The 72,089-nt window shown below is 34.5% G+C and overlaps 1 protein-coding gene across 1 annotated transcript; it reads right to left on the bottom strand.

Moving 5' to 3' along the window:
• Nucleotides 1–21,008: 21,008 nt before the first annotated feature.
• On the bottom strand, nucleotides 21,009–69,979 carry prdm6 (PR domain containing 6). Its single transcript, XM_088912055.1, has 8 exons — nucleotides 69,921–69,979; nucleotides 68,921–69,419; nucleotides 64,405–64,712; nucleotides 41,449–41,576; nucleotides 36,604–36,728; nucleotides 33,644–33,986; nucleotides 24,133–24,309; nucleotides 21,009–21,123 (listed from the first exon to the last, which is right to left on the bottom strand). Exons 2-8 carry the CDS (start codon nucleotides 69,405–69,407, stop codon nucleotides 21,009–21,011), a joined length of 1,683 nt encoding a protein of 560 aa, XP_088768181.1. The 5' UTR covers nucleotides 69,408–69,419; nucleotides 69,921–69,979.
• Nucleotides 69,980–72,089: the final 2,110 nt, after the last annotated feature.

The following is a 72,089-nucleotide window of genomic DNA, read 5'->3' as shown; positions in this document are numbered from 1 at the left end:
CTTGTGATCAAAAACACACACAAAAAACATCTGTGACGTTTTGCTTTAGAGATTTAAAAAACTCAGTTTAGTCAGTTAAAATATTTCTTTGAAAACCTAAGTAGGAAACAAAATATTAAAAGACTAATGATAAGAAGGAACAATATTATACTTTTTTTTCTGAAGGGATAGAGGATAGAGAATATCATTCCCACTTCCCACTCAACCTGTTTATAGTAAGCTCTGAGGAGCACCACACATGCTTTGACCCATATCTTTCACCAGCCCTGTCTATCTGAGTTTGCCTCCAAGCAATGGAATTAGGATTCAGCCTGTTGGTCCATAGCCACAAGGGTGACGGCATAGTCATCATTTCTATTGCTCAGTTACAGAAATCATCCCTTGTAAATGTATCCTCCTGAGGTTACAAAAACCAAAGCAAGCTTTCTTGACTTGAACACAAACCAGGGCACGATTTCAACATCCGATCTTAACACACCAGGCAAACCTCTGTCCAGGTACAGTAAGTGCCTAAGCATTCTCGTACAGTACTTGTTCAGTAATGTGTTCTATTTTTTTCCCCATTGTTTTCTCCAGGATTCCAAATACACTTTCTTGATGTGCAGTCAGAAACACAGACCTGTACAGAATGTGGTACATGACTTTGTTTCAAATCCACTGCATCTGATCATGTTTGTGAGAGATCTGTGTGGGTGGGGGTGTACAATTTAAGATGGTAATGCTTTGGATTCCAAAGCTTCCTTTTTCCTTTTTAAAGTCATATTTTTGCTTTTCATGTTCCTTTTAATTCAGTTTGACCAACAAATGGATTTTATTTTGCACTAATTAAAGCAGGCTTATCAAAAACATACTTGAAAAAAGTCCTGACTTTTTAAATTACTCCTCGGCATTGTCTGAACTCTGTTTTTCAGAAAGTTCTGTTGGAAACAGAAACATGCCACATTTCCTGCAGCTATGGAACAGATTTCCAAAGACAACATTTGCTCTTAAAGTCATCTTTCACATTGGTGGTGTTGAGTAACATGGAAATAAATCCCCAAAACATTATAAATACTTTAAAAGTTTGAGTGAAAACATTAAAAAACCTTTTGTAGCAATGTGGTTCAAGAAACCCAATTGTTTTAGAAGAATATGTCAAAACAACACAAAACAACAAGACAAGAATACATAGTTGTTTAAAGAGCTTTTATGACACAATGTGAAATATTATCTTGACATTGTTTTGGCTTATTATGATTTTTTCTTGGTCCTGTAACACCTTACATAGAGTAAGAAACTGCATAATAAGTCAATCAAGATGGGTCATATCCTAGACTACTTGTGTGAAAGCAAAAATTTGAAATGTTGGATGTAGTTGGATTTTTAAAAAATGTTGAAGTCAAAATACTGTATTTGTCTATCTGTACTAACTACGCAAAACATTGAATATGCATTATATTAATGACCAGCATCATGAAACATTTATATGTCTATGGATGGAGTGGCATTAACAACTCAGCAAATGGCATTGGTTCCAGTATTCATCCAATAGGCCTTTAATGTTAATCAATGTATGTAAAATGTATGTCTCAAGCATACTAAGGGTTGTATCAATCAAAAATTCATCCCTCTCTTAATCACAAATTAAAAACTGTTGATGGTTTTCATTTAGGAAGAAGAAAGCCTCTAGTAAACACAAAAGGGCATCAAATTTTGTTTTATTGGTGAGGCATCTTTTCTGAGATTTTTTTTTAACGTTTGTAATTCAATCAACATTCAGTATGTTTAAATTGGTGGCTGCTTCGCAAACTGTTGCTTCTTACAGATCCACCCAGGCTGGTGACTGGAGTATGTAGAAAGCTGGACGAAAGTTGTGTGTTAAAGGGGCTGAAATCCAGAGGAGGAAAAAGATGCCTGTCTAGTAGCAGCGAAAAAAGCAGTGATGGAGGTGCCTTTTTAAAAATGTCAGCAGTAGGCTAGAGAAAAATAATGAAAGCCAGTGGATTGAGTCTTCACAAGGCTGGTGTAACGGCAGAGATGAAGGTGAGCGTCCACTGAAACAGTGCTCTGAAGACATTGAGGAGAAAACAGGCTGCTATGTCTTGGCTACAGAGAGTGAGTAATCGCTGTCTATCTCAATGTCAGAGCGCTGATCAGCATTAAAAGCCATCTTAAATATAGCTTATGAGGCAATTGAGAAATTGATAAATTGCCCATTTGGAGGACTGTGGTTCTAATCAGGAGAGGCATCCTGCTCTTGTGTGCTTCGAGGTGGGCTGTGAACTTGTACAAATATTTACATTGCCCCCAGAAACAGCAAGGTGCAAGACTGTCCCAACTCTTGTTTTCAAAAGAGATTGGTACCTTGGTCTTGTCCATTGAGGTCCATAATACTTTACAAATTACAGAATGGAGTGTAACTGAGTTTTTTTTTCTCTTTGCATGAAATCAGTTTTCTTACAAACTTGTGTTCCTTATTTTGACGATTCTGAAAGACCTCTGTCATTTAGTCTAGGCCTTTCTAATATTTCTTTATTATACTTTTATTTATTTTTTTCAGATCAGGGTAATATCTTGGTTATATATTGTTACAAATAGGGGGTTACGGAAATAGTGAATATCAGAAAAGTGGCTGAGCTGATTAATCAATGAGTAAATTAAATAATCATAACCCCTAGCTTGTAAAGATTTTGCCAAGAATATACCTGAGTGGTTGGTAAATTAGAGGTACCTGAGGTATTTGTTCTCTGGCACAGCTTTAGTGAAAAGATGAGTAATTCAGGCACACTGGATTAAACAAACTTTTATTAATTAAGACAATACACACTAAGCTACACACAATATAAACATACTACGTACAAGTTACGCTATGGTCAAACTTTCTAACAGCATTTCTGAGGCCTACGTCCTAACTACGCAGAAAACCCTACGCTGCTACCAAATATTTAACTCTTGTATAATGCCTACAAAGGCCAAAAGAAGAGAAAGCTGCCTTCTTAACTAAGCAGAATACGACCTACTAATAAATCTCTCTCTCTGTAAGCCTGGATGCTACAAAATGAATGGGAACCAATCTAACTTTTCTAAAAATGCATCCACTTACGAGGAGAGACATTTTTTAACAGACGCATTCTTTACACAGGAGATTAAAGTTCCTAACAACAGAATAGCAAGCTCTCTTAACAAGGTTCCAAATACATAACTCCAATCTGGACCTTATGGATGATCAGGACAAGGAGCTCTCGTCTTCTGCCTTTCTCTCACTTGTCTTCCCTGCAGTCTCTCTTCTCCTCCTGCCTTTCTCTCTTCTGTCTGCCTGTTTTGTTCTCTGTTACTGGACTGTCTATTGGCATTTAATAATTTTTCCAGAACTTAATTAAGGTAAATCGAGGTAAACTTTAAGAATGCTTTGATCAAAGAATCTCACACCTCTAGATCTCAGTAAACATCTCCTTGCTTTGAAGCTCCCAAGCTGTACAAGATTTGGAAATGGTGACACTAGCCAGGTGTTACCCATTGTATGTAGGTAGACACTTCAATAGTCACTTGCAATAGTTGTAACTATGTTCTGTGATATTTCTCAATTATTGTTTTAGCTGTACTTCAAGATATACCAAGTGGTATATGGTGCCTATTTGATATAACGTTGGCTTTCTAGCTGTAACTTTTATGTTGTCAAGAAACAGATTCTGCTTTAATTTGACACTTTTAAAAATATGCCACTTTTATTGGACAGTAAGGCCTTTTAATTAATTATTTTCTGCCCATCACGTAACCATTGCTTGTACATGTTGGATGTTACAAAGGAAATAATTATATGAGTCCCATCTTCTGGTAAAATGTGTCATTATAAGTACTGTTTATAGTACTTTTATAGGTACTTTTGTCCATGCTCAAAAACAGTTCTTTTGGTGTAGATTTATTTAAAACCACATACAATACATTATAGTTTTAGAGTGTGGGGTTGTGTCAGTACATGAGCATAGGAACAAACAGAGGTTAACACCACTTTGAAAAGAAGAACAATCCCAATTTTAGGTTTGTGGAGGACTGGAGAAAGCACTAATATGAGGCAAAGGGCTGGGGTAAGGAGGACAAAACAAAAACATGTTGGAGTTGGTACTCGCATGTGAAAATGGGACGGGACTAAAAGGAAGGGAAACCGGTCAATATGTAAATGAACGAAGAGGTTTAAACAGAACTCAGTCAATTTAAAGCCAGGAAAGTTTGAACCTATTTTAAGGATAGTTTTGGCTTCTGGTGTCTTTCTGGAGAATTCTTTGAATCCCTTTGCTGAAGGTATTTTCCCTTATCACTCTGCAGATTTTCTATATTACATAATTTATGCACTACGGTAGTTAAAGCAGAGAAAGAGGAAGTACACAGCAGATTAAATAATTAATCCTACAGAAAACAGGAAATGTCTTTATCTTCAAAATATTTCACTTAAATCCATTACACCTGAGTGCTGCACTTCATTTATACATCAGTATATAATATAGTTCATTCATCAGCTTTACCCTTGTACACTGGCATAGTCTTTGAACTTTTAATCTTTTTTTATGTTATCAGAATATTTTTTGGAGGTGAATCAATGAGCATGTCCTCACAGGGCAACAGTCTGATGAGGAGGACAGTGTGAGTTAATGCTGGTATTTTAGCTGACTAGCAGAGCGCAGGTTGTATTGTTAACGGCACATTTTGAGTGTCAACTTGTTGTGCACAGCTGGAAAGCATTACCATGTTGCCAATTCTACCATCCATCTATGGGTCAATCTGAGGTAACTGTGATCCCATTCAGAAAAAAAACGCCTCATGGGAGGCACTTTTAGCTAAATGAAAAATAACTCCAGAATAATGATGTTTCACATGGCTCAGCTGAGAGAAAATGAGCTAAAATATCTGACATCAACTACACTGAGAAGCAGTTTGAATAGAGAGAAGAGAGCTAAGGTGATGGTGCAATCTGTCCTGGAAGACTGATCAGAAATTAATGATAATAACTCTGGGGCGCACATATTAGGTCATTGTAAGCCAAAGCACACCTGCAGGTATTCTGATATTTAGTTACTTTAATTTTTTCAATGCATTTGCTTTATTATCAGATTGTTGCATGGCGGTAAATATTTTGTTGCTTAAACTAAATTAGACATGAACATATCATCAAAGAAAGGTAGAATACTCTTTCCAACAACAGATGGTAAAGCTCTGGACTTGGAACTGGAAGGCTGTGGTTTCAAATATTTGCTCTTGTTACTTTGAGCAAAATACTTTACTCAGGATTCTTCAGCAAAATTCCCTGCTTTATAAATAGATACAAATGTAAGTCACAATGCATAAAAGCATCAGTCAAGTAATTTAGGTTTTACTTCTTCCTTTGTCTGACTTCTTCATTAAAGATGACTGACAAGGGTCACAATTTACAAAATATAATGTCTGATAAATACAAGGGGAAATTAAGAACATAAGAACTGTTACAAACAAGAGGAGCCCATTTTGTAGCTAGTCAGGGTTTTGGCTTCTAAACCATGGCTGAGCTGTACTGTATATTTCATACTCCCATAAGCCTTAAAGAAATCAAGTGCCTCCTTTTCTCTTGTTTATACTGTATGTATATCCTTGTAGTTTTCACTGTGACCTCAGGTTGGTGTTTTACTATTAATACTAAAGAACTGAGTTGATTTTGTCAATGCTTTTGAAAAATTTTGAATACTCAGATTAGATCTTCTCATAGTTTTCTTTGTTCAAAACTAATAAGCTTCAGATGTTTTGTCCTCTCAGTAAAGGACATTACTTTAAGCCCCAGAATGGTTGCTGTTGTCTGGACTGATAGTAGAGTAGTAATATCTTTTTTATAATGTGGAGGCCAAATTTCGACACAGTAGACTTAATGAGGTTTTAATACTAAATTTACAATTTTAACATGACATCCATTGATATAAATTATATGCTTTTAATAATTTTATTCTATTATTGTTGTTTCATTTTTCATTGCTTCCCTGTATTGTCTAGAAATTGTAAATATCATGTCAACATAAACACCTACATTTTTATCATAAGTAGCCATTTCTAGCTGGGTTTTTCCCAGTTTGTATTTATAGTTTATTTTTGGTACCTTCCCTGCAATAAAAGTCATTTGCCACATGTTAGCCCAGTCTGGAAATTTTATATAAATCTATTGGAATTTCATTTGCTACTTTTACAGTCTTTGCTTATCCTCCTTTTTTACTATTATATGCAAATCCAACCAATTTACCTACCATACCAAAAACTAGAATACTTACTGTATACCAATGAGGAAGAGCAGAGCTCCTAGTACCGAACCTTGTGGTACTCCACTAATTACATCACCCAGTCTGAGCATTCTCCAGGGTTGAAATGTAAAGCCTTAAGAATGTAAAGTAACTACAATTAAAAGTACAGACTGAAATACAACAATGTGCAGGAGTTATGGAAACACAAAAATAAAATATATGTGTAGTACAAAATTTCAGTATGCAGACATCCCTCAATGTATGAATGTAATGTGTTTAATGAAAACTGTCCATGAGGTGAAATTTTTGTAAATCTAAAATAAGTCCCATAAGATTATACAGTTTTAAATTCCTCTGACTGGCTCCTGAATAATTTTATTTTTATTTTTTGTACAGTATAGAAGCATTAGATTGCCACCAGTATTACTATTTTACTGTTTATTAATTATTTGGCATTAAAGCCTAGTTAACCTAACAGGTCACTTTTGATATGTTTAATGATGTTTAGATTGTATATGATGTTATATTGTATAATAGTTATGATTATTATAAATAGTAAACAAAACTGACTTGACTTAAGCCATACTTTTTATTTAATAAAATCTTAATAATGTAAAAAAATAAAAATACATTAAATACATTACCTTAATTAAAGGAAAGAAAAATTCAAGCAGTTGTCTTTATTCCTATGGTTATGCAATGAAGTGCATTCCTCCTCCAAAAGTAGGATGCTCATCATGGCAAAAGCAGTTAGTATTTAATAAAATATATACAGTAGGCTTTAATATTTGTGAATATCTGGTTCTGTCGATAGGGGTGTTGGATAGAACAGGAGGAGCAGCATGGGATGAAATTGAGCAACAGCTTTCAAATTAGCAACGCAACAGACAAGGATTGTTAGATGAGTCTATCTAGTATGTAATGCCCCCTGCCCCTGTCGTATTGTTGTACAGTATTTTTGTCTCATTTTTGTATTTTAACAAATGCACCCAGTTCTGTGTTGGCAGTTTGGCAAATGACATGAAACTATAGACAACTATATACGGTAGGCTTACAAGCCAAAGTTCAAGTTTCATGAAGCTGTAGTAAAGAGTGTAACAGCTACAGCTAAAACGACACATCATGTGAACCCAAATAAAGATGGAAAGGGCACCCAATATCTGCCTTGATCAGCAAATGAGTCCCTATCGATAGCCCATAGATATGTGCGAAGATGAAAAGCTTGTATGAGCCTTTTTGTACAGTAATAGGTGGCAAAGAATGCCAGAAAAGAATGGCTAGATAACTCAAGAAGTGCTTCTTTCTCCACAACATAAAGCTAACATGTTGGCTGATCACATAGTTGTAGAAGAATTCCCTGCTCGGGAGGCAGGTGCCTGATTTCAAGGCCTCCTATTTTGTGCGGCAATGTGGTTGGCCACATGATAAAGTCTTACTTGCTCTTCCGATTGGCAGACCCAAAGGGCAAGAATAAGAACCTGTTGCACATGTATTGGCTGTCAAATAAGACTCTGAAAAATCCTGATTTTTGAAGTTCTTATGAAATGTAATTATAAAAAGAACTAGCACAGTAAATACAAACCCCTAACTTTAAGAAGATAAAGAGCAGAACCATAGCATAGAAAAACATATTTGCATATTTCCATTTAGAAACCATGTTCCCAACTACTGACTGATGTGCCAGTGTCACGACTGGTGACCCCTAAATGCAGGAACTGCTGTTGCTTTGTAGCTAACTGCGTCACCTAGCAATTTTAAAGGGTGCCATTTCCCCCACAACAGGTTCTTTTTATCTCTCGGAAGCATCAGTGTATCCACGGACAGTCATCCTAAATAATATCCCACTTTATCACAGTCTATTAATCTACTCATCACCCAAAAGTATCTTGATTACACAACAGTTTCTATAACTGCCACCCAACACATAGAACACATACTATAACACAATTTATCCATCAGAGACACTGTACTCGCAGAACATACAAGAACGCCTTGGACCCCTGTTATCAAAACCCCGAACCCAAAGGAAAAGTCCGGCAAAATTATTCGGTCGCGCCAAAGGAAGTGAAGAACCTCCATGGTCTTCGGTGGTTCTTTGGCATCCTCTTACAACCAAAACAATGAGGTCCCTCATTTTCCCCCACCAGTTTGCAGGACTGGCCCTGGACATACTGTAGGCGAACTAGGCGACTGTCTAGGGCCCCGAGTCTACCAAGGGATCCCCTCAATGTGCAATACAACATATTTTTAATCAGCACATTCAAATGTGAGTGAAAAACTTTCTAAAGCAGCCCTTTCTGTTACCGATGTGGATTATCTTAATAGAGGGGCAGTCAGAAAATGACCAATCAGAATTGAGTACTTAATGTTTCTGAAGCGCAGAAAAGAGTTGGATAAGTGATTTTAAAACAGACGTACTGTATGCTCAAATAATAATGGTAATGCAAAATATGCGTGACAATGTAATAATTTGTATTTCATTTGGTTTTGAGTCAGTCAGATCCACGTGATTAGTGAACAGTAGACATGCCACATTTTCAAGCTAGACATGTAGCCTGCTAGAGGTGTTTTACTAAATTTACAGATGTTTTCTACAACTATACACATGCTGTGTTGAGTCGCCTGGCTAAAAATCGGTGTTGCCCGGCTAAACAAAAGCATTAAAGAAAAAGTACAAAAAGTAAAGTTAAAACTAAAGACTGTTCAGCAATTATATGTAATTGGCATTAATGTGCTTTGTTTTCCTTGCGGTTTCTCCTGTGTTTTATTAAGTGGGGGTATTATGAACTCCTCCTGTAGACCTTCGGATTGCAATCTCTCTCCCTGTGACAGTGGCAGGAGCAGAGAGGAGCTTTTCAAAGGTAGAAATATAGGCAAATTGATTTACAGAAAGTTTTTTTCATTTCCCATCTTTCTCATCATTACTGGTCTCACCTCCCTTGTTATTGAATGCACTTGTTTATTTTTTCTTAATTAATTTCATATTAATTTCTGCAATTTATTTCTACAAAGGTTTCAATGTAATATTTTGAAAGTTATGATATGCTTATTAAGTTGTGAAACTTTTGGAAGTAACAGAGATCCTGTTTATCATTATTTATTGCTCTTAATGCTCCTCTTTATTATCGCATTTCTGGACACTCTACTCGAAGTGTTTTACAGGTAATGGAGACTCCCACTGAGAGCTGGTGTGTGGTGAGCGCACTGGCGCACTATGGCTGCCATTGCATCATCCAGGTGGGGCTGCACATTGGTGGTGGTGGAGGGGAGTCCCCATTACCTGTAAAGCGCTTTGAGTGGAGTGTCCAGAAAAGCACTATAAAAGTGTAAGCAATTATTTTTATTCTTATTCTTATTCTTATGTGTATTTAGACCCTGTTCTACAGCCATCCTCTCAGTCTGAGGCCCAAGAAGACCAGTCTTGCACTCCCACATGTCACCTCTGAACTGTCGGATAATTACTGTGGGTCTGTACAAGGGGGACTTCAATCAATGGGGCACTCAAAGGACAAAGAAAGAAATGCACCAACCCTTGCAGCACTGCCCTTTCTATGCAAACTTAAAGTCAACACAGTCCCTGCAACCTGTTGTCTCACACCCATTTTTTCACTCTGTGACATCAGTCTGCAAATGACAGTTTATTCAGGGCCTTCAAGGAACAACTCAATTAAATTGCTAGAAAATACACAAGTAACTGGTTTGAAGGTCTTTTATGTATACCTAATCCTTTTTAATAAATATAAATATGTCAAAAAGTAGCCTACCAGTTTAAAGTACAATGGTAAAATGAAGAAATCATTGTGACATAATATGGACATGTGAAAACCTTCAATCAATAAAATTACAAAGGTGCAGTGTTCCTTTTGTAGTTTGTCCCTGTGCAAATGTATGAGACAGGCCACCTAAACACTCCAACATTAGTCTGCAGAAAAGACCTCAGTTTTGGTATTTGGTCTTTAAAATATGAACAAGCAGATTGTGACATATGGCTTGTTTAGACAGTCACCAAAGCTCTGAGACTGAATCTTTAGCACTTAAGAGGACAGCCCATCACAGACAGCTTATGCAGCTAATATAAACAAAGGCTATCTGCACATCTCCGGCACCACACACTCTGTGACTGAACATTTTGATTTATGTTTCATTGATTTGCTAAGTACAACTCTCTCCCCATGTGGGTACAGAGGCCGTTGCTGTGAGTCGTGACGCAAAAACACAGTTGGCAATTCCAAACTGTGTGGGAAGAGATTTCTTAATCACATTTTGAAAAAAGACAGCCAATTAAAAACATTAAATGTCTAATCTCTCAAAGCAAATAGTTAATTTTTATGTTCCATTTAAGGCATGACTACTAATTCTGACACGTTTTTGCTTTTAAATAAACATTTTAAATGTCTTTGTTTTAGAGAATGTGGTAAGGGTTATCCTCTAAGGTATATATGTTTAATATTGCTGAGTTTTGATTATTATTGTCTACAACAGACTTGTTTTTATAGGACCTTTTCAATAAACAAACAATTAAGTCCATGAAAGTGGTGATATGACTTATTTAGGCAGTTAGGTGATTTCAACTATTAATCAAAGAGTGAATAATAATCACTATCATCACTCATGTAATATAAATTATTATTATTCTTGTTGTTGTTGTGGCCTATGAAGAGTCTTGTTGACCATCCCTGATCAATAGCATCTAGTCCATTTAATTTAAAGAATGTTGTTTGCAGTATTTTAACATATAAAAATCTAATCCCAAAAAGACTCATCTTTGTTGCTTTTTTCTTCTTTCTAATCAAGGGTTGTCTAAATTCAAAATGACATCAGGATCAACTATGAAAACACTCCATTGTATATCCAATAATAAGGAGCGTGAAGCATTGTTGTTTTTTTATACAATCTAATCGATTTTATTCACGTTTTATCACTATGTACACATGCATGAGCTACAGCTCCGTCTGCAGCAATGCCAGTAAAGTTGGATATAGGACACCATATACTGTAGGTCTAAATGCCTATATGGATACCGGATGTGAAAGAATCAAGCGAGTGAGCAAAATCCTGGTGAATAGTTAATACATGCCAATGGCTAAGAGAAACTTATTTATTATTCATGGTGTTAAAAAGATAAATATAACTGTAGGTAGGTATGAAACAAAAGGTCCTATAGCTGCATCTTCTACAGGTCCTTTCTAAATTCTGTATCCCCTTAGAAATCTGCATCTCCTCCCAAATACGCATGCAGTCCGCAAATATTTCCTCCTTCCTCTTGCTCTTCTATCTGGAGAAACATAGGGAAATATGGACTGAGTGCCTGTTTGTTAGATTGGTCAAAATGATGAAAGTAGATCTTAGTTTACTAGGGCTTCTACTAATGCAAAATATTTTACCGCCATCATGCGAATTAAAGCTTATATTTCCACCCAGGAAAAGATGCCGTTAGTAGTTCAGGTGGGTAGCTGCGTCAGCATGCATAGGCTGCAAAGGAACAAGTAATAGGTTTATTCCATGCTGAAAAAAAACGAAAACGCAATGTTTCGGCCGTGGAGCCTTCTTCAGGTGTGAGAAAGACAAGGCAGTAGGCAAAGGTAATGTAGAGGGAGAACAAAGGCTGGGAGAGAGGAGGAGTGAGAGGCCACTCGAGGTGTGAAGTCAGAATAGGTGTAGCGAGGTGTGAAATGAAACCTACAATGAATAGAGAGAATTTAGAAGAAAAGTAGTCTGTCGTTAAGAGATGGGGGAAGGTGTGATCCTAGCTGCAGGATAATTTTGGTTTCTGTAGTCTTTCTGATGTATGAGTTTGGAAAACCGTCTTTGAGAATGCAGACGGAGAGATTAGAGTGGTCATGTCTGTCAGAGGTGAAATGAGAAACAATGGGCTTGGAGAGATCTTTAATCTTCACAGCCCTAACATGTTCTCTGAAGCGGTCTCCGAGTCTCCTTCCTGTTTCTCCAATGTAGATGACTGGGCATTTACTGCAAGAGATACAGTAAATAAGGTTGCTGGAGGTACAAGATGCCATCTGGGGTATCCAGAATTGTCCTGAGGGGCCTTGAATGAGTGTGGTGTTAGATGTGTACTTGCAGGTGATGCTAATACCATTGACAAGTTAAAAACCACAAGATCGTGTTATACCACAAGAGAGCAGAACACCTGAGTGCTCTACTTCAGTCACTCGGGTCTTGTATCACTGAACAAATAACTACTTATCGAAAAGCTTTCTGAGCAGCTCTAAGATTAGTTGTATAGTACAGAACCTATTATGGTAGTCACAGTAAGGAAATGTATCATCGATTCCATCGGAACAGAAATGAAACATTTTTTTGGTTGTTTTCACTCGCTTTATTGCTGCTGTTCACTTCTCTTTCTGTGTTTATTATGCGTTTTAAATCATCCATTTGAATGATTTTCTTATGCGCTCATTTGCGTCCGGTATGTTTGGCCTGGTACTTTAAATGTCATTATGTTGAAATGATTTACCCACTATGAATAGTGAACAACGAACCTTAAAACAGTACAAGTCAGAAACTCATGATAGTCCTGCTTCAACATTTATTTGGACTCGTCAAGAGATCTGTTGGATGATGTGCTGCTAAGACAGCCTCAACTTGGGAAATACACTAATTAAGGACTGATTTTTTTTTACTTTGGAAACATGCATCACATACTGTACATAAAATACATTTTCTGAAATATTGATATTTTTCATATTCTTAAATGTGTTTGTACTTCTTTTGTTTTTGAACTCTACTGGATCCACTGTAGTTTAACAAAATGTAATGAAACACAATTTCACTAACTTAAGAAATGTTTGTGATGTCCTCATAAAAGAACATCTAACGGGAGATTTATACATTTGGGACACAATATCTACTTTCTGTTTTATATACTGTATATGTTCCTTTATACAGTAGTAATGGGTGAAAATCAAGTGTTCATTCTATTAGACGTAAGATTCTGGTAATGCTGTTGATTTTGGTATACTCCAATTGTGAGTTCAGAAGGATCCGATAGTAGTTTATTTTATCTATTTTTGTTGTGGCTACAAATATATATATTCTGTCATTACAGTAAATATCCTTGAATTTCAAATTCCACCAATGATTCCCTGCATGTTGTGTAGGTTTTCTTTGTTTTGAAAATGGGAACTGTATTTTACTTATTAAAGCTATTGTTCTACATTCTGTTGTTCCTTGTGACTGTGGATATCCAGTTATATTCTTACATATACAGTATAGTACATACAGTATAAGGATTAGTCTTTTTTTCTCACAGTCAAAGCTCTCATATCCAGAATGTATTTAACATAGATTTATATGCTTAGAAAACATTTTTTTATGCTAATAAATGACATGATGCTTGATTCATTGAGGTTAAAGAAATATTTATATTTCTCATAGACTTTTTCTGCATTGCATGTTTCCAATTACTGCTTTGTGAGGATTTTTTTTAAAAGCCTGTTGCTTGGTCTCTAATTGTTTTTGAAAGTGTGTCTTTTTCTGCTTAATATTTTCCTGAACAGGAAATTCCAGTTTTCAACCCCTGGGCCACATTCACATGTATATTTGAAAAAGAAAAAAAAAATCATTTTCATGTGATCATTTGTTAGGCCTCAGGGTAAAATTACATTTCACAGGTCTCTTGTTCCCATGGTATAGTAACACGAGATTGATGTCTGAAATTTTAACTATATTTGTTTTACAAATTTGTGTAACTCTCAAGAGAATAATTTGCTTAAATCACTCAAAGGCTGGCAATTTCATTGGTATGACCTCCGGATTCTGACTACATTCCTCGCACTTTCCTGTGATGAAGAAGGTAGTAGATGCTTTGCATTTTGAGTTCAAGGTAAAGATTTAATAAACCAATTCAGCAGTAATTAATAGAGAAACAGCTGAGCGAAGTAAAGCTAAAGCTTTTATGGAATACTGTAATTATTAACAATTTAAAAGGAATAAATGTAACAAATGTAAAGGATGTTAAAATGAGTAGAGCTCAAAACTACAGTTGGTAAAAAGTGCTGATGGATAAATGTCCTGAAAAAAGATGCTTTGAGAGGAAATATGTTATTTGTGATCAGATTTGACAGCAGAGGTACATTTAACATGATTACACTATGACCAACTCTATTTACTTGCCTTTTGTTCCATACTCTTCCATTGCGATGATGAATATGGGGAGGGAAAAGCCATATTGCTGCTGAGAGTGGTGTTAGTGGACCATATCCCAAACAATGTCTCGGTAGGATGAATGGTGTGTACATCAGATGAGAGGCTATACTGAGGTCCTATACTTGGTCATTAAAGATCCCATGGAAATGTTCGTATGAGTAGAGGTGTTAACCCTTGTGTTTCCCCCATGGGCTAAATTCCTCTCTGAGTCTGCTGAATCTATCTAGAATTTCTTCTAGAAGCATTCTTTTATCCTTGACCTGATTTTCTATGTAGTGGGGCTGCTGGCAGTAAGGTTGTGCGTCAGTGGTGTGTGAAGTGGATTCCCTCCTACAGCATACAGTATATGTAAAAAGATTTGGGATAAAACCTTTCACCCAAAAGGTAATATATATATAAGTATATAAGTATGCTATATATAGCATATATGCTATATAAGTGCAATAAATTATTATTATAGTTAATTGTCTTCTGTCTCAAAACTAGCAGCAATAATTTAAATTAGGTTGTAAGTGTCATTTACAATATAAACCTTTTAGAAATGGATTATAATAATAAAATATTAATAGAGGAACATGAATGTGATAATATCCCGCCTCTACTGTAGATTAATTGGATATAAGCAATTAATCCCAATTTCTGATCATATCATTAACCATAGGTCTAACCAAGGGTTCTCATAAGAATTTTATTTTGGCATCTTGTACAAAACAGTTGCAGCTCACAAGTGATACAAAAGTTATTTAGGAATATATTTTGCAAATGAAAGGGGGGTAGTTTTAAAACATTGCCAGTTCTGTAGGGCCTTTTTAAAGCCCCTAATCAAAAAAATATAAATTTATGATCCTGCTGCTAGAAGTGGAAGACAAATAAACCTGTGGTGTTGATGTAAGCTGTGTTTAAATTTGTATTTCTTCTGGCACATTGAGCAGCAGTGGAAAGAAATCATTTAGTCGGGGCAGAATTAAACATTTAGAAACTTGTGAATACTGGAAAAGGGCATTTAGAATGTAATTTATGTACCACGTGTGGTCTTGGGAGTTGCAGGACAATTTTATTGGAAACACTGTACTATCTGTGAAAGTACCAGGGTGGCAAGTAATGCAAAAAGAATTCCTATGGCGAATATCCAGTAAAATTAATGGTGCCCATCTCCTAAACACCGTTTGGCTTCAGTATTTTTTCTCTGTCTTTAAATATATGGATAATGTTGTTTGGTTTATAATATAGAGACATCCTCATACTGTATGGTCTATATAATACAGAAAGTATTTCTTATGTCAGACAAAATAAAATAATTCTATTTTTAATATGTACTCATTTTTAAACTACAGAATAAAAACCAATTTCAAGGCTCGACCCACAGTCTAAAGTACTTGATTTTACCTTAATTTCAACACCCAAGCACAAGTGAATATGGTTACAGCTACAGTAGCTAATCAAACACTAGTTTTATTGAAAAGCCCAATGAGATGTGAGCAGTGTTACTTACAACACTTTGCCAGAACATTTCAGAAGACAGTTTTGGATAAGCCTTTGAACATAGACATGTCAGGGTTGTCAGGCTTTAATGGGTTTCTCTCCTTGTTGTTTCCTCTATTCAATAACCAGTTCTCAATTTTCTTTATTTTTTATTTCATTGGGAAATGTAAGAATCTGGAGAACCTGACATTAAATATTGCAATTTAAAACTGGTTAACATACCATTTGAAAACTATGAACTAGAACTCTTAGGAAACAATGTTCTGTTTATATTAAAGTATTAGCATAGTGACAACATTGTTAGAATCATATACAATGACCAAAATCAGTCTTTAATTTTATATTCTCTCTATTTAGTAAAAGTACATGAGATTTCCTGATGGATTAGCACTTGGAAGGTTTTGCAAGCTTGTACAATATGTCTCTCCCATCTATGACTGTAGAATATTTGTAATTGGCACAGGTATGGAGACTTAAGACTTTTCTTCTCAGCATTCATTGCTCAGTAGCCACCCGTCTATCACACCAACCCATTGTTTTAACTTCTGGAAGGGGGTCCTGTCTACTTCATTTTCATGGTCAAGATCCTATCCCTTAAGTAAATGAATAAATTAGAGGCAAGGAATGTCCAGCTTCATTGACTTTTGATAAAGTTTCAAATACATTACTTGTTGGGGTACTCAACTCAAAATACTATACTATACTGTAAAGTATCCCATCTGCACTATCAAGACCACAAGGACTTGTAAAACATTTTGTCTTTCTAATAGTATCGGGACACAATTTCTAAATTGCTGATAAGACCTTGTACTGTGTACTGCTCAGAAGATGTTCTCTCAGCCAGCAAATAGCAGACACAATTTTTTTTTTACAGTAAGTCTACAGGAATAATCTATGATTTGTATGAAATAAATATTTTTTTTTCCAAATTAGCATTATAAATGTGCATAAAAGTATCTAATATGCCTGGAAACTGACACATTTTAATACTATTTAATACACACAAATAAAAAAAATCTTAAATTGTGGATTAAATTATCACACATTAACAGATTTACTGAAGATAATACCACACCAGTTATAAAAGCTATGCCACCACATTCATTGTCTACTTCTTTTGTAAAAGATGAGCTATCACTATTAAACTATAATATACAGTATAAAAGTGTTTGGGAAAGACAAGATGAAAAGCACAGGTGCACCCTGTAGTTATTTATTTTTCCTTATATCTTATCTAAAATCTATCTTGTGTCTTCTCATTCTCCTGTAAACTGAATTAATAGCTATAAGAACACTGCATGGGCTTACATACTGTATGAGTAGAGGTATATCATTTGTCTGTCTGCCAGATGCAGTTGTCTATCAGAATTTTGGTCAGGTGTCAGAAAATGAGAATCAAAGCTAAAATGTGAATTTATCTGAATACATATCAACTGGTGCAAGCAAAATCATTCATTTATAATCATCCATTTAAAAAAAAACACTTATTCCTGGTAAATGTCTCAACAACTCCAACTTTGAGTTTACTTCACGGAGCACAGGATTGGAGTATATCCTGTAATACAAATCCATTGCAAAGCACACAAACACAATTTAAGGACTCCGATTACTCTAGCCAGCAAATGTTTGGAAGGTGAAAGGAAACTGAAGCATTTGTAGAAATCCCACACAAACATAGGGGGCTCCACAGATAAGGAGTCCCAGTGTCACAGTCTCCTCCTTGCAGAGTTTAGAGGCATACAGTAGATAGAATATAACAATAATGATGGCACAGCCACAATTGCAAAGATATGCAATGGTGTTTATTATGAGGAACTATGTTCCCAAAGTCAGGAATTCAAATCAGAAACCAAAATCACTTTAAAGATAGCAATTTTACCAGCCAAGCCCCCTCAACTCCATAGTTATTTACAAGTAAAATTCAGAAACTTTCTTGTGAAAATCATAGCATACTGTATTGTGTCTTTGCTGTACTATGTTACCTAGTCTGCCCTGGGAAATAAATTCTAAATGCATTTTAAGCATACACTGTATTCATAATGATAGTCTAATGAGATAAATTTGACATATATACTCTACAAAAACATTGCCTTAAATGTCTTTAGTCACACCCTATAAACACCCCTTTTTAAGTCAGTTTTGTGACTGTTGTATAGGTAATCATTATAATACCACTTTGGCTAAATTTTAATTTACAGAACCGTTACAAAGTAATGGAAAATTGAATTGGATACTTAGATTCAAGATTTTACAAAATGCATTTTTTTTCTAATTGAATTTGGTCAAAACATACAGTAAGTAGTCATGAGCAATCATGTGAAACTGAGTGTATATTTTCTGTTTCTGCTTCAGTTACTGTTGAGTCCCAGATGAAAACAATGCATTACACCATCAGGGTTACATCTATTGTAGCCATGGCTTGTCTCAGGCTTATGAACAGTAAATATGAAGAAATAAGGTCCTTAAGAGTTCTGTTTCTGTGGTGATTACATGTGAAAAAGAGACTTCTTTAATGTTGGCTTTGATTGAAATAATTTGCAAATGGCTGCGTACCAGCTCTATAGGAATGGTAACAATACAGTGAATTTCCGACTGCAATGCAATATTGAACATAGCAAGAGCCTTTCTGGTTTAAAATACCTGTCGGGATCTTTTTTTTTCTTTTTGGAAGAATGCTATACTTTACCATAACACATACAGTAAATTGATTAAAACCTGAATTTAAAACAGCATAAATCCCCGACATTCCCACAGCAATTTAAATCAGGTTTAGGCAAGTTGATTGTGACTACAGTATTTAGTTAATGAAATTAAATTATATTTTGTAAGAGTTCAAGCATTAGACAGCAAAATGAAATTCAAGCCTGCCACTCTTTTAATAGTCAATGAAATGAGCACAGTGCTTTAAACAGACAATAATAATATATAATAAAATACAAGCAAAAAGCATCTGTAATCTTCTGTGGTGTACATAAAAATAACAGTCAGGAATGTAAAAACCAAAGCTTCTTATCATGAAAATAATATCATGTCTTTAACCATTTAACTACTATTAATGGATGCAGATATCAGAGACACAGAACATCAGAATTCAGAGGGTGACACTCCACTGAGTACATGAATTAAAACACATTGATGATTCCCTTTTCAAAATAATAGCACAGTCTGGCAAAAGCACCCCAGCTGCCCACTTCAACACACAGGTAAAAGGTTAAAATTATGTACAACACCCACAGTTTGGTAACAGAATAGAGATAACCTGTGTGAATTTGCATATATGTCTCCAAATTAAAGTGTATTTCCTACTCTCTTTGGCACTGGAAGAATGCTGGTATGTTTAGTTGAAGAAGTCAAAGTTAAAATGCATATATACAGGAAATTCTTGCTTTGGCATTGTGCTGGTAGTCCTTGCATAAGTATTTCAAATACTAAGGAATACAGTCTGGAAAAAAGGATTTTTATGGCAATGAGCAAAAAAGGTGAGTTATTTGTCAGAAATACAGTGAAATTTTTTTAATGCTTGCCAAAGTTTCATTTTTAATACTGTACATCCACTACAATGTTTATATAGAAATTACAAAAAAATATATAAATAGTGAAGATTATTTGCTTATATTCTTTGAATATGACTGTTGATTGCAATTTTTGGCCCAATTTTTGCCTTTTAAAATTTAAAAAAAAATTATAAGCAGTGAAAGCTACATTAAGTATCGGTGTTACACAAAAAGCCCCATTGGTGATTTGTTAAAGTGACTATAAATTTAAGGACAGTACAAGTTCTATACATTAAAGCTAATGATTATCTCATACATTTCACAGCTCCTCATCAATCAGAGCCTAGCTGATGTATTTATTTAATCTGAACTCATGCTGCTGTAAATAACACAAAATAAGGTTTAGAATTTACTAAACACTCAAAAATAAAGTAAAAAAAAATTAAACCTCACTTAATAACCCAGCAGGATTAAAACCTCATTTTTGTCATTATTTAGTGCATTTATTTAATTTACATTAAGCTGGCTGCCTACCTTATTTCAGCCAGGTCTTTTGAGTAAAAAGTACATCTGTTTTCGATGTCAATCATCTCTTATTGAAACTTGAATTGCTTCAGTAGAATATCATTATCAAGTGGTTTCTCTCTGTTTTGGGTTTACATTACCAGGCTTATATTTACATTTTTTTTACACAGAAAGAAAATGGTTTATCCTAAAATGTATAGTCACTTTAAAAAAATAAAAAAGAATATATGAATACTTTTTACAGCCATTATCAAGATACCTTTTCCTAGACAAAACTAATTAAATTGTTATTTTTCTCTCTGATGTTTAGGATGCTACTCAGCTTGACAGCAGAGTTGTTTCATGAGGTACAACAGATTTGCAATCCATCTTTACAGGAAATACTTTCCATTTGCACTGAATAAAATACTGTTTTCAGTGTGTTTGGAACACTAAATTAAAGCAGACTTTTTAAATTAGTTTTACACATTCCTGTGACATAGTTAAAAAAAGTAGACATTTTTAAAAAGTGCACAAAACATTATACGAGTGTAATGGAAGATAAATATCCTTTGGTTTTCTATTTTACATTGAGAATTATTCCTTCAAAGTTCAAATATCACATCTTATTATAATGATATCCACATCAAGGCGAAACATAAAGGGACAATTTTTCTGTACCTTTTCAAATCATGCTTAAGAAACGATGCATTAAAAAAATTATTGTGCATTCTCACTCAGTAATGTGGGTATCTTATGTAGTCCCCAAATAGTCTTGTCACTTTGGTATTAAATAATAGTAAGAAAATCTTTGATACAGAAGCAGGGTGTTTTTGTATCTGTGCAGTCCCAGCTTTCTTGTCCACTTAAAATACTGGGAACCCAAGTCATAAATAAATAATCCCCCATCCACCCACCAACACACACGCACACTCCTCTTCCCCCGCCCCATCCTAGTCTCTCATCCATGCCAGGATCAATATCTCTTAACATCTCACTTATTTTATTACTGCTTTTGGTTTTCTGGGACTGATTGAAAGTTGCTCAGAGGAAATCTTTGGTTTTGCTTAAGTGTCCGTGACATTTAATCATGACTTTCCTTGCAGTTTAATTCCAGCCAGTCAATCAGTTAATCCACTTCAATTGATTCTGTGCTCTCCGTTATCGGCTTGCACTCATTGGGCATCCTCTGGTGTCGACTCAGCTGGGTGGCCTGAGTGAAGCTCCGCTCGCACCTCTCACACCTGCAGAGGCAAAGCAGAAAATTGAGACCAGGGATCTGACGGCCCTCATGTCCTGCAGCCTAATCACAACTGACACTTAAAAGTACCTGGAAATTTTACAAGGCTGGAGGGGTCTAATTGGTGACTACTTCTCAGACCTTGAAGCCTATGATGGGACAGGGCCCGCATGATTCAGAACAGAGGGCTCTGTCAATAACCTAAGAGGAAGGTGATTTCTCCAGAGAGAATTGTCCAGATGCAGCCTGGATCACTGTCACTTCAAATAGATAAAGAACAAAAAGAGATTTTCAGTGGCCAGCTATCAAAGGCAGCATCTTTTGTGGTTTTATGCTCCGCAACCCCAAGGAGAAATGGATAACAAAATGACTTTTAGTTACTGCTAATTCATCCAGCTCTGAGAAAACATACACATACTGTACAGTTTTTTTCCTGAAGGAATTCAGTTAATTGTACACCGTTTTATATAAGTAGCTCAATACGTTAATAACATAAATGTGTTGCATGCGCTTTTATTATAAAAGCTAATGGCATTACTAAATTAACAGTACTATGCGTTCAGGTAAGTTTAGTTTCAAAGGCATGTATTGTTTTAATTATGTTAGTTAATTCATTTTGACATAACCTAGAGCTTCTAATTGTATATACTGTATATATTAATAATACTATAAGATAAAGTTATTTAATGTGCTCTTTGGGGAAATGTTGTAAAGTGATCCTTTAAGAGTGAATATTAAGTGGTAAACTGATTAGACAGCTCATCATTACTACATCAAGTGAGCTGATTATATGATACAGTATATTGCTAATAACAATATTGACATTTTTCTAAATTGTTTTAAAAATGTACTGGTAGTCATTTTACTGACCTTACTGTTTATCTTTTAAACATTTATCATTACATTTATCTTTACCGAATTACCCATTTTTATTAGTTTTTCATATCCAATAATCACACTTTGTAGTACACATAATCATTACAAAAGTGTACATTTTTCTCATTAAAAACTATTTTTTTAAAATCATTTACACGGATGGTTTTTCTGCTAAAAACTATTCTTTGATCTTGACAAATACAAAATTCCAGCTTTAATGTATCAAACCTCTCAGTTCAATGAAAATAACTCAGGAGTATTGATCTACTAAAGACTTCTTGGTGTATTCATTAATGCCTTTGTGGGCATCATCCTCTGAGGAGCTTCTGAAATGCTGATGACACATTTGTGTATCACTGATTGCTTATTAGAAAACTGATTAGTTACTGGATTAGTATGCCCCAAATAAACTTCTATCACCAGCAAAACTTGCCTGCTACTGTGTTTTTGTTTGAAGTATTAGGGCATTCTAATCAATACTGTTTATTAATGGTTTGAGTGGCAGAGAACGCATCAATTGCCAGTAACAATTTTGTTTGTATATGGACCATCAGTCGAAGCTATTGAAGATATTTTACAGTTTGAATAATATTAAGATAACATTGAATCTTTTTTCAGTAAAATATATTTAAAATAGTCTATCAAAAGAGTAATTCATTCTATAGTGTTTTGTTCCTGATTCTTTAATAGGGATCATATCCTTTAGGAAGAGGAGGAAGGTAAATATTATAAATATTAGTTCTGAACCTGAAGAGAATAGTGAGGAAAAGCATAAGGAAATCTCACTTAACAAGAAAATGTACTGTATTATTTTCATTACCTGTTATTTAGTTTAAGTTTGTAGTATAATAATAGTCATATTATTATTGTCCTCAAGACATTTAAAAAATGTATCTCACGTAAAATTGTGAGTATTTTTTTTTCGTTTCTGTGTGCATTAATGTGACTGATCATTTTCAAGTTGCTTTAATATATTTGTGTCAGTACATGAAAAGCTCTTTTATGTTTATGATTTATCTAGTATGGGTATTATTTATCATTTCATATTTGGTACTTTACTGTTGAAATGCAACTTATTGAGTGCTAGTAAATAACTAATTATGTTTAATATCTACCTTATCAGAAATAAATGTGTTATATGTCTTAGTTATTAATGCCATTAAACTTTATATTTCTTTATTAGCAAATGATGGACAATAGATTTATTGTCCATCATTTGTTAAGTAATAGTACTGTATGTCAGTATTTCTGAATAATTTGAATAGGGCTTGAAAAATATTATCATCACAATTTGATATTATTTAGAATAACCTACCCTTCTTAAATGTAATAGATATGGTTGCAGTTAGCATCTTAATAGCTTTAATTAGAGTTGCATGGTAGCTTTATTGAAAACATGACAGACATTAGGTGTTAAAAAATTAACTGGAGTCAACAAGGTCACACATAAGTAAAGCACCTTTAAATTAATAGAAATCTATTTTCCATTCTGACCCTTAAACTCTTTCAATTAATTACAAAAATCTATTTACACTGAAACCCAGATAAAATCAATCAGATTGTTGGAAATCTTTACAGATTGCTTTCCATGACTCAGAGAATATTTGCTAAAAGGCTTCTGTACTCATGACTCAAACAAGCAGTCAGAGACAAGAATAAGGATCAGGTTTTTGTCCTTTATTTGACCAAATGAATTTTCCTATGCAGACCTAACAGATACTAATGATCACAATCTATAAAAAGCCAAATACACTGTACAATTTACACATATATAAACTTAACACTGTACAGAAATTCACACTTTCTATTCTAAGTAGATATTATTCTTACTTAGGGACTGCAAATGAATGCTATCAGTTTTGGTTGGATACAGTCTGGACTCCCACATGACTGTGACCACACCTCAGTCATGAATAACATGTCTCTTCACTAGCCACCTAGGGACACTGTTTATGTGAACTGCTCCAAATCAAACAGAATCATGGAGATTATGTGCCTTTTTTTGCAGAAGGAGATAGAAGCAGTCCATATCATTATCACAACTGTACACTAGAGACATGGATATCTAGCCTTTAAAAGTCTTATCAGGGGTATAGAAAATGCTGCATAAGAAGCTGTGGTACTCACTGTTACTTACTTGAATGGCTTCTCCCCGGTGTGTGTGCGGATGTGGTTGTTGAGGGTTGTCGCCCCAGCAAAGGCGCGCCCACAGTAGCCACACTTAAACGGCCTGTCGCTTGAGTGGGTGACAACATGATTCCGAAGCTCAGAGGGCTGGGAGAAGGACTGGGAGCAGTGCCCACACTGGTAAGGTCTAGATGTGACACAACAAAAACTGGTATTAATCTACTGGTGAATGGATCTCCTTATCTAAAGACGTCATTGAAAATGTTGTCTATTAAAATAAATGATGCTTTTCTAAATGTTAATGTACATACGATATACTGGGCCGTAAAAAGGTATAAAGAGAATTCAGCTGTCAAAATAAGTCACATTTTGCAAAACTAGTGATTCAAGTTTAAAATTGCCCATTTCCCGGAAGAAATCATTATCTTTGTGGAACATGAAAAACGGATGTCAGTTGATACATAGTCGTATGGAACAGCCTGATGACCTAAAAAAAACTGTAGTGCTTCTGCTAATTGGTGGTTACATCTAATTTGTGTTGATGGCCAATACCAGATCTCTAAAAAGTCCCGGGATTTTTCTAGTCCTTAAATGCCACAGTCCGTCGGGTGTCCTCTTAATCTTTAAATCATAAACAAATTAGGAAGAGAGGAAAGGCTTATCCTGGAATTCTATGGGTCCCTTAAAGCTTAACTAAGCCAATTTTCCAAAAGGTTTTCAACTGCTGATGATTTAAAGAGACAGAAAATGCAGGATAGTGGCATTCAAAGATGAAGGCTGGAGATTCATGATTTGTAACTGTGTGAATTCTGCTGTATTGAATATATTTTCCTATAAAAAATTAGGACTGCCAGTTATTTTTGTTACACCACCAATTTGAAACAGCCAGTTGGGAGTTCTTCCAGTTTCAGCTCTCAGTTACGATCACTACTACCGGACATAGAGGAGAATGAGGAAGAACAGGCTACCTCCTCCAACCCACACACATTTGAGCCACTCATCCTTTAGCACATTATGAGCAGCACAGGCCCGTACTGGAGGTTCTGTCCAGACTGGAGGAAAGGCACATCCCTTCACCAACAGCATTGCATGCCTGCATGAGTCTGTGAGGTTGCAGGGATCACTGTTGTGGAGAGTCTACAGGACCATGGTTGACTAATCCCTGCCAAACCCTCAGTAGCAGTCAGCCAATTCTCAGCCAGCAAGTCTCACTACACTGAGTATCTTTACAAGTTAAGCCACTCTCAGGAGGCCCACTCCTTAATATGGTTAATTAATTCCATGTGTGACTTTTTAAGGTCAATAAAAAACTACAAAGAAAATATAGCACACACTTTGAAATTAACTATCTAAATAAACTATATTTTGTAAAAGGTTTATCACTACTGCCTAACACCAAAGTGATTCACTCAGGTATAAACAAAAATATAAAAAACCTATGAAAATATTTGAGTTAAAGTTAAAATTGCTTTAATTGACTTAGTCAAGCAGAAGCAAAAGGAAAAAGGAAGGAACATTTAAATTATTCAATCTGTTGAAATGGGCAGATATTTCAACTTACAGTATAACTAAGCTATCTTAATGTCTACAAAAAGTGTCTCTCAATAAGAAACACAACTACTGTATGAACAGTACAAAAACACAAATAGTATACAAAGTATACAAAACACATGCTCTTAAATTGAAATATTTAAGAGCGGTAACTGACATTGAGAGTCGTCACACTCAAAGTCTTCAGAATAGGCACTGACTACTCACTGTAAACATTTTCTTGTTTATTTCAGACAGTTTTCAGAATTTCTCTTCCATATCATGGACAAGCTAGATTTCAAACCAATCACCTGAAATGTAAATAACCTATTTAGGTAAAACAAAAAACTCTATCAGTGAAGACCTATTGTATGTCTGATAAACTGAGGTAGATAACATAAAAAAACAGCAGAAATACATTAAACAAGTATGAGGACATCTTCTTTTTCTTGGCTACAAATAAATCATACCAACAACATGACATAAAACAAAGAGGAAATACACCATGAAAAGGAGAAGATAATGTAAATCTGTCCCACCTTTTGAGGTCCTCTATAATTCTAAAAGCACTTTTATCTTAAAGGATGGCAGTCTACAGAGTTTGCACTATACATTACAGATCAACTGCTTGTATAATAAGCATCCTTGATTATACTGCAAGGTCTTAGTTCAAATACCCACAACCTTCAGATTTATTAAATGTATTTCAACATGAGCAAAAATACAGAGGAGAAAGAAAAATTACACAAAGGGAAATAAACAAGATGAAAAAGATAAAGTGTGTTTAACAACACAATTGTGTTATATAGAAACCATGACTCCTCATTTGTCAAATACTTTTTTTAATTGTGGCTTTTTGCTTCAGTGATTACAAACACTATTATTGTATAATGCTTCAGAGCTCTGGGCATTGATTCTGGATTTTTTTTTTTACATGATTAATGGCTGGGTATTGTTTAACACAACACCATTTTCAACACAAAGCCTTTAGAAATTGAGCAGATAATGTCCTCAACTATTACAGCACAATTGTAGGGAGCACTTTAGGTCTTTATTAAAACAAACACACTAAAGAGAAAATGTCAGCACAAATCTCTTATTAGCCTCTGAACCGATAGAGACAAAAGAAGGTAGGTAAGAATTAAAAATGTATTTTCTTTGTTTTTGTGGTTTAATCATTTGTTCATTCCTAGAATCAATTTCAATGTTTTATGGCACTCTAACCCACACCTCACATAGCCATATGTAGACAGATCATAAACTCCAAAGGCATTCACTAGTATTCCTATAGCACTCGGAATTCAGTAAACTTCTGTTCTTAAACTTGATTTTCACAATATTTCACAAAACATACACAATATTTCCAACAGCAAGAAAGGCTGCAATTTTTTGCCTTTCATCATTCTACCCTTCCACAAGCTTTTCAGTAGGCCTTCATGCTGCACAGTTGCTTTAATATGGTCTTCTTGAATATGCTCTGAGCTATGTATTGATTTGATCAAAACGATCAATCAATTTAAAGTATACTGATATTAGTTTACCTCTTATTGTGCCTTTTCACCCTGGTCACTGAAATAAATTCAAAACTGCACAAGTACATCAAGACGTACTGTGTACTGCAGAGATCATCTGAATTTTGATATTATTTCGCTTTCTGGGTTTCGGCAGCCCATTTATCTACCTGCACAGTGTGATATCAAGAAACAGACATCCTTTTCTAATAAAAGTAATAAAACACATATATTACTCCAAATATGACTCCACGTGTACATATCTGTAACCAAATGCTCATGAATTATATGTGCTTTGAATAAATGACATATACTGTAAATGTAAAGCCACATTTTAACATATAAAAATAATTTCAATAAGTGTCTGAGAAACATAAAAAATGAAAAATATTCTACTATGAGAATAAAGACCATCTCTTTATGAAGTGAGGAACAGACTGTTTGCTGTTAATAAATAAGCATTTAAAAGAAACTTACACTGAACAAATTCCCAGTAATAATAAAGGAGGTCATTAATGTTTAATGACTAATAATTTTTCAGTTACTTTCTATAGAGATAAACTTAATAGGACACTAAATAAAGCCTTTTCAACTTTAGCCTTTTGATAGGACTGTTTAATGACTAAATTGTTACGTGCTTATGAAATGATGAGCACATTAGTTTAGCTATCATAAACTATTTCAGAGAGAATATATTGAACATTGACATTTTTTGTCAATAAATAATTATGGAAGTTAGATCACTCTACTTAACATTAGAAGGCCTTCAAACATCTTAGAGGTTTCAAATTATTGTGTTGTAAAATTGCACTAGTTAAGTTCTAATCACCTTATAAAACTTATTAACATTTTTGACAAAGAAAACCAAAAATACTTAGCTGTATGCGCAAACTACATCAGAGTCATCAGTTTACATTAGACATGAAAAACGACCACTATATCCAACTTTCCTTTCAGTACTGGTACAGTTAAGTCGACATAATTGCAATTACTTTCCTTTAGAATTACTAACTTCCGATAAATGAATAATTATGTTACAAACGAAAAACAAATAACATTTAAGTGGGCCATTCCATACTGTACTTTAATCCACTTATCCGGTTTCATTTTCCCATTGTTTTGTTGTTCACCCAGCAATGCAAATTCAACCAAACAAATAACCTCTCTTGGTCTCTGTTCCTGCAGTTCAATGATAGATAACTTGGTTATTGTTACTTCTCTTATTTCATTCCATGGAAAGACAAAAAAAATAGTTCTCCTTTGAGTTTTGACTATCAATAGGCCAAGGAAAAGAGATGACTAAGTTATCTTAGAACACAGTATACATTCCATTCAAAGCATTCAAATAGTCATTACTGAAGTAGATTTTCATGTGTTCTATACACCACCATTTCTTTCCAATCTGAACTCCTAAGGCAGGTGATTCCAGGCTTGTTTTCCCTACAAACAAAAAGAAACAAAGCCTGCACATGCAGCAAAACGTCAGGAAAAAGAAAAGTAGCGGAGTTAGACAGTGGACCTCAAGAGGAAAATAAATTTAAAATCTTCAGCCCTGGAGATGCTATTAATCTAAGAGATGTGCAATGTTTTGTTCATGACATGCATGGGATGACCTGTCCCAGTGGCTGCAGTGCTCGGCTACAGCTGAGTGAAGTGTGGAGTAGCTTTGCTGGTGGGCATCCATTTTTACTATGTCTCCCTGAGAACTCACGCAGCCCTTTCTGTACACCTGACAGCTGACAGATGTTCTGTGGAAGTAAAGCTGACTGTGTTTGCCATGTATTGCCACTGCTGAATTACCTGATCGATGTTTGAATAATCTTATTAAAAGCATCCCAATATAAGATATTATCTGCTTCTGCCACATCGGCGATGCTGTTCATTTCACACTATGGATTCTGCAAAAGCACTGAGGAGCTTCAAGGAGTTACACCTTTGAAAATTATTTATACACTTACCAGCGTACAGTGTTGTGAATGGGATGGAAACTCACCTATTCATTATTGTATTTTAACCTAAAAGTTTGACAATAAATTTGGTTGTCCATTTAGTTCTGTGATATATTTTATTTCTCTAAATTAACAAAAAGTCAATATAAAGGTTAATTTACTCAGTAAGGTTGTCTTCTTGCTACAAAGCAATTGCTTTGAAACAGTGTACACAATTTTGTGTATGCTCTGTATAAAACAATCTCAATAGTGACACCATTATTGGGACTAAGTGGATTCTTAATTTGCAGCTTTATACTCTCAAGTCCCTCTGCTCTTCCTTTCTTTATAGTCTCAAACGCAACATCAATCCTTCCAGCTCAACCTGTACCAGTTACCATCCACCCAAAGATACCACCTGGTACAAGATCCAATAATAACATATTAAACATAGTTAAACACTGAGGCAATCATACTTTTCCAGGTTATCCTATCTTCTCAGCTATTTGGTACATATAATCCATATTACAGGCTATGGAGCAGTACAGATCTCACCTGTATGTTTCCTCTTCACAGACAGGAGAACAAAAGGTCAATCAGAGGTTGTTGGCTATGTTGCTACTTGTATTTTTCTAGAGAATTATAAATTAATTTAATATCTATGGTCTGGGAAAGTGCTACAAAATTACGAACATAAGAACAGATTTAAATGAACTTACTGTGTGTCTATAGGGTACTGAAACTCTCAAAAAATAAAAGATGTTGGCCACAAGTTCTTAAAACTGATGTTACCAAATTGAGCAATTGACATAAAAATGCCTCTCTATGGCTACAGCAGACATTTTTAACTACACTGAACTTATGAACTTTGAGCGCTACAGATAATGAAAAACAACTTGATTCTTGAACAGGGATATTTTTACCTGCAATAAGAATTATCTTCTCTGTACAAATTCTAAATGAACAGAGCACTTGCAATATGGATCATTAAAAGGCCCATCTTTTACTACACCTGAAAAAAGTCTTTTAAACACACTTTTTTTTGTACATCACTCCCTCAGCTACTTAAGTATTTTTTTAATTAAAGTGGATTTATTGTATTGCTAGCATTATTATCTAAATCCTAAGGCTATAAGGCAATAAGAAAAAAAATAACATTTATTGCTGATTTTGATTATGTGGCTTTGGCTATGTAAGGTTGAAGATGAAAAGTGCTGCTGACTTGTAGCTCACAAAACCAATGTATGCATTTAAACTGTTTGGTACTGTAGCAGCTTTCAGCTGTAGGTCAGCAATTTTTTTCTAGACTTTTCATATATTGCACTCATGGCAAAATGTATTTAAATTCACAAAGTAAAGCAGACATATTCTTTGAGATTAACATTGATCAGTCTTACAGCTGTAAAGAATAACAAAAATGCAAAAACAGATATATGATGATATTTACTGTGTGCAAAGACTCTTATGTCCAAATATCAGAACCTGATTCCCTTGTTCAGCTAAATTTTATCCTCACTTCAGGACTATAAAGTTTGATATTGACAAACATTCAAACAGACTTCGACTCTGAGGTATCCAGGCAACATTTTTCTTCTGTATGGATATTAGTTTATTGAATAAGTGGCATCTGTTTTCCTCCACATCACAGTTAGGGTAGGTATTTCCTTTTGACAGCTTCAGTGGATTTATAGGTTTGTATGCTCTGAAGAAAAATAGTGCTAAGCAAAAAATTCCAATTCATTACCACTCAGTACTTAATTAAGTTTAGGGACGTTGCACACTGCATTTGAACCCTGAAATGAGTATGACAGCAGGAAGCATCTCTGATATTATAGATTGTTTAAGAGATGAAGTATCTTGATTTTTTATTTTATTTCTACCAAGTAGATAATATTTTATTCTGTATTAAGGATTCATGAAGAAAGCAAAATACTATTACCAGACACAAACTAAAAGCTTAAACATTTTTAATTTGAATATATACAGTATTTATATTTAAGACTAATGTATCAATTTAGACATTATCTGTTTAAGTCAATATGTTATAGTTTTCAACATCAGTATATACAAAATTAAACCATATAGAGCCTGTTAGATCTGATGTTTTGTTTGCATTTTTGAACTTGACTTATCTGCCCAAGGTTCAAATTCCCCTTATCTTTTAATTATTGGATCTCAGTTTAAAATACTAATATAAATGTGAAATACATTATAAAGTAAATTCTTAAAAGTTAGAATGGTGAGTTTCTGCCTGAGCTTTCTTTTCAATCACTGCTGTGTGCTAAACTGCTATTAGTTGTGATACAACTCCTACAGGATTAACTGCATTAACTATGTAACACCATTTAAACAAATTCAAAGTTTCCTTACTATTAAAAACACCAGTGGTTATAAAAATAACCTATAGATGGCCTATTTATATTTAAGGCTAATGTATCAATTTAGAAATTTACTGTTTAATTTGGTTTGTATAGAAAGGTACCAATTCTCCAGCTGGGACATTTCTATAGAAACCCTTATGTCATTTTGTAAGGGATGTACTGTATTTACTGAAATAGTATATAGTACCAGGTAAAAAGAAAGGGCAAAGAAAAACTGAAATAAAACATGCTCTAATAGTTTACAAAGAAAAGAAAATTATATTTTTAAATGACACAATATATTTGGACTCTGCTGTTTACTTTATCATTATAAAAACGGTATTTTACACTATGAAATCCCTTCTTCATTTCACAATGTTTAACTAAAATCAATCCAATCTGACAACAACTTAGCTTTATTGTAAAGCAGATAGATAAACCACCTTAGAAAAGCTGTATTTTTCAGGTTGCCTCATATTTTTCTTTACATCGGAATCTCATTATTCATATTTTTTTTCCTTTCGATTCTTCGATTCCATTTTTACTGTATAACATTATTAAATTTATCATTAACAATAATTAATAATTAAACAAAATCCTACACGCTACATGCTCTCAGCCTTTCCTAGTTACATATTAGATCAATCAGAAGAAAACATTGAGCACAACGTAGTGAGATCAAGTGCATAAAACAAATGCATTTCACTGAGGACCCCTAGTGAAGCACTTATACAGTTCTAAAATATTTCTAGGGTAATTTTAAAAGCCTTAAAATGAGTCATTTAAAGGAAAATAGGTAAACTTATTAAAAATACAATGTTAATTAACTAACTGCAATGGAAAAAGTAGGAGTTGGAAAAGGAATTCTAGTCTTTTTAAAGTGCAGCAGTTACAATACATCAGAAATATGAGGTTTCTGTGAAACCCTATAGAGAAAACATCAAAACAATGGAAAGAACCCTAAAATAAATTTAATCTTTGCTATTATCCTCTTGGCCCTACAGATTATCTAATGGCTGCTCCAGCATTACAGTCACTAATAGCCAAGCTTTTTTATCTTTTATCTGCAGGAACCAATCTGTCATGTTTTGTTTTATAGAAATAATTAACAATATATCTAGAACAAAAACTAATCACTTCAAAACAATTTAATTATAAAGAATATCAGCATATGTTGTATTTTGTAAATTAATGGATATTTATAAATATACAAAACACATATTATCATCTTTGCACTTTTTTCACTATCTTTTTTTAAATGGAACCAAAGTTTACTAATATGTTTTGTAATTAGGTCATTTTAAAGGAAAAAACCAATGTACATTACACTCATTATGTTCAATAAAATCAATCAGAGTTAACAAATTGTGTAAAAGATTTTTTTGTTGTTTTTAGTTGTTTCCCCAAGTGGCAGAGCTGACACAGCACACTCTTCTTTTTACTAATGGCAGTACAATTAAGATATATCATGGTAATAAATAATTAACACAGTTGCTATCATTTATCACCAGCTGATTCTGTTCCATTTCCAATCACGACTGACAAAAAATAACATTGACTATATTGTTGTTTGGAGTAAAACGGCCATGAGATTGACAATACACACATTGAAAAAATGACAAATGTTACAGCAATTAAAGAAAGTTTTTGTTTTTGCATAATCATGCCCTTTTACTCCAGTACTCTTCCAAAGCAAGAGTACAAGAAAGCACACAGAATAATTAATTAAAAATACCCAAAGTAATGGGAATATAAAGTGTATTCACTACAAAGCTACCCATTTTAAAGTCTATCTTTTTTATCCCAAATGCCAGAAATTAAAACAATGTTTATAGATTATTAAATGATTGAATTCTTTCATCATAAAGACCACTTTTCAACATAAAAAAACTTTTTGTCATCTAATCTAATCCCTATCGGGCTGTTAACAACCACAATAATCTACCCATCTTTAAAAAGGAGTAGCGCTCTAGAGAGTTCCTCTTTCTTGAGAAGAAGGAAATTCATCTCTTAGGAAGTGTGGTTACAAAAAAAGAGGGAAAGTATACAATCATTTACCTCAAGGAAAACAAGAGGAGCAAACAAGTTAGGTACTTTAGTCATTGAAAAGGGATGTGTAAATGAGTAAATAAGTGGTGCAAAGAAGAAAATATGAGCCTTCAGCTCTAAAGCACTGGAGGTATCTGCTTTACCTGTCAGGATTCTGTGTGCACACATGCATCTGAAGGAGGATTCGCTGAGTGAAAGTCTTAAAGCATTGACCACACTTCCAAAGGTGCCAGTCGCTGAACTCGGTGCTCAGTTGGCTTGTAGACGTTGGGCTGGCGAGAACCCGCTGGTTTTTGGCATTCATCTGGTTAAACCCAGATTCTCCATGCCCAGGCTTGTCCAAAAGAGAGAAGCTCCTTGTGCAGGGAGAGTGTGGGAAGACCATGGAGCGGAGCAGTGCAGCTGAGGGAGGTTTGCCGGTCTTGTTGAAGGGCTGAAGTGTCTCCTGTCTGGACATCGCTTCCATGACAGATGCTGGGACGTTCACTGTAAAAAACAAAAAACAATTACACATAAATATATACTCGGGGATTCAAAGTATAAAAGCTGCAAATAAGTGTAAACATTTTATTTTTGCAATCAATTTTAAGTAATTGCTTACTTTTACATTTATATACAACAGCTTCCGTTTAATTAGAAATCTTTTTTTCCAATCAATCTTGTTTGGACAATGGAAACTCCAACAGTACAAAAGTACATTCAACCAAATATGATAATAAATAAGAAAAGGTATAGTTCTAGATATGGAAATAGTGAAGCATGATCTCCTATTGAGACATGGGGTATGACACACTAATTTAGAAATAAATGATAAGTAAAAACAGCTGGCTGAAGACTTATACAGTATGCCCAAAACCTTTTTTTTTATTTTTGCTGTTATCAAAAACATGTGAAGATTCCTCAAAACAGTTTTATATTAAACTTTGAATCAGGCCATATTCAAGAAGCCAAAGCCATGAAGGCTTATGTGAGGACAAACCACACATTCTTACCACTACCACATGCTGTGTACAAAAATAAAGAGATGCACAAAAAGAGTAATACTATACATGTGGGATATAGTGTAGAGCCCTCTTAATTTAATAAACTCAGTGTATCTTGTGTTCATCATAATAGGAATATGAGTTACATTCTATCTATGAATGTACAGATTTTGATGTTAGATCTTCCGTGCCTCAGAGAAAAGAATTTAAATCAAAATAATTTAATAAAAACATTTTAGCAAAAGGGATTTTGAAAACTTCACAATTATTCCCTGGCACGGTGATTTTAAAAACATTGCTACTTCACAGGCATTTGAGTAAATCTCAATCAGCTATCCAAAATGCTGTCATCATCAGGACATGATGAACATACTGAACTGTATTAAAATGCTCTGTTATTTTTCAGATAGTTAATTAAGATATTGCATAACATTGACATAAAGTCAGTGAAAGATATAGTTGCAGACCTTAATTGTGTGGCTTTATTTGTGCAAGCAGGGTAATTTGGGATTAAAAGGCTCATGTTAAGCAAACAACACAAATCACAAAAATATTTTGTCAGTTGTACCATAATAACTGAATTGCTATTCAGATTAATAGCATAATGACTGAATTGTTATTGAGGTTTTTTTACACATTTTTCTTTACTAACGTCATGAACAGCTTGATATTTGAAATTCATTAATACACTTCAAAGAATTTTAACAAAACAGTACAGTAAAAACAGCTTTATATATTTTAAATAAACTGATTTTTTAGGTGAGATATTTGATTGCTGAAGGTGAAATGCATTTAAGTGCTGTTAACTGTTTATTAAATTTAAATATTATTAAATCATCACTAAATTGTACTTCAGAATGTTAAAGAGAGCACTGACATAAAAGCATATGGAAGCAGCACATGAAACAGAAATAGACATTTTCTTTTTAAGTGGCCTCTGGACTTTCAAGAATACTTTTATTAAAGACTAAATTTAAGCACAGTAAGGCACAGTAAGGCAGTTTCCACCACAACTTCTCAGATCGGGAAGGAAAATGGTTGCCACTCATTAAAATAATAATAGTCCCCTTTCTAAATCTCACATGTCTAGTGAGCTCTCATTGATGACTTAATTTGTTGCTGTTTTGCTGGTTTTGTGTTGAGACTACCTTTTTGTGCCAAGATTATTATTCAATCATTGTATTTAACTAACAATGACATTACAGTTCATCATCTAAATTAAACATGTGCCTAAACATAACTTTTTACAAGACTTAAATAATAAAATGTTTAACATGTCAACACATTATGGTTCAGACCCTGTCAGCTTTCCAAGGACTCCACCATCCAATGAGTTCCAAAGAAACCAGAGTTAACAGCATGGGGCAAAATACTAAGAGTGGGATTACAAGTAGTAATTCACCACTTACAGCACTGCAGCCTTTAACTTGTCAGAGCAAGAGTGTGGTTTAAATCAATTATTACATTTGTGTTTGCTCTGTAAGGATCTGGGGGGCTAAAATGCTAATATCCCCAAACCACAGACATCTTAAACAACATGAATCAGGATATAGATGTGGACAAAATCTTTGATAACATATGAAGTCATGTCTAATTACATATGAGTAGTTTCATTGCTCTGCTTCCATGAATGCCATGGAGAAATATTACCCTATTTAACAATCTTTAAGGCAGACAAAAGGTTTAGGTTTATGGCTCATACTGTATATTTCAGATAGACACAAAAGCACTGTTATTCTCTGTATCCTGAATGGTAAATTGGACACACCAAACCACAAATGCTTTTAATTTTGTGTTTACTCTAAAGCAGATAACCATTTGTTTTGTTTTGTTTTTTAGGGGGAAAAATTAGTTTTACATATTCATAGAAATAATGAGGCCAGGAGTAAACAGGATTTTAATCTGAGACTGGCAGTGTGTAATGCATTTGTGGTGTACAGGATATGACCAAAATATAATTTTATATAAGAGTCAACACAGCCTGTAGTGACATGAATAGCTGTGAATGGAATTTGATTTTCAACATATGTACTAAAATTAACAAAACATATAGATTAGCTGATTCTATCAACACTTGCTGACACAAATGTAGTCAAAGATAAGACAATGTGTGTTCTTACAGTTCTCATCCTGTGCAATGCACTGAAGAGGGATTCCAAAGAAGGATGTGTAGCTGTCATTGTACCAGACGAGTAGCTCTGTTCCTCTGGGAATATCCATGCATGCTCTGTAGAATATACACGATCTGGACACAGGAGAAATACAACAGCCTTATAAGATTTTGAGTAAGCCTGCTTTATTGTTAATTTATTCTCTTACGTTTTTGGTGAATTTGTAAGGAAACAAAAATATGATATATCCTATTAAAAATGTCCTGCATAAAGTGAAGGAATGATACAAAACCTCACAACACCGTGATAAAAAAGATTTTAAATTTGAAGTTAAATATTAGAGTAAAGCATCATCCTTTAGAAGTTTCATAAAAGGAACTCTATATATTAGATATATTATATTTCAAACTTGTGTTCAAATCAGAAATTATGAGTGTAAATCTTCATATACAGTAGCAAAAGTGAACAGACTTACTTATATACATTTCTAAAATTACATAAATACCAGGAAGTTTTTTTCCATAGTAAATAAAATTAATGTTTATTTCACTGCTGATTCTGACATCTTCAGAATAAGCAGTGAAACACAAACCAAAAGACACAAGTGGAAATGATCTCACTATGTGAAAATGCATTGAAAACTCAGTGCAGGAGGCACTTTTTTATACTCTGACTTATTTTCTGCTACTAGCACCCAAACATGTTAGATGGGCTAAATAGACTCCTCATATTTGTTTTTTTATGTTCTTAAATAAAATAAATGTTGCATCATCATTATCCTGAAGAACCACGTCAGATTGCTCTCTGCAGGCCTTAAACTGAAGTTTTACCAAGAAAAATTGCCAGTGCCCATGTAATCTGTTCTTTTTTTAACACTGCAGACATAGAAAGAACCCTTTGCAACATTTTTCATGGCAGTGAGATATGCACTTGTCAACATATTTTGTCACCGCAAAGCGGCCTCTGGCAACAGGATCATAGAGATCAATACAAAACTGCAGAATCTCGATATTTTACTTGCAGCTGCAAAAGTTTCATTTATCTTCTTGTTTTCTACGCACGCTGCCATGCTGTATTTCCTAGACTTTGCTAGCTAAGCACAATGTTTTTCTATCTTTTGGGGGGCTGGAAATAAATAAATAAATCAGAAAATTCTATGAATATCTGACAAAAACTCTGCTTTGGTCTTGAAAGAGGTGCTGAAGCCCGTGAATTTTATTAATTCTTTCCACTACTACATAAAACTAAAACAAGGGAAAGCCCATAAATCACACCCATCTCGTAACCTGAGAAAAAACACGAGCATACTTTGTACTTTATCCTTGTAACATTTCATCTCTCAGTTTGGCTTCACTTAACATAAACAATCCTGCACACAAATAAATGTACTAAGACTAAATGACTGCGTTTGCCGCTGAAAGAGCACTGTTTTTAAGCAATGGGTGGTCTCACAGACTTTGCAAGAGGGGTGAAAAAAGTGTAAGTGTACACCGTTTCTCACAAGCAGGCAGTCGGTTCCAAAACTCGCGCACATCTCAGTGAGCTGAAGGACATCAAAGGCATTTTTATTTCATTTTGGATAATATTTCCCTTGCTGACATGTATTTAGTATTGTGGTTGGATGACTCATAAAGATAACTGCATGGTGTCCCAACACAGTCAAAGTAGAACACATGCCAATGGACATTATTGTCGGCCTCAAAATAAAAACAAAACCTTCAGCTAAGGGTCAATCAATCATGAAATTCTTTGAAGAGAATTCCATTTAGATACAGCAAATCATAACATATGGAATTCAAACCAGCTGATTCCCGGTGAGGAGGACATCTTTGCACAGCATAGATAGCTCTGGCACTTTAATGTCCACATTTTGTGTTTGCTTATATATGGGCACGCAAAAATAGGACAGGGGGTTTTGGAATTTCCCTTTTGGAGGTCTTTATAGTTTATTTAAAAAAGCTGTTCTGGCACTGAAAATATATGTACAGCCTTAAAAGGAAAAGAAGGCCGTAATTAAAGAGATCTTGTGAAATACTGTATGATTTTGTTTCACTATACATTTCCAAACGTTTTCTTTCTACATCAACACAATGTTACATTGGCATGACTTTTGTAGTGCAATAGAATCCTTTAAAAAATGAGATCTGATTAATAATCACAAAATCTTTCAGTTTCAAACTAATATATGTAAGACACACTTCAATACCTTTTGCGTCATGTATCCTGCCAATTCTCCAATTCAAATAGGACATATTTGTATTAATATTATAATCGTATTATTTTTTAGCTACTCTAACTTATTTATGATGGTACCAGTTTAATCTACTGTATGTAGAAAACAGTTTTTGTAATGATTTATCTTTACTTTAATACATTTTCACACACCCTACAAACTACCATAACTGAATAAAACAAATTCCATCTATACATCTGTTTATTATTCAAAAATTCTCTCTCTTTGTTCTTCATATCCTTTTGAATTTTTTTTTTACTTCCCAAAGAACTCTTTTTCTGCTGTTTGGAGTAATGTCCCTTGGTCTTTCCCATGATTAGAGATTCTGACTTCCACAATATTATTGAAATCTTGAAGGTTTTTTTATGCTGCTGCCCACCCATCTCACTTTTTCAACACTGCACAACCGATGGATGTCCTTTCGTTTGAGCAATTTTGATTCCGATCACTTTTTCAGTGCATGTTCTTTTAAATTTGATTAAATTTAATTTTTATTTGACAGTTATTTTATAACACAGTAAAACAAATGTTCACCTCTTGGCAATTCCTGGTCAAGACCAGGTTAAAAAAACACCACAACCCTAGAAGGTAGAAGGTATTCCCCGTAAAGAATAATCTATATTTCCATTTCACTGCTCAAAGGTAGGTAAATCACACTGATGAGCCCTAATAAGTGTAAAACTGTTGTCCATGACTGCTTACAGTAACTTCTTATACTGTACAGTACACACTGGTATACTAATAGTGGTATGAAAGTCCAGAGGGGTGAGAGGGGTGGAGTGCAATTGAACAGAGAACACTAGGCCTGAGAGAGGTGAAGTCAGATGGGGAATTTATTGCTTACCACACACCAGTGACGTCTACCTCTGGTTGCCTGCAAGTCTGGGTGTTGCATCAATTCTCCATGCAGCATAGCAGCCCTGCTGTTTGTAATCTTATTTGTGACGTGGAAGTCAGTTTCATTAAGACTCATGTATGTGTCTTCATCTATCATGGACTAGTGTGGGTATGTGATTTTTAAATCTGCCTTAGCTGGGTAAAAGTTGAACAGGGTGATGGGGACTCCCGGGTAATTCAGTACACGAGAATGGTTTACAAAAACTAAACATATTAATGAATGAATCATTTTATGAAAGATCACACAAAGTGCATACTCTCTCCTTCGACAGAGGAGAGCTCTAGTAAAACACAATTACAATCAGTAAAGACTTAAATTAAATTTAAAACTTCAATAAACAGTTACCTCTTAATTTGTTTTTATGCTGAACTGTCCTGAAGAGTATTGGATAATTTTTTCCTAGTTTTGCCTACAATTATCATCTGCAGACTGGGAGAAGTCCTGGCTATTTTCCAATATTTGTGCTTACAAAAGAACAATACACTCTGAGAGATTAATATCCAATGAAATTGTTTAATCAGAAGTCTTTTGCACTAGGTAAACCTAAATAGCAGATGTTGGTATGACTTTTGGAAATGAAAATTAAAACATTTTGGAAAATTGTGTTTGCTATAAAAAGATTTCAATCTAACCTTAATTCTGGATGATATACATAGTTAGGACGTGGAAAATATAGAACCATTGATGTTTTGTGATAGATTATAATCACAAACATGAGTTTTAAGGGCATAATAAAATAGAATTATCTTATACAAAACACAATGATAAACCAACACACTGTAAATACAAAATAAAACTCCAAAACTTATGTATTTTCACAGCCACAGAGTGACTTTCTTGTTTTCAATCCAGTTTGAATTTTCATTTATGCATGTTATCAAAGTCATGTGGAGCTGCTTATTGAATGGATGCACTTCATTAAATCTACATTATCCATGTAAAACATTTTAATGAATAAGGTAATGATAGCTATCATCAAAATTGCATTTATTCATACATAGCTGCATGTATAACCAATAATGAAGCAATGATAAAGTTCACTTTTACAGTCTCCAAACCATTTAGACATGTATCAGACAGCAACCTTAATGCTTTTAATTTGGCATATTAAAATCTATTTCGAGCTCCAACTGCCAAAACATAATTGTCTGCTGGTCTACTGTTTCGGCTAGAAGTTGTCAAAGGAGCAGACGCTTTAGCACAGACTAAAGAGATGGAAATCACTGTGATCTGGATGGTTCGGAGCTTCCAGAGTGTGATGCCATAAACACTCATTAGTGAGATTGGCAGTTTATGGCTCACACATCCACAGCATGAGCGTCCCATACCACGAGGTGCTAGTATACATGAAGATACTATATAAGTAAATTGAGTCCCTGTACTGTACCTAAATAAGATACCTTTACATTTGCAGGCAGAAAACAAATTGTGCCTCTGTGTTTAATCTTCTTAGCACAAGTCCAACTACAGTACCTCTAAAGTGGTACTTGATCTTATCACAGACAGGTGACACAATTCAGTAACTTTCAATGGCTCATGAAGAAGCAGACAATGGTGCTACTGTGCTCTACCTATTCAGCTAGTGTATGAACATCTTCTGAGCTTAATAAGTGCAATTCAGTTACAGGTATCACAGGTGCAAATCCTTGTCTGGGTTGGAATTGTGACTTCACAACAGCTACATGTAAATGCTTGTGAATCAGATCAGCAAACCATGTCATACCTAAATTGAACCACCATCATGTTCTGCTCTCCACAGTGTCTTGCACATCGGATATATCTCATCCAGCTTGACTTGCTGGGCTCGCTGCCATCAATAAAGTGCTGTAATGTCCCTTCCTGATCATAAATCTGAAAAAGAAGCCAAAGGGTTAATTCAGTAAATAACTGGGACAATTCAGATTACACTAGAAATATTTGAAATTGCTTTATTTCAGATCGTCTTTCCTCGAAATGTTAATGGCTTGTGAGCACACACATTTCCAAAATATTGCACCAGATATTTGGAAACAATGAATAAAATTATTGTAATATGATTTTATAGTACTAAAGGATTTGTATTTTGTTCTCAAAAGTACTTTTAAACTATTTGTTATAATAACACATTATATACTGATTCCCAAAATAAATTCAGATTTCACAAAAAAACTTTCAGGGAATAGATTTCTAAATTATTTTAAACATAGACACAAAGGAAAATCGGACAATGAAAAGCAAAATGACAGCATTACAATCAGCAACATGTACTGTATGATCTTCCTTAGCACTAAAAGAATTCTGGCAGTGCTGATGTACAGACTTAATCAGGCTCTGCCACTCTTCCTGTTCCTCTGTAGTCACAGTTGTCTCTTGTTGTTGGCCTTGTCAAACCATCCCACAGATGTGGATCAGAAGAAAAAGACAGCCATAGGATGGGGATGAATGGCATGGGAGGATGGTAGCCTAAGCTACAGCTTCTGCTGGTGTCATATTACTTCATCTTATAATACTTAATGCTTGCTAATTGTTTTATAAGAATTGTGTTTGTAAGCCACCAGAGATGATGAAAATGCTGATCCTTGACATGTTGTTCCCACAGTTAAAAAAGCTGAAAGAACTGGATTCTGACAAACTCACTTAGATGGATGCTCTCTGGAAGTAATCTACAGTATGGAAGAGCAAGTGCAGTTTGGAAAAACCTAGATGACAGCTGCTCACGAATTGCTGTGATAGGTGAGGACTTACAAATCCACTCAACTATTCAACAACTGATCTTGAATCTGGGCATGGTATTGAGTGCACCAAGTGTCTTGAATACTTCAATATTCAGTGAAGCTAAAGTCACACTGATCAAGCTGAAGGATTGCTATAATCAAAACAATATTTGGAAGGTGCATATGCTAGATGGATTTGAGCATGAACATCTTGTGAAGAACACTTCGCTTTGTAGTGTACAATTTATGAAATTGCTCTTCCAGATTTAGCAACAAGTCCCGGGTTTTTATTTCCAAAGTTCTCTGATACTTTGTTTTATTAGATTTTATAGTTCACAGTTGTCAAAGTCCTCCATGTTGGTGGATAGCATTTGTTTATTTCAGCACAGGAAGCTGCATTCATTATTAAGTGATCACCGTATCAGATCTGATGTTTGCAATGTTTCTAATAAATATTTCTATCTGACAGCCTCATCTTCTTCAGAGATAAAAATAAAGGACAGCTTAGTTATGAATAAATTTTCAAATGTCTATATTGGGATCAGGGTGTGAAAAATTAGGGAGACGGGCATATTTGCAAACTAATATTTCAGTTAATATGAATTGTGTTTGTCTTATCTCAGACCACTAAAATAATCAACCCATATATTTATTTTTTTTTGTAACATATACAGTACCTTACTGAAACCTAAATTAACTAAGAATTGTGTAATTTTGGGTCAAATCCGATATGGCGTTATGAAGCACATACTTAAAAAAAGGTTTAAAATTAGTTTCCACAAGTGGCACAGTTGTTGGCTGAGTGCAATGGAAAGTAGGGTGGGAATAGAGCAGTGACCCAAGAAGAATACACAATTGAATAATACAAAAATTAATCCATATCAATGATATATCAAAATAGCTGATTATTCTAAATTGTTTGAAAAAAATCACGTGAGTTTGAAAAAAAAATCAAATGAGACCAAATAAGATGGTCATAGCTCAATAATAAAGTGTTAGTTGGAAGTAGAAGGTCAAAATGTCAAAATAGACAGGTCCATCGCAAAGAAAAGAAAAAACTTAGCCTTGTACAGGATGTTGTGCCTTCAGTCTGTGACTGGCTGGTATTATGTACTATTGTAAAGAATCTGAGTGTAATAAAAATGGAACAGCAGAGTAAAAATGATGGTCTTATAAAACGAAATGGCATATCTAATAATGCACTCCTAATGTCTACACCTATCTGGAATCCTACCAGTGCACTATATTTATAAAATAGTATTGCTTAACCTGGAGAGAGATAGGAGGATATAAGTGGGTCATCTCTATAAATCATTATGAGTGTTTCATTGTTGAGGAGGAAAGACTCAAAACTAATTGTTTAAATCCAGCCTCTGAATGCTCACATGTATGTTTTAGCTTCAGTATTACCTTTTAAACATTTGTCAAGATTAATAAGCAGTCTGACAACCTTAAAATACTCCCATTTATCAGCTTTTTCTTCATAGCTCTGAAAAGCTTTTCAAGTATGATGGCAGGTCAGTTAGGTTAATACGAATGTTCTAAGAAATTCTTTTCTGCATGTTTACCATTACCTTTTCTGTGTAACAACTCTTCAAGTAAAATGGAATACTGACTGTATATATTATAATATAGCTATAAAACTGGCCCAACATTTTGCTTCAAGTTAAAGTGCGACACAGCAACTCTGATCCTCAGAATGGTAGACTTGTCTGACTACCTTATATTTATGCTTTAATGCTGTTTTCAATTTTAATTAAACATAATTGTATAATATTTCCTGATTTATATTGGCATCATTTTACAGTAAAAAATGCAACTGTGTGGTAGTACATAAATGCATTTATGCATGCAATTGAAAAATGTTATGCAATGCTAAAAAATAAGTTTTGAAAAGATCTCTCAAACACTTGTCAATGAACTTATTTATCTCTACTTATTTCACAGGCTTTGCACTTACTGAATGACCAAATAATGATATTTTACATACATAATTTTATTTGTTCACAGATCATTTGTCATGAAGTCTATGTTTCAGGACATCTGCCGAATTTGTCAGATTTTTGGAGCGCCTGACCTTGCGGAGTCTCTGTACGTGTGTCTGGACTAATTCCCCTCCCTTATCCCTATGGCTTTCTTTTGGAACGTCAAACTACCAGTTTTGACAGCATGACAGATATCTTTTGTTCACAACAAATTAGCTCCTTTTTTAAACTGGATATATGGAGTTTTTGAAAAGGTTTGTTTTTTATATTTGTCAATTTGAATTAATCTAGGAAAAGCAAGATAATGTACAAACTGAATGCAAAAGAAAGGCATACATAACATGGTACATCTGAAGCGACTTTAAAAGTATGAAATTATCTTAGATTTTTAAGGGGGTACTTTAAGGACTACTTAGACATTTGTGCTATTCAGTAAGGAAAAAGGAGCTATGCACGGAATCTAGTAAGAACTCTGTAGGTGTCTCTTTGAATCCCAAAGTATGAAAAGCAAGTCAATTCTAAGGCTACATTAAAAGTATAATTTCATAACTTTATACTTGTCATTTTGTGTTTTTTGAGCTACTACATTGTTTGATGCTAATCCAATATACTGTATATGAAATCTAAACTTTTTGTCAAAAACTCATAAATACTATTATAAATAAATACATACACTGTAGCAGCGCCTGTGGTCTATCTTGTATGAAAAACCACTTCTTTGTTATTGCCAATAAAGTTACAAGCTGTGTTGCTTAAATTTAGACTACAATTGCCAACAGTTAAGACAGAAGTGGCCTGCTCATTATATTATCATTGTGTAGTCAAAACAATTACAGCAATCTTGTTTTAATTTAACATACAGTCATGTACATGAAAAAAGTCAAGAAATGTAGGTGAAAAGTGGATCTACTGATGTCAGCTTGTAACAGTCATAAAGTTAGCTCGAATTTAGTCTACAGATGTCCAGTTTCTACCTTTATCTAGTCAATTAACATTTTTTTCTGAGCTTTATCTAACAGGAAGATGACAATGTATACCAATCTGTGTGTCCACTTCAATACCAACTTTCTACTATAGTGTGAGTATTTTTTAATTCTCATCCTCTGAATATTCATATGATAGTGTTAGTGTAGATGGTGGATTTAAAAAGATCCCCCTTCAAAAGTTAAAAAATCCCTTAGAGAATTACTCTACTTTGAAATGGCAAAATATTTGTATGCTTATTATGTTTCCAAATATAGAACAAGTTACCCCTTTCCAAAAACATCAAAATAGATAAAAAGCATTTTGAAAATAGATCTTAGATATATATTTTGCACACAAAAATATGTGCTACAAACCTAGCGCAGATGAGAGCAGACAGTCTGGAACAAAGCAGTATGTGGGAACTCTGGTGCTATGACTTATTTGAAAACCAAAAAAACACATTTTATGAAATTTTGAGGGCGCTATTTCAATGTACAGTAGTTATTTTTATCTATACTACTGTATTAACATTGTATTTCAACACCATTAAAAGTTAAATCAGACCATTTTAAAGTCACCAAATGGGTAAAATTCATTTAAATAATTGATTATACAATTATCTTACAAATTCCTTAGCAGATAAGATCTTTTTTCTAAGGTTGCGTGTTTAGATAAGATGGTAGCCCCATGAGCCCACTAGTGGAGTGGGTGTAGTCGTCCCTCTTTCTCCATCAATATCTCACTTATCTCCAAGGGCGGCAGGGCCATCACCAGAGAGTGGGCCATCAATCAATGTGTGGTCTCCTTCAGACATGTCACGCCAGCTGATCAGAGGGAGACGTTCAGGGGAATCAGCTTTTCATTATCAGGACTTGGTCTGTGATCAGAACAAGCCACTGAACCTTTTACTTTTCACTTAGAAAAAACGTATCCACTGGAAAAAAGTCCTGACAGTTCATTCGTTTTGCTTTACTGTGGAACCATATGATGTTTGACTGGAAGGACCCACCCTCTTTGATGTTGTATGCTTTCCAGAGTGTCCTGCTGTGAAAAAAAAAATCTCATCCTCCTGAATTGTGGAGAAATATCTCTGCACCCAGCTGCTAAATGTGACATGTTTGCCATTTTTCAGTTTAGTGGCTCAATGCCAGCAAGCAGGCTTTGTTGTAAACGTTTTTTTCCTTTTTATTTCTTTTTCATGTTTTGCTTTCTTGCACTGTCCTCACAGTAGCATTATCCAGACGTCTTCTCAAAAAAGATCAAAAGAGTGCACATTTTTTGGGTGCAATATATAAACCATGAAGAGAAGACATTAGATTCACATGGACTTCATTTTCCTATCAACACAGAAGTATATCATGCTGAAATGTCTTCATTAGGCTGTATAAGATAGGTCAGTACAGGAAAATGAGCCCCATATGAAAGCAACAAAAGGTAATTTAGACACTTTTATTGCTAATAAATAACAACTCCAAAGTCAAGCAATAGCCATATATTGTCGATTGGCACATTTAACTTTACTACATGAACACTATAACAAAAATAAATAAAATTATTATACTAATAGAGAGAATAAAATATGTCCATTAATAATGCAATAGCACCAATCAAATTTATTTTATTTCCTCTTTTGTCTGCAAAACCTAAGTATAAAATGCATGTATGAGTACAGATAGAAACACAGGAGTTGGATTAAAAAGTCAAGGTTTTTCAGTGATTTATATTCAAAATCCTCATTTTCAATAATCAATTTCAAGACGTGACTTTTACTGTCATTGACTGACTGCTTAAGATATATAGTTATAATCACTATTAGGTGTGACTGACTTTTCAATGAAGTGTTAAAAGACAACACATCAGACAACACATGTGACTTACTCCATCGCATTGGAGACTAAAATGGAGGTTATGGCTTTATAAATTAGTTTAAGAACCATACAGTATGTGATATATTTGCCACATACAGATTTTAATTGTCTCATAATTCAATAGGTGCAAATGAGTTTATTAAATTACAATTAACAAGTGTTTTCCACTACCAGATCACAGGACTGTGCTTTGTGCTAGCCATTAGGACTAAAAGAAATCAAATGAAAATTAGGTTTTATCGTTTTTTTTAATCAACAGAGATCACATAAAGAAAAATGGACATAAAGACTAGTACACATAGACTAGATGGCCTTCTCCTGATTGTAACCTTTCTTATGTTTTTATGACTAATTACCATAGTTTACTTTAGTGTGTACAAAGAGATTAAATTGTAAACTATTTTGTAGTGATGTAAATAAATTATATCTGTGGTCCACAAAATATGTTTGAACAATTTTATATGGATTTAAATTTCAGGCCAGGTCTTTCAAACTGACAAGTTCTCAACAGAAAGCATGGAAATCCTGTAAAGAAAAAGTTCAATGCCTTATCCTGCCTGCAAAATTGTCCTTACAATTTCAGATAAGATAATAATACACTTTAATGTATCAATTGGAAACAACATGACTTAAATTATTTCATAACCAACAATTACTTAAACAACCATTCATAATAGCTTCCGATAAGAATTCCAATGAACATGAACATATGGCAGTTAACTCCTCAAATCTCTACTCCAGCTTAGATAAAGGCCCTTGAGCACTAGAGAAGACAGTAATTTTGACCAATAAAGCACATTCTAACTGTTTTAAGAATCCTTCAAAAATGCTGCCACACTAAATTCCTTAAATGTACAACAAAGAAAGCTCAAATTGTACAAAAATAAAATAGATAACGTTTCACACATACAGTATCAGCCAATTTTTGCTGTACCTTGTAATGGATACAGATGTTTGTTAAACTGCTGATACTCAGAATCTCTCTCAGAAAAAGAAGTACACATTTCACATTTCTAAGTCTAAAAAGGGAAAAATACTCCTAAAGGCAGAAGCCTCCTAGTACCGTAGCTCCTGGTACTGTAGATTAATACTTTTAAAGATGTTCATATTGTTTTATATCCATACACTATCAAGTGCTGTGGCTGTATACTTAATGTTCCTGACAAAAGAAAATTAAATTGGTTGCCTCCTTTTGATTAATTGAATAAAATATGGTATTAATATGGCAAGATATTGTATGTCTGAACATGTAACGTTTCCTACTGAAGTTTTATATATCATTTTTACAAAGCAAATAGATTCAGTTTTTCATAGGACATTTAAACTTTGTTTGACCCTGTCTTGAACAAATTTTACAATTGAGAACAAATGTTAAAAAATAATAAAAAGAGAAAATATTGGCAAGTCTGTGTTAATAAAATAAAGAAACCACTGTCAATATATCTACCACACCACTCCATAAAACATGATTCTTCACCGGCAGTGACATACTTAATCAATGATATTAATTAAAAATGTTCATAAGCAAACATTACATACTCTGTATCAAACATCTGTGTCTCACCGCTAGTACATTTTGATAGAAACTGGAATAAAACTCATCCATGAAACTCTGTGGGTTAAAAGGGATTCTCTTTAACTTTGTACTTAACTTTCAAATCCGACAAAGGACATATGTGAAACCAGTTGGATGATCTCCACCTAGCCTTCAGTGAATATTTTAGGCTACAAAACTAGACCATAAGGCAATACAGCAAATTAGATACACTGGCAGGAAAAGGTTCAAAATAGAGAAATACTGTAAAAGCAAAGAATGTTTTTGTGTTGTACACAAGTTTTAAAATATTTTAAAATGTCATCTGTTTCAGGGTGTTTTTTTCACAACATAACCATGAAAAGTGTTCTTGTGAGACACATACTGTACATATGTCTGTTTCATTGATCAAAGTTAGCTATGCCATGCTGATACTACAGGTATAGGTACTAACTTTTCAAAATCATCAGGGTGTTCACGTTCAAATGGATTCAGATTAACAAAGCACTTCTTTGTCTCACTTGCACAGTAATAGAAAAAAATAAAGCACTTATTTATATTAATGAAGGCTTTATTAATGGTAAGAATGTTAAACACAAACCGTAAAATGTGTTCCTTCATGGCTCGCTCGCATCTTCAATGTTCAGTGAAAGAATCTCCTTGAATATGCGTTACTGAAAATTTAGTTTTTTATCTTTTCTTTTAACTTATCATTACAAGCACTTTCTGTGAATTTATTATTTTGTAGTTAATGCTTAGTGGTGACAGTCAGATTTCACTTCTGAAACTATTAACTGTATAGTTATATAGTGAACAGTGAAAATATTCAGTATATAGTATTTGAAGCTATACTGATACCTGTCAAATGTATTCTTGATAAATGTAGATTCTGCCTTTGTGAAAATCTTTATTAAGCCCTTCCTTTGGCATCTTAATTTTAACAAAAAACTGTTGGCTTCTTGTCATTAAATATGAGTCACGTAATTGTTCACTTGCTGCGGTTGGCACCCTCACCAAAATTTAACTCATTAGAAGATCGCTTTCTGTTACTGTCAGAAGTCAAATTAAGGGCAGATACTGTATTAAGGTTTGTATATTTTTTGTAGGATTGGATTTCCAAACTACAAATGTATCCATTTCTGAAATGTATAGCTTCTGTGAAGTTGGCTTCTTGGCAGCTGCCGTCTAGTGCAGACACTTTATCTGCTCAGATGTCAGTTACTTATGATTCATTGATAAACAATAAATCAACCGAAGCTTAATTAACTAACAGTCAGATAAGTTGACTACAGAGTCCAGGATAAGACATAACAGTTATTTAGCATTGTGATTCGGCATTCCTTTGGCAATCTCCCAAATGCAAACCAAGTAAAAATACATTCACCCTGTTTAACCATGGTATGATCAAAAATATTTGGGGAGCTTGACTATACACAACACCCAAAGAGTTGGCACCTGTGGTAATAAGCCCCTATTGTTTGTAACCTTTCTAATGAGAAACAGCTGTCCATGGCTGCTGCTTGAGACTTTATGCAAAGCAGAATTAGAAATCTATTTAAACAGTCTTGCTTTCCAAGAGCAAATATTCATTAGCTGTAAAAAATAGATATGGTTCTTGCAAGAAACACTGTGCAGTATTAGAGTGTTTTGTTTATGAACAAGTAGAATTCATAGCAACTGTTTGCTCTTTAAAAAACACCTTAAGCCTTTTTTCACTGGTTAAGATACAGCTGATGAGCCCTAATAAGGGGGAAACAGCAGTCTGTTATTGCATGTCTTGACATAACATACGCAGACTTGGACCTCTCTTTAGACAGTTCTTTTTTTCTAATGAAAACACTGTGTAGTGTCTGACTAATATTCACAAATCTGGGTGGCATGGTGTTTAATGATGCTGCCTCACAGCTCTTGGATCCTGGGATACATTCTGGACTGGGGAACCTTGTGTGTGGAATTTTCTCCATGTTTGCATGGGTTCTCCAATTTCTTCATAAATTGTCCATATGTGAATGTTTGTGCCCTGCAATGGGTTGGTATCCCACTGAGGGCATAGTACCCACTAGATCATATGCTTATAGAAAAAAGGCTCTGGGTTGCTGCCACCCTTACCAGAGATAAGTAACTTTCAGATAATGGATAGAAGGAAGGATCAAGATCAAGAGTCTATTAAAGACCTTTGTTCCATCAATCCAAAATATGGACCCTGTGTCCATGATGGTTTTCATTCCAGCTGATCTCTACATTAGGAGAACATACCCATGCGTTTAACTGGTCTGCTTGCTTGTTTAGATTTTTGTTTTTGTTTTTGCACCCAGTCCTGAGTTTCTTATTTACCCTATTTCAATTTGTATTGCTTCCAACTGTCACCATCGTTATCCCTCCCCTTAAGGGAGCTCCAGCTCTTTCTTATTTTGCGAACTACCTGCACCTGCCCCCAATCCTGCCCTTCCTTATTTAAGCCTGGCACTCTTGCTACTCTGGGCTCTGCAATGGAAGATGGACGCCCGGAGGCCCGCCTCCTATCAAGTCGCCCTACGTCTGCAGCTTGAAGGGCATAGGCATATTATCGAAGTCTAGATCCAGCTGAGTCTGGGGCTCGGAGCGCCTGGCCTCGTCATCCCGTTTTCATTCCCTGTCCCTGTACCGGATCCCGTTCTGGCTTTTAACTCTGTCTTGTTTTATCTCGATTGGATCACCCAGATTTGGACTTTTGGACTTCGCCCCTGAATTCCCCCCTGGAGTCCTTGGACTTGTTAGCCTTGGCTATGCCCCCTGAGCACCAGTTCACCATCGTCACACATCAGATGCTCCCAAAATGAGTATTTGTCCTTCTGCTGCAGTCAGATTGGTTACATTTCAGCAACACACCAGATCAGTTCTGAAATTCAGACGGCTGCACAGAGTTAATATCAAGTAGAAATCTCATTTAATCTTTTAAAATTTGAAAACAAATGTAAAACTAAAAAAAGAATGAAATAAATTTGTCTGTCACTATGTACATGACTGAAGCTTAAACCAGAAGACACAACAGTTCCCAACAATCAGAGCTGGGAACCCCAGATCTATACCAAAGACAAAATAAACTGACATTAAACATTTTAGATTTATGCAAAGACACCGGTACCCACAGAAATAAAAATAACAAAAAAGATTAAAGAACACTTCTCTCCTGCAGTTGGCTCTGCACCACAGGTATGGGTGTGATGTGATAAGATGAGAGTCTCAGAGGTGGATGGGAAGAAGGAATCTGCCTATTCTTCCTCATTTTTCCCTGTGTGAAGTCACAGGGTTCAGAGCTGTGAGCCAAGAAGTGAAAAACACACAACAATTCTAAAGTGGAATAATAATAACAAGATTTTAAGCAATTTAAATTATGATTTTTTAAATGCTAATAATCCGTTCTACAATGACTTAAATTAATGGAAATACCTATTCTGTTGGCTACAAATAAGGGAACCAGAAAGTGATTTATCTATGCTGAGTCTTATGTGTGGTATTTTTGTCCATATTTTAAGGCAATTGTGGCTTAGTTTACTGCAAAATTAATTTGGAAATAAATGAACAAATATAAAGAGTTCTATGTGTAGGTACTCAAATTATTAGTTTATTCATTAACCTTCTAGATCACATACTGTATCACCATGTTTAGACGATCAGAAGAAAAAAGAAAGGAGGAAAAGGTATATGAATATAAACTGTAACTCTGAACTGAACAGCTTTTAGTAGGAAGCAACACAAAATACAGAAATTTACTTTATTATTTGTAAAAACCAAATCGTAAAGAGAAAGGAAGGAATACATTATCTCAAAAAAGAGAGCTGTGCTAATTTAATTACTGATCATTTGTGGAAGGTCAATGGGTTACTGAGGCACTCACCGCAGAAATGGACAAGACAATTTGGTAAAAATGCCTCCAGGAATCATTTTGTCATTGCTAGGTGCTTTCCTGCTAAAGCTGTAATATATTGCAAAGCATTCCAGAAACACATTTTGACTGATAACTATTGCAACAATATAATCTACAAAATGGTGCTCCATTGCCCTGAGCAAAACACTACTAATGCTCTATAAAAATAATTTACTTTTTCTGCAGCTTTTCTGATGGGAAAAAGAAAAGGCTGAAAACACCACCTTTGTTGCAAACACCACCTTTGAAACACCATTCTGTCAACACATAAACAAATGCGCGACCTTGTATTTCTATAGAGATTGTACATATCAGATATAAATTAACCAATCTGGGGTGTAGGTCTTAAAATAAAAATAAAAGCAGAGGTATAGGAATTTTATAGATCAAATGTTACAAGCAACATTCAATAAAATACATTTTATAAATAGTGTCAGGTTCTAAAGAGGAAACTCCTTATTCTGGATATAAAGCCTTGTTGGGCTTAGACATGTTTTATGTTAAACTTTGTCTTTGGAAAAATGATTCTTGGTTGCAATTAATGCTTCAGTGAAGTTTTCTTATATTAATTTGCACATTGCACATTTTGTCCCATATAAAAGAATGTCCTGCAATTCTGAATTATAAACATTGTTTGATATTATGCTTCTCTAAATTTGTGTATTTAATACAGTATACAGTATGCTGATATACAGTAATATGTCTCCAGCCATGCTTTAAGCAATTGACTTTTGGCTTACTGCTGGAGTTCATTGTATCACAAGGACACCATAGTCACAATTAAATAAAGCCAAAGACTCTGATTTGTTACCACCACTTTCATTAGTTTCACCATTAATTAACAAAATCAGAATACTTTCTGTCTATTTGCTTGTAAGTGCTTTGAAACCTACCAACAAACACTCTATTGACTTGGCATCCTTAATCAAATAAATATTTACCATTGTGATTTGCGAAAATTATTTACCTTTCAATACAGATCACAAAGAGAAGACAAAGTGTGGGCTAAAACAAATCTTCTAGTCATCTGGAAGCAAATTATTGCTGAGCTGAAAAAAAGCCTTTCCAACTGACTACTCAGGGAGGCTTCCCCTCACTAGCCCTAAATATCAATAGAGCTGCCTTTTTTATTATTAATTTCAAAGCATATCTGACCTTGAGATGTCTGCAAATGCTAAACAACCTTTTGTATAATGGCATCCAACTTTATTGAGGAGAGACTGTGTATATTACAAGAGGTGAATGCTGTCAATTGCCAATGCTGAAATCTGTCTATAGCATGCTGAGACAATCAATTTTGTAAATGATTGCAATAATCAAGGAAATTGCCTAATTTATAAATCCTTGCATACAGCATTTTAATGGATTCTTACACTTACTGCTGATGTCCTAAAAGCTAAATGAGTTGTTGTCCTGGCTGTCATTGTATAGAATGATATGGGTGGCCAACCTGAAATAAAGTTAAAGGTCAAGGAGCCTAAAAATACTCAGTGGACACCAGACTTGGCAAAACCAATAACATTAGACTTTTAAAAAAAGTCACATTTCTTTAGCACATGTTAAACTTAGTTATGAAACCTAATGAAAACATTTTCCTAAGAAAAAAAATGGGTAGCAGGAATGTTGAAGGATTATGGTACCAGTTCATAATGTGCCACTATTTTTTAAACAAAAATGTTTTAGCATCTCAAACTTGGAACCAACAATTTTAGTAAACATGCTTGAACAAGGAGTTATCAAATCTCCCATTCCGTTATGATTTTTTCACATGCATTCAGCAGTGGCTGCTTTATAATCACCAAATGCTTTGTACAAATTATGCACAGACTATTATCTTTTAAGATCACTACATGCTGTTATGAATTCACCTCAGTTCCAGTATTATATCATTCCATGAAATTACAAATCCTAATCTAAACTATGATTTTAAAAACAAGGAATACTATCACAGAAAGTAGGAAAGATGGGTAAATATTTCCCCCAGCCTAGTCATCCTGAAAACCTGGTTCAAATGCTGCTAAAGTCTAAATTTGAAGTTTATTTGCTGATCTAAGATGGATTTTCTTCGTAAACCAATGCAACTGTACAACGTGGTGTAACATGCAGCTTCAGAAGACAGGGAGTATTATAACAAGCGCAGACCTCTGTCAGAGTACTTGCTTTTGCTCTTAAAGGGCCTAGGTGAAGCCTGAGCCATTGTACTTCACTGTTCCTGAGCATCAGGTAAAACTTAAATTAAATAATGATATATAATATAGATTGTTTATATAAAAAAGACAAAAGCAAGAAACATTTAAGCTTCACCCAGCTTTATACATTCAAAGAGTACATATTAATCAATTACAATATTAAATTATGAAAGCAAAACAGAATTTTCCATAATCAAAACAGCCTTTCCCATTCAAAAATTCACTTTTCAACCTTTCAAAATATGTCTATGTATTACCACCAAACATCTTGACAGGATCACTTTTTTAGCACTGTGCGAGATACTGTAGAGTGAGTTTAATTTCTTTCAAAGAGAAATGACCTAAGACGGAGTTAATAAAGTTGCATTTGACTATTTTGAATGGTCAGCTAAACTAATAGTCGAGAATAGTCTAAACTATCTAAATAGTCTAGGTGTTACAAAATAGAATTTTTAAATAAAGTCATAAAGTTTTTAACTTTTTAAAGAAGTTTCATTAATAGGAGAATTCTCCTGGCTGAATAGCACACAAACACAACTGTTTTTCATAGCTGCTTATTGATTTGCACATATTAAATTCTATGTCTCCTTCATATATAATATATATAGTATTAACATGTTTAAACATGACAATGAACAAATCACAGAAGTTAAAAAAACATTATCAAAGCTAATTTATTTGAACAGTGATGCAGTGAGTCCTCATGCTCAGAGTCCTCAAAGAAAACTGAATTTTACACAGCATGCATTCCTTAGTTTAATCGAGGGGGAAAGAACTGCAAACCTTTAAGGTGGGAGCTCGTTCCTCTAGCTGATGAGACCACATCAGTAATCAATGAAGCTCTGTTCATCGTTTAAAAGCAGCCAGCTAAAATTAGTGTTAAACGCACAGTGATGAGCTCTATGCAGCAATCCTGGTGCCCCAGTGAACAATGCACCCAGTTTACTGCTTTCTCTGAGGAAACAGTTCACCAATACAGCAGACTGTGCGTTCTTTATCAGAAACTGCTACAGAATGAAAGCAAGTACATTTGTTTTGTGCTTTGGTGGACAATACAAAAAGAACCAATAAAAGCAGCTGGTAGTGTGTTAACCCAAATAGAATTAAAAGTCACTTTGAAATATATGCAAGTATATATTATATGTATTTATTTTTTATGAATACTAAAATATTGTTATTCACAATTATTTACTTTTATAATATGCAACATGGCCTTGAGTAATAGGACTTTCTTGTACATTTTATGTAATATAAACCAGAAAGGAAAATGTGCTTTGTATTGCTTATTGGATTGGATTATCATTTATCAGAAGAGTTTAATACTATTCATTAAGTAATATGAATGTTGAGCGATTCATGTAAGGCAAGATGTTTTTTTAAATAAAAGTGCCAAACTGAAAGATAATAAACAGCACTGCCATATATCATGCACTTATTTAATGTGGAAATATTTAGAAACGCATCTTCTAAACACTGTTCAAATGAAAGAACAAATGATGTAATTTCCTAAAAAATATTGCCTCAGGCCCTCCACTGTAACCATTCTTAGATTTCATTTACTGTGTAGTTAAACATAAACAGTTATGTCAGACATAAACTGCAACAAATGCAACAATTCTTAGTCACAAAACAAGGCAACAAACACATTGAGGAACATTAAACTTGGTAGAGATCTCTCAAAGAAGCATATAATGTCACCAAACAGAAAAAAAAACAAATTTGACCATACTGTTTATTCTTCATGTGTGTAAGAAACTGAATAATTATATATCTTATTCTCCGTCACTGGTGGAGAAACAGTAAAACGTGCCTTGGAATTCAGCTTTTTATCATTATGAGGTAAGGACAATCACATAATCGCCAGGACATTTACCTCACAGAGATTTTGGATAGGCCTCTAAAATGTGTGTTGTACTGTTTATTGTGCCGCCACAGTTCTCAATCCTGAACTCAACACAGTAGACTCAGTTATTTTTAATCCAGACTTAGCAAACACATGGCCAGACTCTGGTATTTACAATGCTGGTTATTATTTATGGTTATTACTTTTTTCTTTATTTCCATTTAAAAACATAATAGCCAAGGACAGCATGCTTTTGTTTTCTTTTTGAATCAATCAAGCAAATGTTATTGAATGATTTAAAAAAAGCACAAAATACTGTTTTGTATTAAAATGATAGAACATGTAAAAGTACAAGGGTAGCATGATTTAAAAAGAATTACAGCCATGTCAAAATATTACGTGTTTTACACATACTGGTGATGGACAGATGGTCTGACTGTCTTTATACAGTATGTTAATGTTTGTTTATTGTTAATTTAAGTGCTGCTTTATTCATGTGGCATTAGTAAACACTAAACACATTTTTAAAGGGAAAATAACATGTATAATTTAAAATTTCAATATATCTGAGGTAACACTAGTAGAGCCTCATCTAAGGGTTTTTTATTTTACACAAAAGCACTCTTACATACATAAGACCACCAGTGAAAATGTAAATCACCGTCAAGGCATTTTTTGCCTTCATGTTTACTTTTCCTATTACTGGTACTGGAGAGATTGCAACTCTAAGTCAAACCTTCAGCAATTGATTCCAGCCAATAGTGTCCTGTCAGTGCTTTACTTACTGCTCAATCTCACTAAACTGACATTTATGGTGTACTGATTGGCCCCTGTCACTGATGGCGGTTGTAAATTCACTTTGAAAAGCTGTGTGTTAACAGCCTCTGACCAGGCTCAGAGGAGAGTGTGTACAGACTGGCTGACAATTGCTTGACCCCCTGCCCTTATTACAGTGAGTAAATCAGACTTTGAGCCATTAGACTGGAGCCTTTAGGCCTTTGCAAAAAGGATTGACATGACTAAAGGTCAACCTCTGTCACACGTGTAACAATTTGGATAATGGAATTCTGTAACTTATCTAAGGAAACACTTAGCAGTGATGTACAAATAATGTTGGCACAGACAGAAGTACAGAGCTTAGATATGCTAAATACGTGCTACTGCATCAGTTACACAGTATGATAGCTGATGCAAAAAAGAAAGCACAGTACACAAACCTTCAAGCTGGGTTTTCAATTGAAAGTTTCTATTTAGAAATTGGCTACTAGAAACCAAATTTTATTTGTAAATCGCAGCACAGTGTGCAAAAGAAAATAATATATGGATCTGTGTTCAAAAGACTGTACAATGTAGCCAATTTTGAATAACTGCTAAATATGTTATATATTCTTGTTTTATAAACACTGAGTGCACTTTTCTGTCTCACTATCCTATCAAACACTTTCCCTAAAGATTAATTTCAGTTAAGTTACAAAACTACTGAGACAAGTTCAATTTTGGAACCCGATGATTAGGACTGAACAGGCAAAAACAAATGACAATACAGTGATACTGTATGAAGATTTACTAGAGTTTGCATAGCTGCTAACTGCTACCAGGGGGATATTTTGCAGAGAAATATATGAAATTCAGCGCTAGCAAAGCATGCCCTTGGCTGCATTCTCTTTTGCGAAATGTTATCGGTTCTTATTTGAATTAAACCTTTTTTTCTTTTTATATCAGTAGAACTATTCACTCCATATTCAAAGCATTATGAATCATAGAAAAAATTACTATTGCAACAATTTATTGTCCATATTCCTTATGCTCTAAGTTGGAAGTTAACATTCTGCTTTGTTCTGTCCCATATTTATTCTTTCTCCTGCACACGTGTGCACACATGCTCCCCCTTCAAAATACTAGAAAGCTGTAGTAAAAAAACAATAGGCTTGCTCAGTAGATGGCAATGCATGACTGGACTGAGGAGCAGGGGACTGAGTTCCATATCCTTCCCAGGTCAGAACAATTCCCAGATTCACTTTCATTGAAAACTAGTTGAACTTGTGAGATGTGCAGGCCAACCACACACACCTTTACCCTTATCACAGCCTCAACTGAAAGTCATCTGTCTTCTGGAATAATGGAATGGGACTGGGCTGAAAATAATTCACCACCTTATAGAAAACATGCCACATGCTTGTAGAGCCCCGACATGCCTTTAGTTGGGGTTCCTAAAATTTTCATCAGCAAGTGTCAGGCTGAACCATAATACATCAGAATAGAATAACTACATCATAATATAATATGGTCAAGTCAGCTGTGACCAGGATTCCCTTAGCTGCAGCACTCAACTGACTGAGCCAAGGATAGGGTGGGATAAGTTCACAAGGGCTGTCTTGGGTCACAGCAACACAACAACCCCTGCATCTTTCTGAAGGCTTGACGGCATGTGGTGCTGTTGGTGAGAGACGTGCCTTTTCTCCAAATGGCACTGAATCTCTGGCACAAAGCTGTATGGCCTGTGAGGTGTTAAGAGTTGAATGGTTTGAAAGTGTGTGGGAGATTGCCTAAAGATTAAGTTGATTTAAGTTCACAAAACTAGGAAAACAAGATCAATTTTGAAACCTTATGTTTTTAAAGTGTGAGCTATGTGGTAAAAGATTAGGAATGAACAGGCAAAACCAGAAACAATACAGTGTTAATACAAGTACCGTATATAAAGATTTACTAGATTACGCATACTGTATCTGTTACCTACTGTATACCCTCTTATTCACCCGTGTGTATGTCGCAGAGTTCATAGCAGTTTGACCTGATGTGAAAAACTCATGGTTCTTAATTGAGAAAAATGGAGTATTCTTATTTTATATAAAAATTGTGATGGGGAGAATAATGAACAAAGGAATTGTTCATTATTGAAAATTGTTCCTACATTGAAAATGTACTGTATCAAAGATTTCCTCATAGCACAATGCTTATTTTTATTGCAGTTGTATTGTTTTGTGCAACATACTGTATGTGTGTGTCTAAATTTTTTGGAATATAAAGAATATAAACACAGTAGCCTATTTAAAAATTGTTAAATAAAAAAAGGTTGAAAAGTTTTGTCCAAAATGATTCTAAAAAATAATGACAAATAATGGCATGGCTAAATAATGGTAGCCATTCTAAATGTATTAGAGAATTATTTTCCAAGCAGATCCTTTGAAAGATACTGTAATGTTGAACTACCACTATCCACAGCTTAAAACCAGATGACATACTGGTGTGGAACTTTCAGCAAATCTCCATTGAAAATAACCACTATTGAGTTATAAGGGATAAAAGCAATTCAAAACAGTCCAAGATGAAAGTATCTGATTCTTTAATGAATTTTATTAAAATTGTCTTGACTAAATCTGGACATATAAAAGACACTGTAGGTAGGATACCTCTTATAAAAAGTATTTAATAGACTTAAAGGTATTTGCCTGCAGCTATTTGCAGTTGGGGAAAAACACTTCTTTTAAAATATTTAATTCAAAGAAACAAATCATAAAGTTTACGCAAAACCTTCAGGTGTGAAACTGTTATGCCATTAGGGGAATGCCACAGGGTGTCAGTACAGACGCAAAGCACAAGACTTCAGAATGTTACTTAATGTGTTTTATCTTTAAGGCCATCTTAAGAATGGTGATGTTGTATATCCTAAAAACATTTAAAAGAAGCCGAGACTCTTACTGTTGTTTCCTGTACAGAAAGTTCCATTCATTCACACTCAAATAGACAGTATGAAGCACAGAGCTGTTTCATTTAGTGCTTTGCAAGTGAGACATACTGTTGTGCTGTGAAAGTAAGGATGTAATTCAAGAAACTTAACATTCAGTATTCATCATTTTAATGCTGTCACCTTAATAAGAATATGTCACAACCTAATAAGAATAAAATATGCAGACAATAATCAGAGCAGGCAAAAGAAAATTCATCACATAATTTCCATTGAGTGAAACTTTTTTCGTTCATGTTTGGCTGATTATTAGAGAGAAAACAAAGCTGTCAAATGCACTAGACTAGTGTTATGCACTAGTGTTATCTTTTTACACTAAAAACAGGCTAGACATTACCTGTACTTTGGCTGTAGAATCCAGTCACTATATTGTAGCTTAAATTATTTAGTGAACCTAAAGCTTTGGAGAACAGTACATACAAAGCACTAAAACAATTCTAAAAACATACAAAAAAGTTACAAAACGAAATATTCTCTCACACAGTTTTAGATAACTATGTTGCAAAGGCAGTACTTCTGTAGCAGCTGACTGAAAATGTCACAGGGCTCAGGCTTACTTCAGGGCCAAATAAGCTCTGCTTGCATTTCAAATACATGACATGCTATTAAACAGCGCTGCCAAATAATCTAGAAAAGTAGATGATGGATTGTCTGAGAAACTTAAATTTAACTTTAATCGAACCGTGTCATGAACATAACTGTATCCCCCTGTGCTGCCATTATCAGGGGGATCGAGACAAAAGTGACCCTTAGGGTTGATAAGGCATCTTGAAGTGTTTGTTGCTAATGGCAGACTAAGTATATACTTTTGCATGCCCATGTCCTCTTGTCACTATTATATTATATAACTTGCATTCCTTTCTGACAAATATATTTAAATAATACTTTTCATAGCAAATTACTGCCATTATCTAACACAAATAAATCTCCATCATTAATAATGTTTATGGGGGAAAAAATTGAGCGGCACAAAAAGCTTGAGCTGTGCTCTATTTTACAGCACTCTTAGCATTTTCCCATTCACACTAATGTAGCATTAGACCAACTGCATAGGGTCAAAATTGGTAGCTCTACTTTAGCTCCTTTCTTAGTAAAATGTTATTATAAAGTAAATCCAATTGCCAAAAAAGCATATCTGTTGAGTTTCTTATACTCTTACAAGTACTCAGCATTATCCATTATATCATATTAACAGTACAGAAGAACATATTTGATATTCAAATTTACTGGCTCGATTAATAGATGTAATGACCAGATAAATCAAATCATTGTCACTGACCTAGACATCTGAGTTAAAGCTATTATCACCAATATTTCCTAATGAGAAGAATTTTTTAGTTAGTATTTGTTAGTTCTTGGTTCTGAACACATACTGTATGTGAAATGTTACTCATGAACTACAAACAACAATTGTTCCTTTTACCAGTATACAATTAGTAACCTACAGTATCTTATACAGTATAGTAGAATGAAAGTGAAGATTAATTAGTGGCAATCTTTCTTGAAAAAAACCCAGCAGCACCTTCTTGATTTTAAACATGATCAATTCATCTGCAATATGTGATAAAAATGGAATATACCAGAAATATTTGCCTTGTTACTTTATATAAATTGATGTTTTTCTCTTTGTGTGAACAGCTGCCAAGACCCAGATGTCTCTGGCAAAATGACACAGGCAAACATGCAGTACATGTTAGCCATTTCTCAGAGCAGAAGTATCAGTATTTGTATAATTGTCAGCAATTTTTCTGAGTAGAGACCTGCAGATAGTTACACTTGTCAGTGATTTATCAGTGAGGAATTCAAAGCACAGGTATATTTGTTAACAGTTTCACTGAACTGAAATCTAAAGTGAAAGAAAACTCAGCAGAGAATTCTAAGGATCAGTGTTTCTGTCAGTGGTTCCATGCAGCTGAACTTTAAGGGAAGCTACAACACTTGACAGCTTCTGTGTGAAATCTTAGGCCATGTGCGCTGACTTTGACTATCACTAGAATCAGAATGATAAGTAGTATACTGTAGCAAGGCAAAGGGGAAAGGATTAAGTCTGAAAGACAATAAACACTAAGATGGATGTGTGACCATCCAATTTTTAATATTGTCTAGTTTCTCATTTTCCTATACAAGTCTTTCTGTATGCCATTTACAATATTCAAACGCCTGAGATCAATTGCCATTAATGTACACTGTGTGCATTCCTACAAGCTGGGCCTATTACAATGTGATGTTAAGCAGAATAAAAGGAAACACTAAGAATCAAGATGAATTTATCCCCAGAGATCAGCAGTTCATTAATAACAGAGATAATATTTTGGTTCAAGGCATGGTAAGAATATTTTTTCAGGCCTTTATTGCCAGACACATTAAATGAGAAAATTATCTCGATATCAATTGCAGCACTTAAATACCAAGAAAGTCTCTGTTTTCTTTACGAAGTTAGTAGAGTGATTGCTCACCATTACTTAAATTTGAACATTTCCAGATTTTGTATCACCTTTTTCTATTAAAGAGGAAATGTATTGTTCCCCCCAAAAGCATATGGTTAACAGTGATACTTAAAAAAAAATAGAATTGTGCAGATGCTTTCTTACACAATAAACCCTAGGATCTGAGGCGAAATGGGCCATGAAATAACTTAAATGACTAATTATGTAGCTTTCCGAGTCAGTGAACCAATGCTAAACATGTCACCTCTATGCTGGCTTATGCCATATAAAAAGAATTATCCTGGCCTGTGGCATGGACACTTTATCATTTCCCATGAACACCCACAGGTGTAGGGGCAGGATGTGAGGTAATGGAAAAGCCTCAGATAGACCTGGAGATGCCGCACAGAGAAAGCTATGGATCGCATGCAGCACCAATGTCAAGCAGACTTCTACATATTGTGTGGAACTGTAATAAATGGGAAATGATATTGGAACTCAAGAAACCTAAAGTGTAAGAAATTAAAGGAATTATTTTAGAAATAGATATTATTCTTTTAGTGCCATATCCTTCAGAATAGTTTATCTCATTACAAAATCTTACTTTGTTACATTTTAAACTTTTAATGCTTTTTCTAATGTAATGTAAATTAGCTTAAAACAGTATTATTAGTTAATTAGAGATTATTAAATTAGTTTTTTTTACTTATGAAATAAAATAAAATAAAGTGCACAAAGTCCGGTTTTCCCAGCTGTCAAACTGCAGATTTTCTTAATTTATTATGGAGTGGGCAGTTTGCCCACTGGGAAAAGAAAAAGACGAAAATGTTATAAAGACTTCCATGATTGAATTTACCAAAAAAGGAATGTTCCATAGTACAGTATTTAAGATAAAACCACCACTGTCTAACTAACTGTATTCCTCTTACAGTACCTACACTATTTCTGAGGTAGATGTGTTAAAAATTTAACTTTGATTTTATGATATTACTCCCTAACACAGTAGATCAACGTTTTCCATGAAAGAATAAGTGTTTAAAGAAATAAATATCTTTAAAGTCTCTAATAAACACTGTATCATTATACCCTTGTAATCTGAATTTATCTTGAAGCAATAAGGGGTGTTCTCTGAAGCAGGAGACTCGGATGCAGCTTCTTTAAATTGGTCTTTCCAATATAGGGCTAGAGAGGAGGCCATGTGCTTTATGCTCAACAAGGATTACCAAAGTGCATTGTCTATATAATTTGCACTGAATTTGTTGCAAAGGAACACAGTTTTTTTACTCACTTTGAAATCACACAGAAACACAACTTCCCGTGAACAAAATGGATAAATGTTAATGAAAGAATCACGCCTCACAAAACAGTTTTTCAAGACAGTTAATGCATAATGGATATTTTGTTCACCTACGTTACATCTTCAAATAAGAATGAAGACAATGCTGCTCTAAATTAGGCAAGGCTAAATTAAATTAGAACTTCTCATTTCGTTTCGCAAGAGCAATGCATTTAACAGACTTTACCTCCCACAGGTGACGTGTGTTCCTCAATGTCCCAGTCTGTATCTTGTCCAGGAGAAGGGGAACTCCTTGAAAAGGCCCAATCCAGGTGCCCTGGGGGATCCTTTGTGCTGCACAGATGCCATAACCGAGTCCCGGCACAGTACTGGTGCAGAGACACACCTCTCTAGGTAGGTCACGCAGCCACTCGGGAATCTCTGGAGGGGCTACAGCCGCTACAGCGCTGCTGGTTCCTACCAGCCGGCGTAGAGAATGAAGGGGGCCGTGCATGGGGCACTCACCATTCCGGTTGTCTGCACACATGTCACAGCCTGGGACAGCAAACAAGGAACTACGTCAGTTTAAAGCAGCGATGCATTGATTATATGTATAATACTCTAACACAGTCCACGAACAATATATATAATGTAAGCAAAAACTAAGTGACAAAGTTGATATAGTATACATGTGCTTTCTTCAACGGTAATATCAAAGTTCTGTGCAACTTCTTTACAATTTACTATTTTTTTAAATACACAAGGATTCACGTTTTGTTAATCAGTCCAGCCAAATGATGACCTGTAAAACACGTTTCGTCGTACACTTTTAACTGCATAACTATTCATTTCACTGTGCAATAATTCATGTCATTTATACAGTATCTTGTGTTTTCACTGGAATGTTAAAGTGCATTTATATGCCTTCTATCAACCTAACATTTTATGTGGATTTAATTTAATAGACATACAGTGCAGAATTTCTTCTGTATTTCTTCAGGTATTTAAAACGAAAGTTCTAATTAGACCTGTAATCTCATTTAAACAAAACTTCACAAAGTTAAAAAAGCAAATAAATATATATATGAACACAATGTTATGTAGCCTAATCATTGCATTCAATAGATTCACCCATTGGCAGACAAGAACATAATGCACATAGTTTAATTTCCATGTATTGTTAAAGCTAAAAATAAGTAAATTAAAATAAAAGTAATAAAGGTATCTTAAAAAATAAAAAAATAAAACGATCTCATTTGAAACATTAGATGCTTTGAAGTCAAATTAATTTACAAATTACAATTTAAGAGTGACCAGATAATTAACATAAAAATCGTGTTATTCCGAACACACGTGAATTAAGTTTCTGATCTGATCTGAATTTAGATCTACATAGTGTTCTTTACACGAATTTTTATAGAGAACTCTTGGGTAGCAAAGATCTAAGCCAAAGATGTCGAAGTACAGTTAACATAATTAACATATAATTAAATACATCCCTTTATTTTGTTTACTTTATTTAAAAGTGTAACAGTCTATCAATGTTTGAAAATTAGGCGAAATGTGGTAAGCAATCTGTTAACAATACTTCATGGATACTTAAAACTTAGGAAAATCAGTTTTGTCATTTTGACCAATTTATCTACAGATTTTATCAAAAGATATGTATTACTGTTTTGATTATTATTAGAACAACATTTTCTCCTCTTTCCAGCATCATAATTGTCAGAAGGCGCTGGATCAGATGTGATGTCTTGACCTCGATGGGCTTTTCTCTATATAGACTGTAAAGCTGTACAAGACAAGAAAAATGTATAATAAAAGACGAATAAATACCGATCATACATAGGCCTATACATATATGCCTTACAGGTTTTATATTCTTACGGTTGTAGTTCATGTGGCTTAGTAATGCGTATGAGCGTTCACGTAAACCAATTAATTTGTTAATTATACACTTTCGCAAAACATGGCTAAAAGTTTCCTACCTACGGCAACTAAAAAAACCGGACCACACGAAAAAGAAGTATGTAACCGATGTCTGTACATAGCGCATGTACTATTGTATTTATGTAACTATTTTCGCTGTTGTCTACTTTCAGAGATATTCCCTGTTATTTTTATCTTTGTCTTTTCCTTTGTTTTAAGGTTGTTCATAGGTAACAAAAAACAGACTATTTTTAACAAGCGCGCGATTAAGGAACATTTTTACTTTCTTTCAATTCTTTATTTAGTCGCCTTTAGAAACACTGTTAAGGTAGAATGACTAATCCTCATTTTCACACTGATTTTATCAATGTTTCTCTTAATTCATTCTTGATATTTGTAGCTGTTGTTCGTGACTAGGTACCTTACTACACCTTATTAAAGACAAAGAAAAAGCCGCTTATGCCCTCTCATCAATTTTAATTGTACATTCTATACATAAAGCGCCTTTTAAATGATAACACTAATTAAAAGTACACATCCGTTTTTAAAACCGTACCTGAACTGGTTAATAACGTGAATAGAAAATACAGTAATTCAAATTCAAATTGGACACTAAGATCACGTAAAAGTGTCCTCTCCATCTAACTTTTAACTATAGTCCATAAAAGAATAACTTCATCGTGTTACCAATGTACATGATTATTAAACAATGTGCTTAACACCGTTAAATAATAATATAAAAGTAAAGCCCGCATTTGAGATCGCCAGATTGTTCTAGGGAACAGCATTTGTAATATAAAGTTATCTATATCATATATGTGCACTGCACGGTATTTGCTTTGTACACAATTTCTGTGAAAACCTTATAATTGCCATATCAACCAATTAGGTATTTAGGAATGTATTGGATCATACTCTATTTACAGTATATATACCTATATATATTATATATATATATGATGGTGTTGCAACCATCTAATATACTTTGGCTGTATTGTAAATGACTCAGATTTGTTTGAAATATGGGTAAGAGAATATTGTGTGTAGATAAAGCAGTCCCACTGTCCCCCGGAGACCTCCATATACCATGTTGGGATGATGAATAGCGGCCGGTGGAGAAGATCGATTCCTGATCCACACTCACTCCACTCTCCTCTACAAAACTATACGGCAATTAATTGTGGCTTGTCCCCTCATCCTTCATCTCCTTGTGGCACATATCGATGGAGATTACTGCTGATGGACCATTTTATCGCCTTAAATAAACAGTCACCACCTTTTCAAACCTCACTTTAATATATAGGGTTATATCTTATATATACGGCTTCAAGTACCGGTATATTTTATTGAAGTAGAAAAGAAAAAGTAAAAAGCTGTAAATCTAAACCTCAAACCTTCACGTAAACAGACACACTCCGAACATACAATACACTGATTTGCACCGAAGATGAGTGTGGTAAACTTATCTAATCATGCGGCCTGCATTAAGGTTATTAGTGAACATTATTAAGTAAGGCATTTATATTAACAGTAAATATTATTATTTTAACATATTTTCAGGATGTTGCAATTGTTGTAGAGTTCGGAATCTTCTCTGAGATATTGATTAGAACTGACCGCTTGAATAACCGTCTTTTTTATTCAACTTTGGAACTGTCAAGAGACAACATTCTCGTTTTAAACTAGAACGTTTTTAATTTTATACCTAGGGTATTTTGTTATCAGATAGCAGATTTATACTGCTAGTCAAAATAACGCAAAACCTACTAATTTTTCTCCCGTAACCGATCTTTCGGTTACCAATTTGGAGTCAAACTATTCAAAACGTAGTGCAATAGGTAACAACCTATTGAACGATAGCAATAAGTCTTAATTAAACCTTAATAAGAAGGTTTTGAACCATAATAAAACATTATTCTTTTAATTCACCATTTAATTTAAAAAAATCTTCGAGCCTTCTGTTTAATGCTTGGAAACGTGGACGATTTTTAAACGAAAACGTTCTTTCATGGGATCAGGTAAGAATTGATAGCCTTCATAATGTAGGCCAGAACAACAACTGCGAAAATATTCTCATTGGCACTTAGACCAACACTCAAGCAACTTTCTGTCCTACTGTATATCATTTACTAAGTACAGGTTTAGGCTACCCTTAGTTAATGTGACAAGAAAAAACCTCAAGTGGTTTAAAAGGTAGTACTTTTAAAGAAGGTCATCCACTCTGAACTCCTGAACTGAAATTACATTCACTGTATTGTAAAACGCCTAAGGCAAATCCAGAAATTCTGGACAATATCGCCCTCCATCACTTTTCTGGGCTGAAAAGTGCAAACATAACGTCAAATACTGCAATAAATGCAAGTGTTTTGGGAAAATTATAGAAATGTTCTAGTCATTTAATACTGGTAAAGTTAACATTTAAATAATAAGGAAAAACAGTGCCGACCTAGTAACATCCAATAAGTGCATTATGAGCACTTAAGTAACATCCAATAAGTGCATTATTGCTTATTACGTTTAAACTTTTTTTTTTAAATCAAACTTGACTAGTTATGAACATAACGGCTATTTGAAATCATGAAAGTTTAACGGGCCTATGTGGTCAATGCATGTGTCATATCTGTACTATATTTCTAAAGGTATTCGTGACTTCTTGTACAAGATTATTTAATATGAAACTTTCAGCAAAGAGTTTCCTTTTAAAATGTTACAAAAGTTTTTAAGTTCAATTAAATCGGAAAGGAGTGCTAATTCAAATAAGACTGTTCACAGTGAAATCTATAATATACAGTATTCACAAGTAACTTTTCCTCTGCGAACTACTGTATACGTACGATTATTGGGATCGCTGGTGTGATTGTTCAAGGGGATTATTTCCATTCTCTGCTGTCCATAGAGGTAATAGTCTAACTCCTCAGAAGTAAATTTAAACTTTGGTCTTGTGTCATTTTTACAGTTGGATGACAAGCAAAGGTCTTTGGCTTGAGCGCTGATTCCCGGGGTGTGGATTTCGGAGCATTGCGAGTGTCCAAAAAGTGCAATCTGGGGCACAGACAACTGTGTTAGACCTGCTAGCGAAGAGATTGAAGAGGTTGAGGAGGAGGAAGATGGGGTTGAAGCGGATGACGATGAGGTGGAGGAGATGGAGGTCGGACGCTGACGGAGACTCTCTGCCGAAATATCTGCTCTTTCGGGCGGCTGAATCTGGTTATGGGCTCCGCTCTTCGGCTGGCTTTGTGGGAACAGCTGTTGCCAGTGCTGAATGTAAGCTGGGTCCACCTTCAAGAAAGCAGATCCGCTGGGCTCACCGGGTTTCAGCATCTCCAAGGGTGGCTGTAAGACACAACAGTAAGTTTTTTCTATTGATGTTTATGACTTTTGTTTCTCTGAAAAGCAATTGGGATCTGTACAGAGAGCAAAACCAACATCAAGAAGTCATACACAAAACAACTTCAACAACAAAGGGGTTTAAAAATAAAATATTAATAAAATGAAAGCATCCTCATAAAAAGTTCTTCGTGTTTAGTTCTACCACAATTACCGAAATAATACAGCCGTATCATTGTTGATACACAATGAAGAAAAATTCAGACGAAATCTGATTTACGGAACTTACTTAAATGTAAATATTTCATAATTGCTCTCATAACCACGCCTTGGTTGTATTAATACCCCTCGGATGTAATGGAATGATGCACTTTGTACTGTATGTCGATGCAACGCGGATTACAGCTGAGAGCATCCCTCTTTTCTATACTTTTGAGCGCTTTATGCGCACAAAACTCATTTTAAATCTTTTCAGATCTTTGACTTCCAGCATATCAATACACTTACCCAGTTTACGCAGATAGGTCTTAGCTTCGTCACTTACAGTGGTTACAGATTGTATATTCCAGACTCTTAAACCATAATCCTTTTGTTTATGGGATATGCTGTGTTCTGTATCCAAGCTCCAAGTCTGAAGTACAATATCCGAGCTCCCCCCTTCTCGCTCGCCCTCAGATCACTAGGAGCCTTGTAAAAGGACACGTGGGTTTTACGACAGCACGAAACCCAAGGGATGGGGGAGTTCACACTGGATCAAAAATACAACCTAACATCTGTCTCTGTCAGTACTATTCTTAGTTTTTGGATTATTAAATTAATCAGTCGAAACTTTTTTTTGAAAGATTATGACCATAATTAGTCCATTTGCATAATCCAATGATACAAAACTGCAATAACTACTCTATCATTTTTTTAGCCATTGTGATATCTATGGAAAACTCCTTTTCTTGTTATCCTTGTCCTTCAGTGAATTTATTTGCAAATAATTTAATGGTACAAATATGCAGTCGAATTAAAAATGAACACTTTTTTGGAGTAAATATGTTATAATTAAGGATTCACTTTCCCCAGTTCATGCTACGGTACAATGTTAGGCTTTGAAAATCAAATGTGTTAATCGTTGATATATGTATAGTATGTTTGGCACCTTACAAGTTAAATACATTGAATGTTTTCAATGAATTTGTAATCCAGATGAGAACAGATACAGCATCTTTTAAACGTCTAATTACTTTCAATCCCGCTTTAGTTTTATTCCATTAAAATATTTAAAAGATAACGGACCTCATTGCATTGTTAGTGCTGCGTCTTATCCAACCACTGGTTTTTCCCACCCTTTCTCTCAGACGCTTGAGAAAGTTACTGCTGTTTGGATTGTGTCTGTATCTAAATGTAGGACATTTTTTGCACAATTTCATCCAGAGCTGCACTAAAAATGTTTTGACTGGCGTCTTTTTGACAGGCTCATCCGTCATTTGCAATACAGATTGATAACGTAAACTAAAAGACAAACATTATCGCCTGAAAAGGAATTCTAATGTAACTGCCATTGACAATGAAAAATTCATCTCACTATAAAAGAATGTGGATCATAACGTAGACGATCTCCCAGTGTTTGAGAACGGGTTTATGCGAAGAATTAGCAAATCCCAAGAAGGTATTTTATTTTTTCTGTTAAGTTATTCAGTTTCAAATGTTATGTAATTTCCTCCAAAAAACATTGACAAGGTAGTAAGTTGTTTTTTTTTCTGTCAGATGTTAATAGACGGCATGTGTCCCCTGTACTCCACATACGTTTCTTAACTCCATGACGACATAAACCAATGCATTCTAAATAGAATTTTATTATATCGTAGAGTGTGTTATATTTGGACTTTTTCATAAGCGTATTAGCTAAATAGTATTTGTAATAAGTATTTATAGAGTGAATGTCTGGAACTTCAATAAAGGATTGGCAGGTGGTTCTAAACCTAATGCTTGTTAGAGCGCTCAGATTAGTCAAATGTACAAATCCGATTTCAATTACAGACAATAAACGCTAAAAGGAGAGGGATATAAAAACAAAAGTGCCACCAGGGACATTTTTAAACTTGGGAGCCAAAGAGCAATAAAAGAGCTCTCTAGCTGTCTGATTAACAACGGTCCTTTGGGAGAGATTGCAGACTGTTAACATGGTACTTGTCCATCAAAGCAGTCACCACCAGCTCAGCGCTTCATTAATTGCGCGGGTTCGTTTTTGATAGAATTCGAATATCTGTTGTCAATTAATTGTGTTAGTAAAAGCAAGCCCACCACCCTATGAACAAAATGTATTAAACCAAAGCTCAATATCCAATTCACATATTGTAAATTCCTTTGAAAATAATACATTATAGAAGTGAAAGATCATTCTGATTTAAATAAATCAATAACGATAAAATATATTAAAGTAACATTATATAGCTACCTTTTGGGGAAAGAAATGCAAGCCTCAACCATGTTTTATGTTAATGTTTTAAGCTTTCTGTTGTTTGAGTAGCTAGACTATTTTAAAAAATAATCAGGAGCATATTTTGAAAAATTTCAGCAGAGTAATACGTAAAAAGATACCAATATTCCCGAAACTCATTTTGTCATAAAAGTTCTGGCACAGACACTATACCATAAAATGCAATTGTATATAAATTATTCAAAAAG

This window comes from Atractosteus spatula, chromosome 3 (genome assembly GCF_055471065.1).
Source record: "Atractosteus spatula isolate fAtrSpa1 chromosome 3, fAtrSpa1.hap1, whole genome shotgun sequence".
Taxonomy (NCBI): domain Eukaryota; kingdom Metazoa; phylum Chordata; class Actinopteri; order Semionotiformes; family Lepisosteidae; genus Atractosteus; species Atractosteus spatula.
The sequence above is the reverse complement of the archived record's forward strand: the minus strand, read 5'-3'. Positions and strand labels throughout refer to the sequence as shown.

Bases quoted from the DNA above. Each gene is read 5' to 3' on its own strand.
- prdm6 (XM_088912055.1), bottom strand. From the start codon at position 69,407: ATGCTGAAACCCGGTGAGCCCAGCGGATCTGCTTTCTTGAAGGTGGAC. The intron at 36,729-41,448 runs GTATGACATGGT...TCCTGTGTCCAG, and splicing joins ATGATGGTGGTTCAATTTAG to ATCGTGTATATTCTACAGAG. The intron at 24,310-33,643 runs GTAAAGCAGATA...TGTCACATCTAG, and splicing joins TGCACACAGAATCCTGACAG to ACCTTACCAGTGTGGGCACT.